Below are 72089 nucleotides of genomic sequence, written 5' to 3' on the forward strand. Positions count from 1 at the left end.
AAACTAACATGATGCGTGATCTCTCGTCTCCCTCTGAACGAACTCCAATCTGATAGTTCTCAGAAAATGAACTGTAACTTAGTGAATACTAATCACAAAAAAATTACACTTATGTCTAAAAAAACGTTAAGATGTCAGGTTTTAAAACATGTAAGTCAAATCGAAAACAAACCTTCTGTGTTTATGTAATCTGTATGAAAAGAGAGCCATGTCAGAAGTCTGTGATTCAGCTCATTATCCGCTAATGCGGCCACGCCCACGGAGCCAGCGCTATTCAGACGCAAATTCAGAGTCAATACATGCATTCGTCATCTCAATCGTGTATTTATTGTCTTGAAAAGTGTTTTGAATAGCCATATTTAGCGATCTCTTGCCTCTGTTAGTTCCTTGATTGTCACATGATATGCCTCTTCTTTTACTGAGGCATTTGTGGACAAAAGGGGCAGAGCGCCCTCCGGCTTTGAGTATGAATTAAAAACACAGCATCCAGCGCTCATAATGATGACAATAAATATAGAATAATAAATATTACTCCTCTGTATAGAAAATTGATATAAACATATGAGAATCCATCAATATTTCTCCAAATGTGCATGCTTTTAAGCATATTAAGAAATTATGGTCAATATAAGATTTTAAGAGTCAAAATGTGAAGCTTGAGTCTTAGATCTTTTTAATGATGTATAGTTTGTCAACTGCACATCAACATTTAGGCTCTATAATATAACAAATATAGTAGCCTATATGAAATGCCCTAGAGGTAGGAATGTTCAGATGCTTTGCATCACAGAAATACATTATATTTTAAAGTATATTAAAACAGAAAACCATTATTTGGTTAGAGACTTGAGACTTTTTAAAAACATTATAATGGCAATGTGTTCAATCTTTTGACTGGTAGTGTAATTTAACATACGCCTATACAAAATTTTCTTCATATCATGTGCAATAATACGTGCATGCATGAGATCACAAAAATCATGTTTTTTTTTGTCCTGAGTGGACTTTAATCCTGTTATCAGCATGATCACAGAGGGTTTTTTCACAGCCTACCTGACTGAAAGGCCTCATTAATATGCAAGTCATTTCAGGTCATTATTATTCAATTCTTTTGTCTTCTCAGGTGAGAATCACCCATTATACATAAGGATTCACGCCTCCCCGCATACTGTGTTTCTTGACCAAAAGTGTCTTAGAAAATTTAAATCTCTCTGTTGTTTTATATGAAGGAGTAGGAATGATAATTTTTACTTCATTCTGAAGCAAAAACTCTAGTCTACAACCTCCAATACCCAGAATTCTTATGAACACAGTTTAATATATTTTTTTGGCCTTGTTTCAGTGACTTAAGTTTTTTGTTTTTTCAATAACCACGCATAAACGTTATTCCTTCAAAAACACAAACATGTACATGCATGTTCCTCACATATTATTGTAGCCTAGTTTGTGCTGAATACAGTGTAATGACACTTTTGTCATTAATATGTTTATGAACAACTGAAAAAAGCACAAATGTCAGGGCATGTCAAAACTTCTCCAGGGCCCAAAAAAACCTCAGACCCCTGAGGGTTAATGAGGAAAAAAAATGAACTTAAATGATTTTAGCAAATGGCTGCAATATAACAAAGAGTGACTACCGTACCTACTGTATGTCTTTTCCATGTACTGAACTCTTGTTATTCAACTATGCCAAGATAAATTCAATTTTTCATTCGAGGGCACCTTTAAGGCAGGACTTGGCCTTAGTTAAATTAGGATATTTAAGCAGCTTTTATAAAAATACCTTAGAAAAGACATCACTGGTGTGCGTCTTGAGACAAAACAATTGCAGAGACATATTTTAAGATATTTTAGTAAGTTATTTTTAGTTGAGAGAGCTCAAACATTCATTTTAGTCTGGGACTAGCTTAAGCCTTGCCTGTAAAACCAGACGAGTGTTTCTCAGTAATGTTTTATTCGTTTAAGGGTGGAGAAACATCTCTCAGATTTGACAGTTCTCACTGGAGTTGTGATCAGGATACGTAATGTCATTATAAATGTGAAAAATATTACTGCACCTTCACACGCTCGAAAGTCAGACTTGTCATAAATCAATGAGAGCTTGGTGTGGAGACGTTGATTTAACATAGGGTATGCATTGACAGCCTTTTCCCAAGTTTTCCTTAGGGAAGTCTTTTGTCAGTTCACAAAAATGCATTTAGTAGAATTGGATCGCTACTGACAGATGCCGTTGTGAAATCAATCCTGTCTTTGCCATTGGTTATTACAGTGTCACAAATTTCATATGCAATCTGCTGTAAATTTGGTGCACTCTTAAGATAGTGTGTGCCTCTACTGCATCACTTCCTCGCTTTTGAAGCTGTGCATAGAGAATGTCAACACGGGGCATGATTAAATGAAACAGATCCAAGAAGAAGAGAAATTCGGGACCGGAAAACAAACAACAGAAACCTTTAGCCTCCCTAATAGTAACTGAATCAAAGACTCAAGATGACTGAATAGATTCAAAACATTCCAGTAGAATGGGTTGATTTTCATAGGTGTTGACAGCATGGCTACTGAAATTCCATCATCCATGATTTTCATCATGTCTGAGATGACTGTGGTAGACGCTTGCCTACTATTTAATCCAGACAGGCAATATTTATTACATTTACTTACACAGGAGGAACTTCTCAGACTCATCGTCATGGAACATGCAAGAAAGGATGTCTCGATCGGTAGCAATACCAGAGAAGATTAGCATGAAATTGCTGTACACATTTCAATCCAGAAAGGTACCCAAGACTACAGGTCCTGTGTAGAGCAGAAACTGCCTCAACTCAGTGGCCTTCCAGCGATCGAATTCCCTCAGCGATCTGGGCTTTCGGGCAAACTCCATAGGAATATAGGAACGCCTTTTACCACTTTAGCAGACATTCTTTCCGCTATGTTTTCAGGTACTCTGAAACACAGAGGACCCCTGCCTGAGCCAAATGTTCAATAAACGCCTAACCACACCTAAAAAAAACCGAATACATGTAATCTAAAAGGAATTGTGAAACCATGAAATGGATGTGGCCCCTCACGCTGATGACTCTGTCCTAGAGCGTAGTCTGTTTATATATATATATCATGCATCTGTTAATGTATTTTCCAGGCTGAGTACATTTGTCACAACTATAGTGTAGCCATTGAGGTTCTTTGTGTTTTTAACAAAGGATATTGCTGGTGTGTAACAAAAGGCTGTGTCCAGCTCAAGCTTCAACTTCTTACCCTTTATATCAATACCTATTTCAAGCTGTTGTAACTCCACAGAACAAACTTATCACTACTGGTTCTTTCATGGGAACACTCAGTAGGTGTTTATTTGTAACTTCAAACTGAAACTGTCTGCCAGAGGGTGTACGTATTTAGACAGCATATTCCATACCTGCAAACTAAATGCAGCTAAACTTTACGTAGGATGGACACCCAGTGGTTGAACTAGGTATTGCAAGCCAAATTCAAAATATTTTTTTACCCGGCCCCTCCGCCTTACACTGCAAGTTGATCAGCTAATGTATGCGTTTGCAATATATTTTTTGAAAATTACTAACCACCTCATATGGATTTTTATAACTCTGAATTTGCGTTTCATTTCGGAGGCTGCTGCTGCATCCTCCAGAGGCCGCATTTATTGGCCGCCCGCATACATTGAGTCGGCCTAGTTGTAACCATAATCAAGTTGTAACCGTAATATTTAGACTGTTTTTCATTTTGAGGTGTAAAATAATATAATTTATTTCTCACTTTTAAATCTAATGGTTAATTTTCTCAAACTAGACAGGACAGTCAGAATTAAGGTGAAATGGAAACCGGGGACATTTCCTATTTGAGTGGTCAAAATATTACCAAAATCTCAATTGTTATTAACTATTTATTAAAAAACAGGGACAATACACTTTTGAAATTTTTTGTTTTTAATTGTTGTGAGTTCCTTATAGGCTATTAGTACATTAATAATTATGATTTAGTTTTATTATTAGGATTTTTGCTCTGGTTTTAAAGTCACTGGAAGTTGCAAATGTCTTTTCTCCAGTGTTGTGACGTATTTCCAAGTGAAACAGAATATTGAATAGAGGGCAGAGTTTTACTTTAGCGCTCCTCCTCTCCATCTCTCGCTCATAGCAGACTAACGGTCGGAGGGGAGTGGTTTACGTGTTTTCAACCCAAGCCGTCAAACTGACATCATCAGAGAAGGAACGCCATTCCAGACCGGAAGTAACTTTTCAGATTTTGATTAAAGATTACCGCGACAAACTATCTTTTTCTGTGTATTAACTTGCACGGATTAATTGTTCACCACAAGACTAGTAATATGCACTAACAAAGTAAACAGGGTCGATTTCGATTTCATGCCGACTTTAATACAATTCACCCCAAAAAAAAATATATTTTTTACACGTTTAATAGTAACCAATGTAAGAGCAGTTCAAAACAATATGCCTATTATAAGATTAGTATGACTTTACAAAAGCACATTACATTACAAAAATAAAATAACATAAATATAAGAAGTTAAATGTAAAACAGGCAATTAACAAATATTTTTTACCTTTATTGAATTTAATATTTTAATTTTCACAAGCTTTTTTTAGCTACTGTATACAGTTTTAACTTTCAACTATTTTTAACTATTATTTTGCATATTAAACTCATTTATTGATATCTGAGTGTACCTTCACCACGTGATATAGTTGTGTGTGGAAACTGCTGCGTTGTGACTGCAGAACTTTTGTAGACGTTTAAAATTGTGCAAAACAATCTCGCACCCTGTTGAGGCCCTGTTATAAACATACAAACGATATTACTTTAACATAAATAGTTAGTACATTACCACCTTGAAACCGATAACAATGTTTATTTTGATATTTGACGATAATGGTGCTGGTCCAGATCCAGATTATGTTTCTCATGAAGTAGCGGTGCGCGCGCGACCAAGTGTAGCTGGTGAACATGATCACTACACCAATTTCTCCAGCAGGCAGATAATATTGAGCAGGCTGCTTTATGCTCATTGGTCTTTTTACAATGTATATGCGGGTTGTTTTGAACGAGCTAAAAACGGGGACATTTCCGGGGACAGCTCCAGTCGGGGACAGAACACCAAAAACCAGGACTGTCGCTTGAGATTTTTACATGGGGTTGAGGTGCGTGGACCCTCGTAGCTAAAAAAAAAAAACAGAAATGTCAACCTAGCAATGTACATTAGCATAATAACACAACTTCAGCTAATTCCCTTTCATTTGCATTCGTAAATTAAATAAAAATTCGTATTAGTAGTTCCCATATTTTCAGGGTTGCCAACTCTCACGCATCTGGCGTGACACTCACGCTTTCAGCATCAATCTCACGCTCTCACGCACACGCAAGAAATGTCACGCCAAAATCCATTTTTCTCCATTTTTCTCAATCCGTTACTTTCTCTAGATCACAGCGTTTTAATGACAGGAGAGGAGTTTAAGGCCCACAGCTGTTACATCTCCCTACAGTATTCTCTGATCGTTGATTGGCTGAAAACCTTGCACCTGATACGTCAGTTGCGTGTGAGAAGTTCAGAGAGTTCGGAGCATATAGGTTCAGAGTCGGAGTCGGCACGTGTGAAAGTTTGGAAGACGATCAAGGTAAGCAAATAATAAAATGGTGAGCCTTGTCACTACAGACGTAGCCTTGCCTGATCAGTCTGTGTGCCGAGACTAAGTTACAGACTTCAACTATAGTTGCAAATGTTGTCTGACGTGCGTTATGATGTGGGCTAGCTAAATTGCTCAATAAAAATAGTCTCATGTAGGGTCCGAAATTAACACCCTCCAAGCGCCAAATGCGGGTAGATTTTCCGTTTGGTGAGCAAATCTCAAAAGGCTATCCGCCACACTGGCGGGTTAATGTTCATACCAAAATATGAAATTTTCAGCGCGCACGAGCAGAGACAGAGAGAGAGAGAGAGAGAGAGCGCGAGCGAGCCCAGGCCGCGCGCGCGCACTCAATATACAGAGCGGCCAAAGCGTCAAGCTTCCCCGTACTTTTTGACAAGCGTCTTTGACAAAGCGGCCAGAGCTTCTTTGCAGCTCAAGTGTGTGTACGTACAGTTAACGCTCTATTTGTTGAGGGCGCTGAGGAAAAAGGATATGTGAAGCTCCTGCCACTGGAAGAAGCGGTCGCCGCCCATTTGTGGCCGCGCACCCATCAAAGCCGCGCAGAACGTCTTCAGCACTCCCGGATCGTGCACACTCCGCCGCTGGCCAGGCTGCTTCTGCTTTACACACCATGGCCGTTATTTTCTCGAGAAAAGGAGTTTTCTCATAGCGTTTGCAACGCAATACTCGTTCCCTTATCTCTCAGGGAACCGAGGTTAGTAACCGAGTAGGCCCTACGTTATATACGTTTTGTTATATAACAACCGATATAACAACTTTAGCACATTTATCAGCTATACATTCATTCAGTGTTTTCCATTAATGACCCTCTGCTGCCGCCACCGTTTCATAATGAACTGAAAATTTAAAACATACTACGTTTGCCAACGAGCTAAAATCGAAACTGTGATATGGCTTTGTGCCTTTATAAAACAGCAAAAGACAGTGATTAAGTATATATACAGTCTGTCTGTGCTGCGTGTCTTAAAGAGAAGTGAGCGCATTTGCGCACGCGATCAGCTGGTATTGTAAAAAAAATGTTTGAACCCTTTTTAATGTCCAGGTACAAGTCAATGCTGTTTCTTTGTTCAATTTGCACACTGTACATGGGTTGAAGCTCTTAATTTTGAGTTTCCAGAGTGCACCAGATTGATGCATTTAACCTTAAAATGTACAAAATTTTCTTCCGGGGGGTATGCCCCCGGACCCCCTAGTGGAAGTACATCCAACAAAGTTTTACAAATTACAGTGTCAAATAATGTACATTTTCTGAACAAGAATACGACAACAAAAGCTCCTTTCATGTCAGTAAAGCTATTAATAGAAAATTGAAATGTCTTTGGACAAATATAGATTTGGGCTAAGCCCCGAATGTTTACAATGTCTGGCTCCGCCCCTGTCAGGTAACAAAACTGACAAAAAATAAAACAAATTATTTCACCCCAATGATAGTAAGTAAACATGGACTGACACTGATTTTTAAAATTAGAGTTACCAAACATTTTCTCCACGCACATGCGCAAACTGAAATTTTTACAAAGTCTCACTCCAGCCAAAGTCCCAAAGTTGGCAACCCTGTATTTTTCTGTCACGGTTGTTACCGATGTGATAAACAGCCATGACCCGTCTGCACTAGTCGGCCACTGTCTCGAATACATGCTGTCTTAACAACCAGGTACCACGAAACGTGTAAACGCAAGTACTGTCTGAATGTTGAATTTACTTCAAATAATCCTACTAGTAGCCACGATACATTAGCTAACTGACTTTGGCTAATTACTTACCTGTCAATGAGAAAATTAGCCAACTCCACATTCGTTTTGAAACCTTTGTCTGTATTAAGCTGTCTCCATCTCTCAAACGCATCTCCAATATTTATACGGCTTTTATTATACTGTTGATCATACACTTTTTTGGATGGATGCCGAAGTTTTTTAGGAGGGGTAGAATGTTCGCTCTCTGACCCAATTGTTTGGCAGCTTCCATGACTGAAATGAAATACGCCATGTTTGCCGCCAACTGGCAACCAGGGTTGCCGAAATACAATTGGATAAACTGGCAGTGGGCGGGTTACGTAGACCAAAACAGAGACAGACATTCCAACATGGAACACACATTTTCAAAGGAAAATAACTGACTGTAGCATTGTTTTTCAGATAAACAAGTATGTTAACTTAGCATGTTTCTTAAATATCTGCAAATTTTTATGCTTTAGTCAAAAACTTACATAGAGCCCCTTTAAGAACAACAATACTGATTTTTGTAGCCATTTTTTTTCTGGGCACATATTTATTCTTATTAAGGCAAGGAGGAGACTGTCTATTTATGTCATGATTTATGTGCAAAGAAAGTTGTTTCAAGGATCAGATGGGAAAACAAAAAGACAAAAGAGGTATCTTGGTATATTCAAAAAGAGAAGCCTATCTCGGAAAATGAGGCAAACGATAATACCATGTTTATTTTCACAAATCTTACAGAGGCTCATCATTGTTACACTGATGTACAGGTAAATCCAGAGCTTCAGTGGTCCACGCATTAACAAGAAACCACACTTTGATGGATCCTGGTAAACCTACTGTGTTAACTTAGTAGAGTTTTTAAAAATTAATATTTCAATCAAGAATGGTTTAACAAACAAATGCTTGTAATTTATTCTTCTGGTAAATTAAAATACAATTAGATTATAAACATTTTTTTTTTTTTTTTTAAATGTGACTTTTGTCTTTCAAGATATAGTTACAGTATCTCCATGAGGCTCTTATCTCTGGACTTTAAGACAAATGGTATCTAAAAACCATTGGATAGAAGCGATCACTGCAGACTGAATGAACTCAGAGTATATGCCAAAACAATATTACAGTGACAACTGCGATATGTCATCTTAGCAACGCCTTGTTTTGCATAACAGGGTAAGCAAAACTTATTTATGAATACATAAGTCTAAGTCATAAGTTAATGGGTTTTTCGGAGTATTCTGATTTCAGCATGAGTGTTATCATGGAACAACTAAGTTCACGACCAAAGAAAGCGAGTTGTGTGGAGCATGTACATGAACAGCAACCCTGTGTACTGCTCAAACAAACCACCGCCACGGCAGAAAACCATAGACTGTAAAAAATATGGACGTAGTGTCCGTGACGTCACCCATAGAGTTCTGAACAGCAGTTTTGACGCAAAAATGAGGCCGCGGCCATCTTAGCAGTGCGTCACCGCACGTCACTCACGGATAACTGAAAATGGGCAAAGAGGCGGGACGAAGTTGGAGCCCATGCGACTTGTTGCTGAAACCACGCCCGCCTAGCTATCTATCTTAGACACTATCTAAAATATTAATAAAGATAACAATATCATTAGAAAGTACTAAAGGATTACTGTCAATCTACAGTGATTTTTAAGATAACGTTATAGATGCTCTAACACCAGTAGGCTAATTAATTTGTGTGGGGTGTGCAAATAACACAAAAAAAATCAACTAGGACTTCATACCTTTAATGAAATAGAGATCGCGAGATGAATCCAATCCGTTGCACTTGGGTAAAATGTCCATTTCAAAACATAAAACATCGTTTATAATGTAAAACTCTATACGTACATATATAGGTACCAGATATCTGTATAATGTTCTCTCAAACTAATGAGCACGTGTCCAAAGTATAATTTTTCAAAATAGTGCAGCAGTTTTAGTTATATCCAAGCAGTGCTGTCGGAGTTGTATATCCTCCTGGTATTGTCATTGTAGTAAATCTCAGGAACAAAACTTTTAGCCAATGCCACGACGATCCAACAACGTGTGTTCCGCATGCGAGCACATGTACACAGACTGAGATCTGTCTCGAGTATGCAGCAAGCCATATATTGTATAAAATAATCCAGAAAAAAGGCACAAAAACAGCTGAGATGCCAAATTCAGCGGCTAGAATTAGCTGAGGTAACATGACGGCTCACAGACAGCAGTGCCAATCCACCTGTCACTCAAGTGACCACGCCCTTAATTATGCAGAACTTTAAGGCTTAATATAATTTAAACGGATGAGTTATAAAAAAATTCACCCTCCTCAGAGTTGTCATGAAGGACAAAATTAGCAGTATAGACCAAAACACAATGTGAACCAGAGTGTAAACATGTTTTTTTCTGCTGTAAACTTGGCTGTTTTAACATGATGGTCAATGAGATTCTGCTCCCTTTTGCAGCCTGTCCCTAGCGGCCAGTCGATGAATCGCAGTTTAAGTTACTTCCGTATTGGCTTCACGAGAAACTGGGGGAGGTTGCCGCTTGCAGAAAACCTTCCTCATCGGCTCAATGAGACGCCTGGTGGTGCTGGTGAGATTGATGAAGAGAGAAAGGAGGCAGAGAGAGATGAGAAAAAGAAGATGTCTGAGAAATTCCACCTTTTTCGCAAAAGAGCTGGAAAATACGACCTGGCTCAGACTGAGGCGGGATCATACCGGAAAATTACTGATGGTATAATCACAATCCGTGTATCATTCGTTCTTTTCATATTCAATTAAGAAATCAAATTCGGAAAATCGAAAAAGGACTTGTTATTTCCTTATTCGTTTACAAATACAATATTTAAAAAACAAATAATGACTGTTTTTTTGTATTTTCGATTACATGCTCAAATTGAAAATGGGAGATACGAAAAACGCCTCCACCACGAATCTGATTTTGATATTTAGTTATCCAATTTGATGACCCGGAAGTTTGTCTTCACACATATGGTTCCACCATAACAGTAGCAGATACAGTAGGCTACCTTACTATGGCCGCTCTAGACCAATACATTAATTTGGTTAAAGGGTTATTCGAAAGTGGCAAGACTCATGCAGAGATTTCCATCCATCTGCAACAAATGGGTGTCCAGCGATGCTCTGAAATGAGTGTTAGACGAATCTGTTTTAAACACAACCTTCGTCGAAAAAGACAAGTATCGGACACAGAACTGGAAGCAGCTATGATTGGATCTATTTATGAGGTAAATACGTTTTTCATCTTCTTCTTTATCTTATTATTATTATTTATATTCGTACGGTTCGACCAGTGTTTTTGGGACAAGACAGTGCATTCACAGCTAAGTTGGTCCTTCATGAAACAGGCAGCTTTGCATTCGAAACAATTAACTGTAGATGTTTTTTCTTTTAATTGTATTTACTTTTAGCAATTATTTTGTAATAAACGCTTAAAGTGAGCTATTAAAACATGATATGTTGAATTATGTTTTATATTTAAGGTAAGTATAGGCACTAGTTTTTGTGTTCATTTTTATTTCCTGTCGCTGCTCTTTTTATTGTAGCCTATTGTAGTTCAATAACCATTTTATTTAAGGTTTCATGTATTTACTGTAGGCCGGTTTCGATTACGATTTCAAGCAGTAGGCTATCGATAATGCCAAAAATGTTATGTACAGTCAAATGTCCCGTTGTATACTTTTTAAATATCTTGCTTCTCAGTCTTTGGTTGTCAGGTACAATAATCTTATCACTCAAACATTATTTCATGGTTATAATTTCTTAACAGCGGGGTATCGTATGGCCGCAAGTTCATGACTGCTATCTATCTTCACTGGGAGTGCGTGCAGGAGAAAGTCGAGTCGGAAAATTGCTGAAGAAATTCATCAGCCATACCACGAATTGCGACGGCAGGTAGGTTTTGCTACACTTGTGCTCTGTATTAAACAATAATAATAAGCATGATAAAGTGGCATCACAATCACCCTCTATTACTAGACAGAAAAAAATCTTGATTACTTGTTCCACAAATCATGGTCATGAGATCCAAGTATATATATGCATCTAGTTTTGTTTCCTTTCGTTACTTCCTTCACCATACAAACTGTGGCATAAGTCCTAAAACATTTTGTTATCAGAAGCATTCCAAAAACATTTAAATGTTAACCCTGCAAAAAAAGAATGTTAGTGAAATATGATTACTTCAAATTTCCTTCGTAGTATTTGCGGTGGAACTTAATTAGTTATAACCAGCATTTATAAGAATTATCTTGTAGCAAAAAACATTCTGTAAATACATGAGCTATGGGTTCAAGATGTAAGCCTGCAATAATCAAATGTTCCCCCCTTGTTTAGGGTGCACGTAATCTTAACCCAGTCCCATATCATGCCGAATATATGGGCCACAAACTACACCTTGATCAAAATGAGAAGCTTGTGATGTTCGGTGTAACGCACGTTTTGGCAGTTGATGGCTACAGCAGCAAAATTATTGCCAATGCTACAATGCCAGTGAAAAACAACCTCGTAATTTAAGAAGAAGTTTACAGGTGAGCATGTTCAGAGGAAGTAACAAGCAGTGAATGGTAACATTTCAATATGGGGACCAATTCTCACTTTTAACTAGTTGCTTATTAGTTTGCATATTGGCATATTAATGCATTATTCTGCATGATCATATTCTACATCCCTTAATCCTATCCCCATACCTAAACTTAACAACTACCTTACTAACTAATAATAAGCAGTAAATTAGGAGTCAAAAGTCATAGTTAATAGTGACTATGTGTTTGCCATACTGAAATGTTACTCAGTGAATATGCATTGCTGTCAACATAAAAAAATGCTAAAAATTGTCTTTGCATTTCTCAGAATTTTCATGTGCAACAAATTTACATCTTTTTATTTCAGATCTGCTGTAGTTAACTATGGCATGTGGGACCAGCTCAGGGTTGACCATGGTAGGGAATTTTACATGTCCCTATACATGCAAGAGAAGCTGTCAAGACGCAGACAACCATACCTCCAAACAGCTTCAACAATGGTGAGGTTTTTGCAATGCTGATAACAGTTATAAGACTACTACAACCAATATAAAAATATGTAATTAATAATACATATGTGCATTTCAAACTGGCAATTTATTTTCCTTATTAGTTCATACGTTCTTCATTGTGTTTCATAGAATATGAAACATTGTTTTTCAGAATCTTAGAGTTGAAAGGATTTGGCCTGAAGTGAACAATCGGGTGAACTACCCATTGAAACAGGCCCTGGTGCACCTGCTAGACCAAGAAGTCATCAACATGGAGGACAGTATGACTAAATTCTGCACTTCAAACCTGGCATGTCAGTTAAGCCAAATTGGACTAAATAGAGTAGTGCAGGCATGGAATGCTCATAGGATCCCAGGTATGCTCTGAGGACTTTACAATATTTTTCTGAATAGGCACTTTAAAATCACCGCACATTCACTTTCAGGGCCCATTCACTTTGATAGCTGCTGTTTACCATGCTTAATTGTTTTAGGCCGTGGAATACCCAATGAACTTGCAGCAAGTGGATGTCCATCAAAAATTTCAGATGAGCTGCTGCCCAATGCCTCTGTTGTGGCAAATATGTACGAGCAGGAGTTGGGATCGTCGCTGACTTGGACGTCTACCTTTGGAACGGACCCCTTTTCCTCTGAGGAGGACAGATGTCATGCAGAGCAGGACTTTGTAGAAAAGTATCCAGACATCTCTCTACTTTTCAATGAAGCAGTGAACGGTGAATATAGCCTTTTTCAGGATGCATTGCTTTACCTCATAAATGTAACCCAAAGATATGTATGAAAAGTGACATTAATTCTCTATTTTTTTTTTTAAGCAGTGAAGTCTTAATTAGGCAGTATTAATTAGGCATGTAGTAGACTTCTACTGTGAAGTCAATAAAATCAGCTTGGGTATACAAATAATGGATTAAATTTTTGTATGCATGTATTTAGCTGCCACCATGCCCAAATCTCAGTTGAATAAACAGACAAGTCTATTTTTTGCCAAGAACTCTGTTGTATTTAAAATGTCTTGTTCAAACTCTTCAATACAAAGACATAAATATATTAAACATTTTGCTTCAGTTTGTATTTTGCAACAAAAAAAAAACAGTTGTGTAAAATTGTATTGGATAATACAATACACAGATTGGATGCAAAACAAAATGAAATAACCAAATGGAATGATGCACATCTAACTGTGCACTAGAACTGCATATCTTGAGATGAAGGAACAACAGTAAAACGCAATTGTGCAACGTTTGATAATACTAGTACATAGTATTAATCCAAGAATATGTTTCTGAGTGCAGCCAATGCATCAGATAGGCCCATGAGTCTTTGTATGTTGTTGCCAGAATCACCAGCACGGCATTTTGGGCAGGAGGGAGAATTTGTTTGCCATTCCTCAATGCAACTCCTGCAGCCAATAAGGCTTTGGCAGCATGATGAAACCATGGGCTCGTTCATTGGACCTGGAAATTTGATTCAGAAAACAGTTTTAAATACTATAGTTACAGTATTTGAGAACTATTCGATACATTTGTGGAACACTGTTGTCTTTGTGTAAAGTGGTAAATCAGTTGTATTCATAAAGTTTAGATTAGCACAAACAAATTATATATTGTTTTCTTATTCCATAAAATGGTAGGTTCAGTCACTGCTTGATGATTTTACACAATTTAATAATATTTTAAAATATTATTTTGAAGAATAAAATATAAAATTATACAAACCTTTGCAGATTATACACGCAAAAGCATCTCTGACAGCTGTGGTTTCTGCATCTGTAAGGGATACTGTCGTCCTCCGATTGGAATTGGCAAATTCCATTAGCTCTTTCATCGTTGTGGACACTGCTTGCAGTCCCTGGGCTGCTGCCACAACCTCTTCAATAGTGTCCACAACCTCTTGGAGGCCAGTATCTTCTCTTCGACTGGAAAACATTTAAATCATACAAGGCAAAAATTATTACATTTGTTTTCAACAGATAGTGTATTCACAGTGAAAGTAAGCAGATACAATCATTTTAACTATACTTTGATCATTATAAACCTATTAAAGTCTCAAGGGCTTCATGCAGTCTAACTGTAATCCTATGTATTAACCTGTGACTTTAAATAACATGTTAAGCAAAAGTAATTGTTGTAATAAACAGAGTAATTAAGGTCCCAGTCCATCAACCCATCTGAATTTAGTGGCCCCAACTGAGCCCAAGTGATGCTGTGCATCTGCACTAGGACCTGAATTCTCAAATATACTTTTAAGAAAATACTGAATATCTAGCAAATTTAGTTGACAATCCATACACATGTGATTGAAATTGTAATGAATTTAATTAATAATGAAATGCAGCAGTTTCTGTACCTCAGTCTCCTCCTTTTACCTTCTCGTAGCTGCAGGAATTCTTCCTGCGCCACAGCAAATACTTTCCGTGCATTCTGCTTCCAGTATGCTGATCCTGTATAGTAAATAATTTATAAAACAAAAGATTTGGAATAATTTCTAACATGATTATGAAGCATTTAAAACAAAGTATGCTGTATTTATATGTTGTGTTCTTGAGGCAGTGAAAATGCTGCTATAATAAGAAATACAAAATGTTAATTATACCTCTGGTTCCTTCAGAATCCAGGATTTCCTTTCCTTGCCCATCAGTCAGGATCAGTGAGTCTTCTTGTCCAAGGGCCTCTTTAACTTTACTCAGAATACCCGAAACAGAAGACTCAAACTCAGAAAAAAAACGCACCGTTAACGTTTTGTTGGTCTCCAACTTGCCATCATGAAGTTCAGCAATGAAAATATTCCTAAATAATTATAAAAACAAAAGCATTTTTGCACATTTGATATTAGAATCCTCTTCCTGTACATTATGGCCTGTTTTCACAGACAGGGCTTATATTAAGCCAGGATTAGGCCTTAGTTCAATTAGGGCATTTAAGTAGCTTTTATAAATGTTCCGTATAAAAAAAAATAAATTAAAAAAACATTACTGCTGAGCATCTTGAGACAAAACAAAGGCACTGAAACATTTTAAGATATCTTAGTGCAAGTTGCTTTCAAAACATCTCAAACAAACATTTTAGTCTGGGACTAGACTTAAGCCTTGTCTATGAAACCAGGGGTATATGTTTACATGCATGCAGCATTTTTATGTTTTTGGCAATTAACTTGTGTGACTGGATGGCAAAGTAACTAATGCACTGAAAGCATGTAAAGTCTTCAATTGTTTTATATACTATTATACTGTGATGCTTAAATTATGTACTAGGTGTAACATATTTAGTTGTTTCAAGTTTTTACAAAGAGGAATTGTTTAATTTGGTTACCTTTGGAAAGTTTTTGGCATAGTTGCTCTTGGAACTGCAGAAGAACCAGTTGCAGAACCCGCTGCTGCACTGACTGGCCGGTGGAAGGAAAAGCGAGTAGGGTTGGGCGTTACAGGTGTATTAGGTGAACACTCCACGCTGATGCTCTCACCGTGCACCTCATAATGACCCCTTACTGTGAGGTCAAGAAGACTGAAGTGGCCATCAGGCTCAGGAAACAGAGCCACATTGTTGTCATCAGTGATGTACAAACTGGGGCCATGGACCTTTAAGATATTTATTTTCAACATAAACAAGTTCAGGATATTTATCAGGCCACTGGAATTTATGGTGTAATTTAACAGATGGCGTCCAATTGTTTTCAAAGACAGTGGGCCTCCCTTCTGACAGAACATCAAAATGGTGTATTCTGAACAAAAGTTTTGTAAAGAGCATAGTGAATTTTTTTAATATACATAGAGAGGTATATTAGCCTGATGTCACTTTAAGACCTAGCACATGGATTCAATTCAATTATATACATTCGATTTTCTCACGAAAAATTTGCCACATAAAGGCCAATTCACCCTACACCGACAGACAATAGAGCCAAAACACTGATCCGACGAAACCAGGTGAAGTGTCTTGGTCGGTGCAGTGTGAATTGGCATTTGTAGTTGAATCTACAGTAACTTTACCTGAAAGATCCTGCCGATCTTGTCAGTTGTAAGGTCATTTTCTTTTAAAGTGATTCGCTTGTTCCCTCTAAAGAACACAAAACTTTCCATTGTGATCGATTGTCAGACAGTGATGGTCGCGTGCGCTCTTTCATCAGTGTTGCCAGGTATATGGTTTCCCGCTTGAATATTCCTCCTTCCCTCCCTGGATGTGGAACGGAATATTTACCACCCAAAAATGCTAATTTTACTCCCCGAAAAGTTATTACATTTTTTTATTTATTTTTTTTAGAAGGGGAACACCTCTGGAATTCAGTTGGGATAATGATGGCCGGTTTGTGGCTAGATTGATCAGCAATTGGGAGGGTGTTGTTATGCAGACTCGGCAACCCTGTTTCACAGCTACATCCGGGTCATGCCAAATTGGATAACTAAATATCAAAATCAGATTCGTGGTGAATCAGGGTATCTTCCGTTCATTCATGTTTTGATTTGATATTGAAATCAGAAAAATGAGAAAACCACACTTTTTTTCGTTTTTCATTTTTAAAATGAAAACAAAAAAACAAAAAACTGTCTTGATTTTTCTTTTTTCGTTCTGGGGTTGGAAACAAATAAGCAGTTTGAAAATTCGATCTCTACATGTGGGCGGGAATGAAACGCCTCTTTCCGCTGATTGGTCAACCAGACGTCAAACCGTGTCGTCATCGGTTCAGCTCAACGGAATAAAAGTCCCTCGCTCTACAGCTGTACAAATTCTTAACGCGTTTATTCTACATTTTATCTCTTTCTCATGAAATATTTATTTACTTTGCAGATGCACACAATTACCCCCATTCTACAATGTTGACACAATGCCTGTTTTATTGAAGTGACCAACTATAAAAATCTAGCGAAGCTGCTCAACGCACTGGCCAGCGAATGTATAGGCACACATTGAATTAAAAAGTGCAAATCAGTAGCCTATCGATGTAAATATGCAGCAGTCATAACTTTTGTTGTAGACAACACCCTGAGTTTTGGGATCTGGGATGAATTTGAAATATGACAGGATATGAAAATATATTACATGTTATTAGTTCATCAAAGCGGTGCTATAGAAAAATGGACTTAAAATGCGAATTGGATGATTTGATGATGGAGGTGAACTCGTTTATGCCCATTTGAAATAGGCTTTCACACATTTAAAAAAAAAAAGTAAAATAAATAAATAAAGGGAAAAATGTTAAAACAGTGTTAAAAATAACCATAATAGTGCTCTCTTAAGAAGATATCAATTATACTTTATCAATATTAGGCTATATATCAAAACTCTGAAATGAACACTAACAATAATGAGATAAAGAGTATTTTTATAGCCTATTTATTGTCATCTGTTTGTGTCAGAAATTAACTGTAATTGATTAAATTGATTAATTGATTTACAGGGGATTTTAGGATTTTTTCCTAATCTTATTAAATATGTATGCTTTCTTTAATGTTAAGTTCTTAAATTTTGTCATTTAAATTACAATAATATGATGCTATAGGTTGTTACCAATTAAATCAGTATCAAACAAAGGCCTGCAGAGGTGTCAAAGCAGCACCACCTGAAGTTGCTTTTAGATTTATGAGTTGTTAGATTGCTCAGAGAGGGCAGTATATGTGTATGAATTACAATTGCATAATGTAATGATATTAATGTTTTACACATCATTTTGAATACAGAAAATTTTAAATGACAAAATGAAACGATAATTGGATTATGAAATTAGTGTGGCCAGTAGGTGTCAGCAAGTCTTTGTGTTAATGATTGAGTCATTTATTTAAGCGATTCGTTCAAAACGCTGATTCATTCAAGAATATATCAATTGGATCTCTATAATCTTTTGGGCCATTGAATCACTCAGTCAACTGATTTGTTCAAAGACTCTGATTCATTCAGGAATGAAACACTGTTCTGTGCGCTACGAGTCAGTCACACAATGGTTCTGATCTGCATTGGAAGTTTAGTCGGCAGAGAAAATAAAACACCGTTTTGTGTGACATTCATTAATACTCAATATTAATGAAATAAACTCAGAATATTGCCTTAAACAAAAGTTATAGCTTTAAGAAAAGGAAAAACATAGCATGTTGCCTATTATATACATATATTCAGTGTTGGGGAAAGTTACTTTTAAAAGTAATGCATTACAATATTGCGTTACTCCCTAAAAAAGTAACTAATTGCGTTACTTCGTTACTTTTTATGAAAAGTAATGCGTTACTTTACTTTTGCGTTACTTTTTCTCACCAGGGCTGGGCTTGCTTGTTTGTTTGTTTTTTAATAACAACAAAAACATTCTAATTTTGGCAAAAAGGCCCTTTCACACCAAAAGTGAAATCAATAAGCCTTAGGCTGAAGGAAAAGCATATTTACACCTGTACAGTAGAGGGCGCAGCTCAAACAAATCTTTCAGATGTGCTGCCGTTCTGGATTTAAGAAGAATAAGATACAGGAGAAGGAAGTTCTAGTTCTTATTTCTAAATCTAATCTAAAGTATTTTTTGCTTATTAGTATGGTTGAATTGAAGGTCAGCAGCAAAGACATTGGTTAATAATTGAGATTAAATACATAAAGTATATTTGTGTAATTTAATATAGTTAATTATTACAGGTTTGCAAAAATTCTGAGATTGCATTTCACTGTTTTTATTCATTTTGAGGAATACTGAATGATTTCGTGCAAGTGAGATGAGTAAATGCATGTTCACATTTAGTCTAGAACTACAATAACCATCATTGCTTACACAGCGCACACAATATCTCTGCACTGTATTCCTCTCAACATGGGGACAACATGTCAGTCAATAAATGTGAAAAAGTAACTTGCGTTACTTATTTGAAAAAGTAACTTAGATGTTTTGTTGTAAATTGAAAAAGTAATGCGTTACTTTACTAGTTACTTGAAAAAGTAATCTGATTACGTAACTCAAGTTACTTGTAATGCGTTACCCCCAACACTGCATATATTATGAAACAGAAGGATAACTTAATATTTGACATTTGACATGTCCTACACTTCTCTATGAAAAAAAAAAAAAAAACTCAAAATAGAATAGGCCTAATAGATGTGCTGTGACTGTAAAATACACAAATATATATATATATATATATATATATATATATATATATATATATATATATATATATATATATATATTTCATAGCCTATCTATCATTTCAATTCCATCCCATGTTGTCTAAAACAAAAGACATTTCTACACTCAATGTATCAAAGTTGTAGGCTGGAAGTTGTAACTTATCACTGCATTTAGTAGAGTGTCTGTAAATAAATGAGAACAGCCCAGAAGATGTCCGATGAAAACTGGACACATAAACAAGTATATAAAAAAAAGTGGACAGGCGCTTTCAGTGACGTGCGATTACGCACAGGCAAACATAAGTGGGGAAAAAAGTAAAAAGACAGCAATGACAAACTATTGTGTTGTCATGTAACGTTAGCCTATGCCATAACGATTACGCCAATGTGTTGATTTGCATAATCTCGCGTGTAAAACATTGTTGTTTAGTGTGCGTAACAACTTGCTTCCTGGAAAATTTACGCACGCCCGCTGGGTGACGCAAATACAAGGGACACGCCTGCTGCTCACTAGCACTCGCACAGCCAGCATTCCCCAGCCATGCATTAGCCTCGTGCACATAAGTAGTTTTATCCTGCTGCTGCATCGGAGGAACTTATGCGAAGCAGTGATGAGGAAAATGTGGATTATTCGGAGGAGAGAGCTGTATCTAGCGTCGACTCGGAAGCGGAGGATATTTTTTGGAAGGTCTCGACCCTGATTTAGATCGGTAAGTGTCTAAACATTGTAGTGTTTTTTTTCTTCGTTGTTTTCTAGTTTTCAGTTTCTCCACTGTTTCATCTTACGAATATATCAAATTGCTATGAAATTCCCTATTCAATTTGCTGAGTTATAAACAAACTGTATACAATGCAACGTAACTTGATCATATTACTTTTATGAATATTGAGTTATGTATGTCGAAAGCAAGACAAAGTTCAGACAAATGTATCTGAGGAAAAATATGAAATAATATGTGTAATTTTTGGTGTGTAAGATTATCAGTTGTGTTAGGTGTATTTCTAATTCTTATTGTGTAATTCAACAGTGATGATGAAACTTCAGATGATGCCTCTGGACAGCAGCTAAATTGCTTTGTGTGAATGATCCTTTGTGTTTGAATAGATAAATTTAAACTGTAACTGTAAATGTGCCATCAGGGCAACAGCAGGGTGGGTATTGCTTTATATTGCTGTGTAAATGATCCTTGGAATTTGAATAGAAAATGTAAGATAGCGTAAATGTGCCATCAGGGCAACAACAGGGTGGGTATTGCTTTATATTGCTGTATGTAAATGATCCTTGGAATTTGAATAGAAAATGTAAGATAGCGTAAATGTGCCATCAGGGCAACAACCAGGGTGGGTATGAAGGCACATTGCTTTGTGAATGATAATTTTAATTTCAGGTTTGAAAAGGCAAAAATATTTATACTTTGTTCAAGATTATCTGTTGTGTTGGGTGCATTTCTAATCCACTTGTGTAATTCAACAGTGATGGAATGTCAGATGATGACTGGGCACCACATGCCTCTGGACAGCAGGCAAAGCGTCCTTCACTGGCTGCAGCATCTTCAGCTGCCTTCAGAAGTTCCAGGGCAGAGGAAAGAGAGTACATGTATGTACAGGTGGATGAAGAAACCATCTAATCCAGTGGTAATACTTTTTCCCCATGCATACTGGACACTTTACCATTCAGACTGATACCCAGACTCACCATGGTAATGCACTTTGTCTAAGTTGTTCTGTTTGCCCTGAATGTCCCTCATGTCCTGTCTTTTTGTACCGCTGCATTCAGATTATGTTCAGAGTATATGTACAGCATTTATGCAAAGTATAGGTATATATTTATTTTTTTATATATGTATTAGTTTTTTTATGTTTTATACAAAACATACATATTTTTGGGTAAATGTTTATCACTGTGTTGATTGCTTATAACTTAGTATATAGCTATGAACAACTGTTCCTAATTTTATAGACTTTATTTTATTTATATACTTTTTATTTAATTTTTGTATTTAAACTTTATTTGCTAAATAATGTGTCTTTCTAAACCATTAAAAGACTGGAAGTGAACAAAGACTTTGTTACATTCCTTACATTAGCAAGTTACCAAGTGTTACTTTGGGGTCTTTTTGGAGCTCTTTCAAAAAATGAACATACTTGCATTTTTCTAAACTTTTAAGAGGAAAAAAATATACCAGATATAGTATATAAATTGTGCTTTGTCATATTGTAATGATAAAATGCATGGAAATGATCAAATAGACTTCTTATACTTCACAGTAAAAGGTGGTTACCAAGTGTCCCTTTGGCATCTCCAAGTGGCCTTTTTGGAAAGGTGCCTAGACATGCACTGAAATAAATGGCTGTAAAAAGTTCATTTTTGCTCGTATCACCTTCAAATTTTAAACATATATTGATTAGACATATGGCTTTAGTTTGCTTATGTTTCCAGGCCCCTATGTATCTGCCTTTTGCATTTTTAATATCCATAAACAATTATTATGAAAAAAAAAAAAATTATCCATTGTGTTTGAGCTTTTTTCTCTCTCTATTAGTAATTGCTAGAGTAATTCTGAGTCTTTCATAGTAAACTGTCAAGTGTCAGCTTTCAAATGATACCTTGGTTTTGTGTGTAGTCCGGAGGACTTGTTCGCAGCAACCATTTTATTTTGGGTATGTCATTTTTCACTACCTGGCCAAAAATGGGGGTGACTGGTAAGGGGTTAACTATGTGATGTGGCGTTAATGAGGTACTCAGTCATATAGCTTGATTGTAGAGTTTGAATAGTATGTTGATGCCTGATGAAGGTCATGAGACCAAAACGTTGCTAATGAAATATTTTTTATATATTTCGCAACTATTGATAGTGTGCGGGATTCTTTGTTTTGCAGTTAAAACAGCTCAAACATGCATTTTAGTCTAGGACTAGCTTAAGCATTGTCTGTGAAACCAGAAATAAAACAATACTTTATTACTTAATACTTTATTTTTTATTCACCCCATTAAGTCACAGGCATAGCATGCTGGGAACTACTGTTTCAGTAAATGCAACAGCAAATATATTTTTCAAGTACTTTGTTTGTTCATCATTCATAATTAAGTAAATCAAGTAATTTGTGCAGAATTGTAATGTCTACACACCCTAAAACAATGGGAGAGGTGAGAGCAAAAGATAGCATCTTCATTTGTGTGAGGCTGCATTTTATGGCCATATACTTTGTCTCAGAAGCTGTTACTTTTACTGGGATTTGCATAGCCAATTCTCTGAACACTGGGTTATCACTTCTCAAACACTGTCCTCTTCTTCCTTTGTACTTTATCTTTTTAGAATTTATAGTGTAATTTGCCACGATATGTTAAACTATAACTGATTCACGAGTACAAGTTTATATCTGTGCTCTGTGTGGATGTAGTTTTCATGTTTTGTTCTAGTGAAAATATCGCCCGTTTCATCGAATTGTTTTCAGAGGCATGTGACCATGCCAAAGGAATAGTGTCCAGGAGAATTCAACAGGGGCCTAGATGAGAAGAGTCCATCCAGAATGTGTTATTAAGGTATTATTCACCCTCACCAAAGTTTCTTACGTTGCTAGAATGATCTGTACTGTTAATCAGAACCTGTAGGTATGACGTCAGCTGATAACCCATTTGACTGTAAGTATCAGTGTTTCTGTGTCCCAAGTTAGTTCAAGGCTGGATCCTTATATGAATGCCTCATATGGGCAATTATGTTACTGTTACATAGGTATTGTATTTATAATACAATGAATATAACATTCATATAATGTCTTATAGAATTGACCCAGTGGTACTGTGAGTGTTAAGGCCAATTCACACCGCACAGACAAATGGCAGCAAACACATTTGTTGGGTTTTGTCTGATCAGTGTGTTACCCCTGGCGGCATCTGTTGGTGTTGGTTGTGGTTTGTTTTCACCTGATTGAACATGTTCAATTAGCGTTTGTTGGTGTCTGTTGGGGCAGTGTGAACATTAGTTATTTTTCATAAAATTCTGAATCCAGCGGCCAACTTGTTTGCTGGCGTTTGTCTGTGCGGTGTGAATTTGCCTTTAGGCTGGAGAGCATTGGCGAGTTATACAGTATGTGTGTGCAGAAGCGGCTGTACAGAGTTGAATTCAAGGTCAAAGACCAATGTGTTGTATAACATATTTTGTAGAAGAATATGCTTTATTAAGAAAAGAGAAACCACACTTGTATCATTGAGAAAGTGGTTTATTAAGTAAGACACCACACTTGTTTTACTGTTGTTTTATTGCGAATGTAGTTTATTATAAAAAAGACAAGACACTGTTTGTTATTAAAGCTTTTTTATTAGAAATGTGGTTTATTAAGAAAATAGAGTAGAGAGGAAGAAGCATGTATTAGAAAGAGCACTTTGGAAAAAAATATAAGAAAATGCCTTACCAAGCGATGATAGGCCAGTTGCAAGACAAGACGCAGAAGGCAGCAGTGGAGTTTGGAGGAAAAGAACAAGAGGTAAAAGAGAGAGGCTATATAAAGACTATATAAAGGGCGTTTCCAGTCTGGATGACCTCATTTGGGGAGGTCACTTGATTAAATGTCTGAGACGACGACAGAGACATTAGTTGCTGCTTTGGGACCACTTGAAGAGCTTCTCCGGCACCAGAACCACCGCTGATATTGCCTTGAGGAACTTTTCGATTTTTATACTTTACTTAATACATGTATAGAGTATTTGTAGAATATTTGTACTGCTAGAGTTACTAACTGTAATATGTAATTTGACTTATATTTTTATAAAACAAAGTCTGCCTCCTGGGGCAGAACAGACCGCGGAGAAGTCTTCTGTCCGATTGTATTTTAAAGTGCTTATAATTTAGATCCAATGTGACTTACTTACCTATAAATAAACAATAGATACATACCCACGCCCAGGATAGTGTACATGCATGACAACAGCATTTTCCAAGTTATGTCTGTCTGACCAAACTCTAAAGTTTCTTTAGTTGAGTCTGGTAAGATGGCAAAATGGAGCCCAGATGGATCAAAAAGTATCGACATTCCCTTAAAGTGATGCGCCAATTCTTTCAAATAGAAGTATACCATAAATCTCTTAAAACCTTTGGTGAATTGATGGTGGTTTTTCTTTAATCCAATTAAGTAAAATACATCTTTGGCAGTGTTAGGCAGTAGCGTTGCTGCAAGCATGGGCATCGGAACCATTGTATGTGGGTGGGACAAGACCCACCCACTTTTTAAGACCAATGATATTGGACACACTCACTTTTACCGTCTCTAATTCAGCATTTGTCTGTTCAATTTTCAGAGTGCGTCAGTCACTTAAAGGGTTAGTTCACCCAAAAATGACAAATTCTGTCATTTATTGCTCACCCTCATGTCCGTTCCACACCTGTAAGACCTTCGTTCATCTTCAGAACACAAATTAAGATATTTTAGTTGAAATCCGATGGCTCAGTGAGGCCTCCATAGGGAGCAATGGCATTTCCTCTCTCAAGATCCATTAATGTACTAAAAACATATTTAAATCAGTTCATGTGAGTACAGTGGTTCAATATTAATATTATAAAGCCACGAGAATATTTTTGGTGTGGCAAAAAAAACAAAATAACGACTTATATTAGTGATGGCCGATTTCAAAACACTGCTTCAGGAAGCATCGGAGCACAATGAATCATGAGGGTGAGTAATAAATGACAGAATTTTCATTTTTGGGTGAACTAACCCTTTAATTAGACATAACTGGCTGTGTTTTGTAAGACCTTGTGTTTATTTGACAGTATTAGCACATGTATATCGCATTGTACAATATATAACAGACTGTGTTAATGGGTCACAGTCAAAGACACTTATCCCTATCCATTATTTCGTGAGGTATTCCTCTGGATATGCAATCTCTTGATTCTTTTCCCCAAATCATTACCGTCTCACCTTATATTTTCGCAGGGTAAGATAGATCATGGCCACGAATTAATAATTTGTTCCAGCAACTAATAAATTATCTTATTTTACTGAAATTACAGACACGTAAACAGATTACTATTTTAAATTAAGGAGGGACGAGGAAATTAATTAGTCGTAGAAACGGAATTATTAATTATTTATTATTATTATTATTATTTGTTATAGCTTAGGCTATAAAAAGTTAGGCCATTCTGGTTTTTCCTATTCTTCAGCATGTCAGTTCGTATTTCCCACACGCCAGAATTCAGTTTTGCTTCTCCTGGCAGCGCAACATCTTTTGCGGAAGATACAGTTTGCTTTTCTGACAATTTTCAAATGGTGACAAGATTTGGAATATTGGGGAAAATCATGATATGAGACAAGATGGGCTCTGTACTGCTCATATGTCAATCCCCTCTCAAAGCACAGAGCCTATCTATCTATCTATCTGTCTAGGGTGCGATTGGTAGGGGGGATGGGGGGGGGGGGATTTCCCCCCTTCTGGTCTATGTATCCCTGCCTCTGCTGAATTATTTATAAAATATCCCCCGGGTGATGCTACTCCACACACCACAAACAGAGCATATAAAATACCAAAAATAAAAATATTTTTTAAAACATTGACAAGTAAAACGCTGTGTTTATAAAGAAATGTCTCTTTACGACCACAACAAACAGGACACTTTTCAGACCTGCATTCCAACTCGCTTCAGTCGCAAGTCAAACGAGCGCGGTGAGGACGGGGGACCTTCAGTTGAACAACAGTGAACTGCGGTCAGATGAGATGTTGTCAGGGTACGTGCGGCGGCGTGCACTGCATATTACTTTATTATTCTTAACTAAAGCGCAAAGAGAAACTACGGGCATGCACCGTCGTTATTCTGTTGTAAATGAAGTCATAATATTACCAAACATGCGATTAAAGCTGCCTCAGAACTGTGTACACCACAGTTATGTAAATATGTACACCAAGGAAACCTAAATCCCCCAACCTCCCTAGCAAACTATGTTTTGTGATCTTGGTAAATGGAATGAAACCCTGCGTACGGCCCTGTTTCTTTTCTATCTAATGAAATCAAAAATCAATAACTAGCCCTACCAAATAGCTTATCAGTAGCAAAAGCTCTTTTGTTGACCAAGTAATGCTGTAGCTTCCACACAAGCTACATTTTCCCAAGTATTTCTGAAGCTTAAAACAGAAATACAACTGCTAAGGATCACTGATTCTGGATCAGTAAGTGATGCCACCACCATACACAGACCTGTGTAGCCGACAGAAGTACTTCCTCGTGTTTTACGGCAGTTGGGTTTGCTACTGTGCTGAGGCGAGTTGGATTTTAAATTAACTTACAGTTTGTCCTGCAAATGTGCCCAAGCAGGGCCTAAAATGAACACTCGCCAAGTGCACATAAAGATCGGTGTTGGCGAGTATATGAAACTGTCAGTCTCCAGATGGCCAGTAACAATTTTATGAATTCTGACAATGCAATGTTGTGAGAACATGAACATGAACAATGCTCTGTATAGTTGGTCAGTGCTACATCATCACAAAAGTTTAACACTCTGTAGTCAGGAAACGTGCATGCGCGTTTTGCAGGATTTTTTTTCACATTGCATCAAAACAGACTTAAAATACTCCGTCATTTTTTGGTCATAGAGACATAATTAATATATCAATTGAAACTATAGAATGTCTTCTTTTATTTGTATACACTCAGAGTAAAAACACAATGTTGTGCTTTTTGTAAAATAAAGAAAACTAACATGATGCGTGATCTGTCGTCTCCCTCTGAACGAAGTCCAATCTGATAGTTCTCAGAAAATGAACTGTAACTTAGTGAATACTAATCACAAAAAAAAGACACTTATGTCTAAAAAAACGTTGAAATGTCAGGTTTTAGATCATGTAAGTCAAATCGAAAACAAAAACTCTGTTTATGTAATCTGAATGAAAAGAGAAACGGCGTGATTCAGCTCATTATCCGCTAATTCAGCCACGGAGTGAGCGCTATTCAGACGCAAATTCTGAGTCAATACTTGTATGCATCGTCTCAATCGTGTATTTATTGTCTTGAAAAGTGTTTATCTGCATGTTGTAGCCATGATTATAGCGATCTCTGGAAGCCTCCGTTAGTTCCTGGACTTGTCACATGGCCTGTTCTTCTTTAGGAGGCATTTGTGGACTAAATGTGTACAGAGCGCCCTCCGGCTGCAAGTATGAATTGAAAACACAGTATCCAGCACTCATAGTAATGACAATACATTTTGAATAAATATTACTCCTCTGTATAGAAAATTGACAAACATATGAGAATCCATCAATATTTCTCCAAATGTGCATGCTTTTAAGCTAAAAGCCTATATGAAATGCCATAGAGGTTACATGAATGTTCAGACGCTTTGCATCACAGAAATACATTATATTATATTATAAGTATATAATAGAATACCATTATTTTAAATTGTAGTAATATTTCACAGTATTGCTGTTTTTTCTGTATGTTTGATATACACCACATGATCACAGAAGGGTTTTTCACAGCCTACCTGACTGAAAGAGCTCATTATTATGCAAGTCATTTCAGGTCATTATTATGCGAATTCTTTTGTCTTCTCAGGTGTAAATGGCCCATTATTCATGATGATTCACGCCTCCACTCATACTGTGTTTCTTAAAGTGTCTTACAAAATTTAAATCAATATATTGTTTTATATGAAGGATTAGGTAGGATAATTTTTTACATCATTTTGAAGCAAAAACTCTAGTCTACAACCTCCAATACCAGAAGTATTGTGAACACAGATTTATTTTTTTTTTTTTTGCCTCATTTCAGTGACTTAAGTTTTTTGTTTTTTCAATAACCACGCATAAACATTATTCCTTCAAAAATACAAACATGTACATACATGTTCCTCACATATTATTGTAGCCTAGTTTGTGCTGAATACAGTGTAATGATACCTTTTCCATTAATATGTTTATGAACAACTGAAAAAAGCACAAATGTCAGGGCATGTCAAAACTTCTCCAGGGCCCAAATCAGCCTCAGACTCCAGAGGGTTAAGCCTGTCCACTGTAAATAATCAAGCTCTAGAACACGTGTGAGGGAATTCAATATTCACGCGCTGTGTGGGAAGTTCAACATCTGAAAAGCGCGTGGCCTGAAAGCCGCGTCTCAGACAGCGTGCAAATATTAAGTTGAGCTGTCTTTCATGCCCTCCTGTGCTTGAATGGACAAATTCACACATAAACTGTCCAAAAAAAAAAAAAATGTCCGTCCCGGCAAGTATCCTAGTAAACATAGTCATTATGTCTTCATTAGAAAAAGAAAATGCATGATCCATGTGTGCATTGGCTCTTAAAGTGACAGCATCCTAATAATCATGTTGCTGTGCTGTCTGCATTTTTAATGTTAACCAAACAAATGAAAAAAAAAAAAACACTCAGTGCTCTTAAACTTTAAAAGGTATATGAAGACTATGCAGTGTTATTTATTTGATTAGCCCTTCTAATTTGTGTACCTGAAAACTACTGTTAGACCTGCCTGAAAAGCACTGCTCATTTAATTTGTACCTTTGGTGCATTGCATTTATTTTTGCTTTTGCTTGCAATTTGATTATTTGTTCATATTTTATTCCTGACCATTTACTTGCTATTAAAATGATATTATTAAGCTAGTAGTTTTAGCTGCAGTATTGAAATTGGAATAGAGGATTGTAAATTTTCACTAGTGTCTAAAATATTAATGTCATTACTGCCTGTTTTTGTTTCACAGCTGGTAAAAAATAGTTCTGTCCGGTAAATTTTCTTAAGTCACCGGCCGTTGGCAGGTGTGGCAAAAAGTTTTAGGCCCTGTGCCAAGTCTAAATTGAGCATACCCATGCAAACACAGGTGCGTACTCATAAAGACACATATAGAGGAACATACTTACACTCTCTACACCTGGTTTTGTTATTATGTGGATCACATGTTTTTTGTTTGTTGCCAAATTGGTTTGAAACAGTTCTTAAATAAACAACTGAACTGAACAATTATGCCTATCTGTTTGACTGACAGTTTTATCGATCACTGAGATAGCATTGACTTGGAATGAAGTTGGTTCAATATAAAAATTACATTTTAAAAAATAGCTTATATGTAGTAAACTATATTTGCCATGTTGCTGCAGCTTAGCTTGCTACATTTCCCAGGGGGTAGCTTCAGTGTAGTAAAGCTTTATTTAATGTAGAGTAACTGCTAGCTTACATTTTCCAATCAGCTTGCCCAACATTAATCTTCGGCCAATAAAAATCAACTTCTGAGCAAGAGCTCTGTCCCCTAGTGCAAGTGTCAAGTTATTGCATACCAGACCTAGGATGAAGAACCGTGCGTCTTTACATATAGTGTAACCAAATATGTTCTCTAATCTCCTAAAAGTCTAAACATTGAAACAGGTATGTTTTAAAAATAAAGAATAATCACTTTTCTTAAAGGGGCGGTTCACTGGCTTTTTTCTAGGCTTGATTGTGTTTATGGGACACAGTTTAAAGGGTTAGTTCACCCAAAAATTAAAATAAATGTAATTTATTACTCACTCTCATGTCATTCTACACCCGTAAGACCTTCGTTCATCTTCAGAACACAAATTGAGATATTGTTGATGAAATCTGATGGCTCAGTGACCAAAGCCACTGAAACTCTGAAGATCCATAAAGGTACTAAAAACATATTTAAATCAATTCAAGTTCAATGGTTCAACTTTAATATGATAAAGTGACGAGAATACTTTTTGTGCGCCAAAACAACTAACGAGTTTTTTAACAATATCTATTTCAAAACACTGCTTCATGAAGCTTCGAAGCTTTACAAATTGAATCAGTGATTCGGAGCGCCAAAGTCACGTGATTTCTGAAGTTTGATACGCGATCCGAATCACTGATTCGATTCGTAAAGCTCCGAAGCTTCATGAAGCAGTGTTTTGAAATAGATCATGGGTGTAGAACGACATGAGGGTGAGTAATAAATGACATTATTTTAATTTTTGGGTGAACCAACCCCTTTAACATGTCTTAATGCTTCTTTAAAAAAAAATAAAAAAAACACAGTATTTTTCATATATTTTACCTTTATTCTACACTGCTGTCACCATTGTCATTTGAACAGCCAGTTGACTTCCTCGTTCTATGATACCACTCCCTCTGAAATAAGCAATGGGCTCAGACTGGTTAGCTGGTCCAGTGTATTGTGATTCGCTGAACCACCTAGTGCAGGTTGTCCGGAAACACCACACCCCTTACCATTACGGGCAATAGTTGCATGTGCTTCGGTGGAAATGTAAATAATTGCGTCAATATTGGCGTTTCAAATTGAGCCCGAATCAGACAATTTAGTTTTGCATCTAAACCATCCAAACACACAGGCAGTGATGTGCAAACAAAGTTTTACAGTTGTAAAGTGAATAAATTAGTCTTCATCAGCACAGAAACCATGATCCACTTCTATACATAATCCATTACAAATTATTTGTAATTAAAGTACACATGAAATCAAAATTGACCTTATTTATTTTCTTAGCCTAAATTGCTAGTTTTGGGGTGAACAATTCATCCGTGCAAGTCAATCCACACATAAAAATAGTTTGGCTTCCTAATATTTAATCAAAATCTGAAAATGATCCTTCCCTCTGCAACAGTGCCCCTTCTCTGATGACGTCAGTTTGGCGGCTTAGGTTTCGGCTTAAGATCCTTAATCACGCCCATCCAACTGACAGACAGACAGCTGCCTGTGAGTATTGACAGCGCGTGAAAGAGATGGCTAGGAGGTGCGTTTTAGGTTGTGGCTCTCCTGAAACACTCTTCCCATTCCCCAAAATTCCCTCTTTGCGGTCCCGATGGCTTGAGTTTTTGCATTTCGAGGAAGGAGGGATTTCAGAACGGTCACAATTGTGCTCGAAGGACTTTACTCATGGCAGTGCCGCATTAAGCCTTCGCGGGGCCCTGGGCTAACGAACACAAAGGCCCCCCTCCCCCTCGACATCCATAATCGCGCATCTTATGCGAATGAGTTCCAAGATTTTAATATGAATAAGATATTATCAGTTTAAAACATGCAGACAAAAGTGGTAAAAACATTTCTAGGATTGACAACAACAGCACTAATCATTATGACTTTGCATTGCTGATCTATAAAATGTAAAAAATAAATAAATAAATAAAATTTAAAAAAGGCTTTTTAACAAGTCCAAGTTTAAATTCGACCGATTCGACTCTGGCTTTGGAGTTTCAGAATGGTCATAGCATCATTTCAGATGCGATGTGTCCGAAGATTATTAGACTTTTTAATGCATGTTTTATTCCTAATAAATTTACTATTAGTTTCTTCTCTAAATATGTTTCTATCATGTTTTATGTGCATTTTATTTAGCTGAATAAAAAGTATCCACCCAACGAGTGTACAAGTTATATATTCACATCTTGTGCAGTATCTTAAAATGTGCAAACGTAGCCGTTTTTTTTTTTCTTTCAGAAAACCAACAGTGGTGTCAAAAGTATTCACATTCAATACTCAAGTAGAAGTATAGATACTAGGGTTTAAAAATACTTCTGTAGAAGTTGAAGTATCAACTCAAGCTTTTTACTCAAGTAAAAGTGTAAAAGTACTGGTTTCAAAACTACTTAAAGTATAAAAGTAAAAGTAATGTAAGGAAAAAAAATGCCATTAAGGACAAAAGCTTAGGCCGTGCCACAGGGGTCTATTGTGCAATCCACCTCCTCAAAATGTCATCAATAACCTTTATTGGAATGTAAATGTACATCCAAACTTAACTGCAGGAATCTGTGAGGGCAACGGACAAGAAAAATGCAGGTAGTTTTGGTGTACCCAGGGCAGGCTTAGTAACAATCAGGGCTTGACATTAACACCCGCCAACCTGCCAAATGCGGGTAGTTTTCAGCTGTTTCAGTTCACACCGCACTCGTCTGTTGGAGTTTGTTGGATAGGTGTGATAACCCTGTTGGCGTTGGTCGGAGTCTATTTTTACCAGACTGAACATGTTTAATCGGCGTTTGTTTGGTCGTCTGAGCATCCAACAAACGGCAACAAACTCTCGGTGCGTTCCAAACGGCATATATCGCCCTCTGAAGAGCACTTCGGAGTGAAAACAATCTTGGCCGCCAATATTGAAGGGTTGTTCCAAACCGAAGTGCTCAAAACTGGCCACTTTAAAGGGCCCTTCGGAATGAAGGATTTCGAAGGATACAACTGATGGACACTTCGGGACCCCATGATCCTTTGCACAGGGAAGTTGTTTGACGTCACAGAATGGGTACAGGAGGCTCGGAGTTCGATTTTACCTATAAATGTATGTATAGTATTTTTCTATACTACTGTAATATTTCTACAAGTTAGATTTAGTACATTATTATGGTCAAAACAACATTGTGCTTCAACAAAAATACTTTACAGCTCCCTTTATCAGTCCATTCAAATGTTTCAAATACATATACACAAGATACATTATGGTGCGATAAACCAAAAATAAATAAATAAACTAACGTTAAATAAAGGGCGCAGCTTGCGCAATTTATCCTCCTCGATTTCCTTGTTAAGATGACGCAGAAGTGCGTTCCAAAAAAGGAATAATTTGACCCCTACACCCTTCATCCCTTCGAAGCTCTCACTCCGGAGGGTAAACACTTTTATAGGGATTAGGGCATAGGGATGAGCCCTTCCGAATGGAACGCAGGGCCTGACGTAATCTGACCTGGCCACGAACCGCTGCCATGACGATGAGGCAAAGACAGCTGTTTGATCGCGCCCGCGCCTCACGCGCACACAACAAAGCACTGGAAACGTGACATCGCAGCTTGTTCGTTATAAAAAATAAAATACAGTTAGGGTTGGGTTTATATATATATATATATATATATATATATATATATATATTATATAAAAGGTACAATAGTCCGTAGTGCAATCCGTGCCATTCAGCAAGAGCACTGCTCCACTTCACCGAAAGAGAGAGGTGTAACACCATGAGAGCAACGCAGGTTTACTTTCAGTTTCGTTTTAAATAAACTCGCTTGTTAAATAAACTGGCTTGTTTAGCTACATGGTTGTATATGACTATGGGTCACATAAATAAAAAGGGTCGCGCTAAAAAAAAAAAAAAAAAAAGTTTAAAAACCGGTGTATACGCTAATTTATTCAAACGTCTCTCTACCGAACTACCTAGCTTAATTTGCAGAGGACGAAGAGAAACCACCCGTTTGATAGCCTAAATGAGCCAGTAGTGGATAAATAATAACTTTTAAGAAATAATCTTTTTTGAGTAACGACTCCCAACACTGTCCACCTTGCTGGAGTGTGACGTGATCTGTGACGTGCAGGTGTGATGGATCGCGTACAAACCAATAGGGTGTCAGAATGGTAAATGTTTATACTTCTCATCCAACCACAATCAAATTCACTCTATCCGGATGGCGCGATTTATCTGGATAGTTGTTTTTTTTTCAAGCCGGAATGAAAACAAGCCGAAATTAAATAGGAGTAACGAGGCTATTTTTAAAATGTAAGGAGTAGAAAGTACAGATAATTGAGTAAAAATGTAAGGAGTAGAAGTAAAAAGTCGTCTGAAAAATAATTACTCCAGTAAAGTATAGATACCCGAAATTTCTACTTAAGTAAGGTAACGAAGTATTTGTACTTCGTTACTTGACACCTCTGAAAACCAATATGATTAATTTACAATTCTGTACTACTTACATTACAGCATGCATAAGTTTCAGAAACCCACTTTAAAAATGATGGTCAAATGCAATAGATCATCGTTAAGACATGGTAAAAAATTCTTTGTCCATTTATTCAGCTTCTTAATGATTTTAGTAGTAACATTTTACATAGATAGGCTTTAGCAAGGTATTGACAACATTATTTCTATTATACTTAATTTTTATGAACATGCACACGCCTTCTGTCTCACGCATAGACGCGCGTGCGAGCCTTTAAAAGTATTTGGCTGCGGAAAGATGCGTTCGGCGTGTGCACTGCGCACTATCAAGTGGACTTGTTTTGTTTTCAAGCACTCAATTCACTTTCGCATGGGCTGGTGTACAGTACACACACGGTCCGTGCCATCACAAAAATTGGGCTGCACGCGGACGGGGAGAGCGGACGTCCGCGAACTCTCCTGATGACCAAAATTATGCGATGCGAACACAGTATAGTATACCTTGGTGTTAAGCCCGTAATAGCGGGGGAACCAATCCACCCAGGCCCACATGCACGTGCATACCTAGACGCTACTCCACTGTCCTGGTTGTATTCCTGCGTGTGTGTCCGCTGCGCCTGTGACTCTTGATTCGGGTGTGACAACGATGCGTTATAAAACGCAAAAGAGGATTGTCTCGGGCCCCCCCCCCCCATTGTTCGGGGCCCTGGGCTGCAGCCCATGTTGCCCATTAGGATAACGCGGCCCTGACTCATGGATGCTTCACAAACTGGACACAGCACGAAATGGGGTTTGTTAAATATCTGTCTTTAACAGATACGGCTGTCCCATCTCTGTACACCGTCGGTAACTCACAAAGTTTGACGGTAAGTGGAACTAGCGTCAAGCACTTCAAACACTGAATATCATACAGGGCTGCCAACATAACTTTGTCATATTATCCATAATCAACTCAAAAAAATATTTTGGCGCGCGCACCAACAACCAATTTTGACATTTAATAATAATGTACCTACTGAGAAATTTCCCTGTAGAGTTTGCAAAAATATTTGAGATTGTTTTTCCCTTGAGAAAAACTATACTGTATATCCAAATGAAACGATATTGATATCAAAAGGAATATAAATGTCAAGCTTATGAATTTAATTGTAATTCTCGAAGTTGAACTCAAAAATTGTCAGCCCTGCATAATCATCTATTTTGGCCTTGTGCCCATATCATACTGCAATGCATTTTCTTTTACACAGCCCCTTACAAGAGATGTGGCCTGTCAATGTGATGCTCCATCTTTGAACAGTGTGTCAATTCAAACAGAAACCCAAAAGTCGAAACGACGGAGTAAAGGTAAAGTTACAGGCTACTAGCTATGTTTATCGTATTAGCTGGTAATAGTCTTCTTGTGTTGTGTTTCATGGGTTTGTTTGTCAAATGTGTGTTGAAAATTTCAGCTGTTCAAGTGAAGCCTTTAGGCCACTCTGTTGGTGTGAGTGTTGGCATAGGTATTGAACCTCCACATCTCACTTCCACACCTATTAAAAGGCCACGCATGGAGAGCTCAACATGCACCTCGAAACAATGTTCAGATGTCACCTATGAGCCTGATATCTCTCAAGAGGGCAATGAAAAGTAAGTCTATATGTGGTAGAGGTTATTTTTTTACATCAATGTATCCACAGGTTATCAGTAAAACTTATTATATATATACTAGACATGTTATAAAAACGAGTAACATAGTAACTAGGTCAGGTTTTATTTTAGCCATATTGGATATTGTTCATATTCCTTTTATTGCTTTAATATCACATAGGTCTGTTCACACTGCCTGCACAAAATGCAGTGGAACAGCCAGCCACACATACAGAATACACCAGCTGGGAATTTGCACTTGTCTGCAGCAGTAGCCTTCAATGGTGCATCATGCATACAGATTCACAAGGTTTGTGTTTTAATTAAATAAATTGTATGAATAGGTCTTTGTGGAAGATTTTTTTCTGCTTATATCATGTGATATCTTACAGGTACTGTCAGCTCTCGGTGTGGAATGTATTTGTCCTAGGACCTTTTATAATCATCAAAAGGCCTTTCTTCATCCAACAATCTACTGGCAGTGGAGGACTGAGCAAAACACAATGTTGGAGAAGGCGAGGCTTTCAGGAAAGGCCGTTGTCCTGGGTGGTGACATGAGGGCTGATTCACCAGGTTTGTTTTGAAGGGAAAATAATGACATTAAGTTTCATCTGCTCATTCCAAACACAGTATAAGCATACAGAAATGTCTAGAGCTATGAACAGTTGTTCGTTTTGTAATACACTGTAGAGAGAGATTGGATTTAATTTTTGTTCAATTTGACAATCTTGCTCAATAAAAAAAAATTAACTTCCTACACATTTTTCTTTTCTACTCTGATTCACCCTGAAGGACACTGTGCCAAATATGGAAGCTATACAATGATGAACCTGGATGATAACAAGGTGGTGGACATTCAGTTAATCCAGGTGAAAATGCGAATGTACTATTGCACTACAACAAATAAGCAATAATGGCATTGTAGTGTATGTCGTTTTCACAATGATTGTGTGTATACAAACAAAGCAACACTTTGATAACTATCAAAATTCAAAAAGATTGTGCTCAATTGAGATTTCTTTCCTCTCTCAGAGTAATGAAGTCGGTGGAAGTCCTCGCATGGAACGTGAAGGTTTTTTGAGAAGCCTCCAGTTCCTGGAATCAGCAGGGTTAAGGGTTGGTGCAATCGTCACAGATCGCCATCCTTCTATACAGAAATACCTGAGGGAGCAGCGACCTGAGATCCAGCATTATTACGATACTTGGCATGTCTCTAAGGGTAACTTTTTGCAAGCATTTCAGATTAATCAGATATAGACAACACAAACGTAATATCACAATTTGTGCCTCAAATGACAAAAGTGCTTTTCCACTGCATTATCCTGTGTTGGATGGCTCACATTATTTTGGTGCTTTCCACTGCATGGTTATGGGTTGGTGCATTACAGCTTGCTTAAATAGTACCTCGTTGGAAGTTCCAAGCGTGCCATACTGTAATAAATGTGTAAACAATGCAGACCACTGATTGGTCACAGAGAATAGAGCCGAACCACGCAGTGGAAAAGCACCATAAGCTACATTATGAGAAAAGTGTCATATTTTAATTAATTCTATTCTGTTTTCTGTAATCGCTGCTTAAGGTCTCGCCAAGAAGATTGATGCACTTGGGAAAGAGCGCAGTTGTGGAGAGGTTCTGGCTTGGAGGAAAAGCATCATAAATCACCTCTACTGGTGCGCATCCACCTCCAAGACAGGTCAAGAGGCTGTGGAAAAGTGGAAGTCTGTGACTTATCACATGCAAAATGTGCACCATCATAATAGCGACTTATTCCCAGTCTGCACCCACCCACCTCTCGAGATGCGAGCTTGGTTGACACCAAGTAAGGATTTTATTCATTTGTAATGCTACATGATTGTTTTATAACACCCATAAAAAATAACAAATGCTGGGTGGATAAATATTCTATTCCTATTAACAAGCTCTTGTTAATAGGAACTCAATTCTAATCTCAATTTGATAATGAATTTTATTTAGAAATGTTTCATATACATGTACATTTTACATGACGTACTACTAAAAAAGAGATATAATAAATATCTTAATTTGTGTTCCGAAGATTAATGAAAGTCTTACGGGTGTGGAACAACATGAGGATAAGTAATAAATGACAGAATTTTCATGTTTGGGAGAACTAACCCTTTAATAATGAATTACTGTCTTTAATAGGCACTAAAGCTTGTGAACGCTTCTGTGACTTGATGTTGCACCAGCGGCTCCTCAAGGATGTGGGAAAACTGAGCCGTCATCGTCAGACCTCCTCAGTCGAAGGCTTTCATAGCCTGATTTTAAAGTTCGCTCCGAAAAATGTGGCATTCTCTTTTCTGGGAATGTTGAACAGGTCTGACAGTTTATGTCATTTTATTTCATGAATAATGCTATGTGTGCATCTGTAACACTGTGCTATATTGCTAAATATTTAATTCATTCACATAATTAATCAAACTTTAATTAAGCCCCTCTTACCAATTTTATCCTTTATCGTTTTTAACTATGTAGGTTGCTCCTAGCTGCGTTTCACTATAATGAAAATGCAAATCGTGAACCGTCAGTAAGAGTGAAATGGCCTAAATACAAAAAAGGGGAACATTCCATTCACTACGTAAAAACAGCACCAACCTACAGTAAGTATACAAAATTTTGTTATTAATTACTCACACACATCAAATTATTCAGAGAATTTTAATGTTTTGGTGAACTGACCTTTTAGTCAGTTCATTGGCATGCTCATTGTATTTTTCTCATTATAGACTATGTGGAGACTATGCTAAGACTGCTGTTTGAGGAGGTGGTCTTCAACCCTGGCCCATACCAGGAGCTGATTAATGAGCTGAAGGTTCCAGACCACTTGTGTGCTGCCTTCGACAGGCCCGACCTGCAGGAATCTGGAGCCAGACCCTGGTCACGTTTTTCTCAGATGGAGCAGGAGCCGTTTTAGATAGATTGATAGTGTGTATGTGTCAGTGTCATTTTGGTGTAAAAAGTTATCTTCAAAATGTAGTAAATGAATAATCAAGTGGTATTAGTCATTTGTCATTATTTATTAAATTTAGTATTACATACATATTACATTTTATTACATTTTATTATTTTTGTATGTCTCTGATGGGAATGTAGATCTTATTTTCACAACTACACATGATGGGAGGACAACACGTTTTTTTCTTCCCAAGTAGCCCCAACACCATCTGACGAAGGTCCTGTAGGCAGTATGACGATATCGCCTAAAAAAAACATAGTAACTGTAGATTAATAATGCATTTAATGCAGGACAGAAACTTTTGTAGTTATGATTATGCACTTACTCTTCAATAGTAAAAACATCTTGGTCGTAGTCACCATAATACTGAACCATGGATGCATATTCAAGTTGAAGAACCCATGGGTTCAAGCAGACGGCTTCAAAACCTGGGTGTTGAGTCATGCATCCAGGTTGCAGTTCTGCTTCTGCACATTTGTCCACAACCTGTATATATATAAAAAAAAATTAATTGTAACATTTAAGTAGTTTTAGTATTTTACCCTGTAGTATTAGTAATTTATTCTATAGTATAATTGTTAATGTAATAACACATAGGCACTGTCTAACAAATGTTAAGTTTATTTGCAGTCATAGAGTGCTATCTTCTCTCCTACTCTGCTGTTGTGCCATTTATAGGCTGGCTAATAACATGATACCCATTCTCTGCACTTCTGTCACAAACCTGCCTAACCTCTCTACAACACAGTCTTTCAGGACCAGTGTCCATGTGCTGACAGTAGCCACAGGAGCACCTGAATGAGAAGCATAGTACAGTTTAACATGATAAATAAAAGTTGCTGGTTAATTAGGGTAAGTTGCGTTATCTGTCAATTATAGATTTAGACCGTAGACAATTTATTGAATAGATTCAAAACCTTATGAAAACACAGTGAAACGGCGATTAATGGACAAATTCCAGTAATGACAATAGTTTTATAATTAAAATTAGTCTTATTATTGTGACACATCAAGATGCTCTCGAGGGTGAACTTGCTCCTGAGCCGCCACGTCCAGGTGACTGTTGGGACCGTCTGCATGTAACGGCTCAAACATATAGGGCCTGATTCCCGGGACAAAATGATCCTCCGTGTGTTCTCCATCTTCCTCCTCCTCCTGCTCCAAACTAATTTCTGGATTGAAGGGGACTGCTGGTGGTGTATCAGGCGGCGAGTAATCCTCAACAATCGACTGTAAACTTGCGTTCAGATCTGCCTCCATTTCTGAATGAAACGCCTACTTTTCTAGATCCAATCGGGTCCCAATAAAAAAACAAAACAAAAAAAAAACACGCCCACTGTTTCTCATTTATTATTCCGTTTCTCTCGGAAACACGTCACAGCACTGAAATAAAGTCGGTTGCAACTTCCGGTTCACGTGGACTTTAAATAAACTTATGTTTTGCCAGCTTGGCCCCTCATTCGAGTCCTCTAGCATCAGTTGTCCTAGTTAACCGGTGCTCTGACAGTCATTACTGTTCGGTAGCTCCAGATCACACGATGAATCACGCATGCGCAGTATCATCAGTTCATTGGTTCTTAAATCTGGCATGTCCGAAAGAAGCAGTTCTCGGTTGTGTACTGATGATCCGAAAACCGTTGACTGAATAACTCTGGGATGTTGATTTATTTTGAGTCTGGAGTGTCAGGCACATCAAAAAGTGAACTTTAGTCATTTGAACGATTCAGTCCGATTTGGTGAACTGGTTCGACCGTTTCACTAAAAAGAACCGGTTCAAAAGAACGATTAGTTCGCAAACCGGACATCACTAGTTTATGAATGGTAAGCATTTCATTTAGTATTTGTGTCAAAGTGTTTAGATATGCTGTCACTGCTGTTTGTTAGCTTTCAATATACAGTTTTATCCTGATTAAAGCTTTACTGTAGCCGAATACATGACTGAAGGTTGCATTTTTGTAAAGGCAGTGTTTAATTTATAGCATGGACAACTGTTTGTCTATAGACGTTTTTTGGTGTTTGTTGGAGAAGTATGCAATCGAATTTAGCTAACTGGCTAGCGAAGCAAAAACGAGTTGCTCTTTGTATATGTCCTTGATGCAACCAAAAAATAGCAACAGAACTATAGGTTTAAAAGACATGTACAAACAATAACGTACTTACAGTTTGAAGCCAATAAACAGCAGCTTCTGCTTTTAAAGTGGGAACTGCTTCATCTTTCAGTAAAAGCCTTTGTGTAAATCCAGCATTGAACTCGTGTAGATTCTGGAAGCTGTCTTCAGCATCCAGTGTGAAAATATCACAGATCATAATGGGTTCTATTATCTTTTGACGGGTCGCCCTGCGCCGCGCCGCTCGCGTCCGGTGTACACAACTCTTCCGCTTCCACATGCCGGGCCACATGGCCTCGCCCACTTTGTTGTGTGTTCCCGGGGGCGTGTTTTGAGGGTTTATGATGTCACCAACCTGTTGTAGTCTAAACCGGTCATTTTTGTAGGCATTAAACTGCCATAACTTTACAAGACAATATCTCCGTTTGCATTGAACTTTCAGCGCTGTAACTTTGCAGATACTGTTTATGCTCAAGCAGCAACATTACACAATAACTAAAGTTAAAAAAGTGAAATCGCAATGAACCAACCTTTTAAATTATTTTATTGAGATAATAAATCAACCATTGGAGATTTTGACAAGCTAGGAAGAACCAGGGATCCTGATTAGTATAAAGTGTCTAATTTGTAAATAACTGAAGAAATGCTGTACTTTGATGTTAAATTTATCTTGCAGCTGTTTTAGGGTGAAGAACAAGTGAAGAATACATTTGATTCCCCTTTTATAGCATTGTTGGAATATACTGTCCTTTAAAGGTTAGTTCACCCCCCACTCCCCCCCACTCACCCTCAAGCCATCCTAGGGTATATGACTTTCTTCTTTCAACCAAATACAATCAGAGTTATATTAAACAATATCCTGGCTCTTCCAAGATTTTAATGGGAGTGAAGAGAGCCTAAGTTTTTGAAGCCCAAAAAAGTGATAATAAAAGTAATCCATACAGCTCCAGGATGTTAATAAAGGCCTTCTGCAGTGAAGCAATGTTTTTTGTTGTTGTTGTTGTTGTTAAGAAAAATGTACATGTTTATAACTGTATAAACTATAATCATTGGCCTCCAGTAACTGCCATACACAAATCTAGTTCCGGCGGAAGAGTGACATTTTAATGCACTTAAGTTCTGCATTATGTTCTGTGTACAAAATACGTACTGTAGTTCTTTCCGAAGTTAAAGCTCAACACAAAGGTAAGCACATTGTTGTTCATTTTTTTGTTGTCGGACTATCGTATAGTATGTATCAATGAAAGACACATTTATTGCTGTCATGGTGTGTATGTAAAAGTGTGTGAAATGCCAACTAATTATGTTGCTAGACGATCATTATATTGAGCACTTTTTGCACTTAAATTGGCTTATTCTTGCTGTTGACATAATAAAGCATGTGTTTTTCTGATGGTTAAAGTCATCTGTTAATTCCTTGATTCATTGCTGTTTTAACATAATTTCTACCTGGACATTTTTATCATATTTGCTAATTCCCTTTAATGTTTTGATTCGGTGTCCAGGGAATTTTTTTTTTTTTAATTTTCATTATATTTTATAAATATTTTGTTTTAAAGAAATAGATTGACAGACAATAAAATTATATCATTATTTTGGGTGGGTTTTTCTTGGAGTGGGTGGGTTTTGGTGAGTTTTTGGGCTGGAAATCGTTGACCCAATCTGGCAACACTGATATCAGAGAGGGCAAGACCACCAGCATTGATTGGTACTTGTAGATTTGGAGATTTTCAGCCATGGTTTTTATTTATGCCAGGTAACCCTTGAGAAATGTTTTTTCCAGATCACTAATCATATTCCTGCCGACGTAAAGTGGAGTCATTTGTAATGGTTATGGCAGTCTGGGAAGGATGTTCATTTTAATTAACCCTTTCTGACCAAGACATGATATAGATCGATCCATTCACCTGTCCAGATTTGCCTTGATTACTTTTTACCACAGATGTGAGGTTAAGATGCAATAGCCTATTTAAATTAGCAGGGACATGAATTCCCAAATAACATAACCCTTCAACTGATCATGTTACCACAAAATATCTTTACAAAAAATCACATGAAGTGTTAGAACAGGAAATCATATGGTGAGTGTTCTGCATAATAGAAAATTAAATATAGTGGTGCTGTATCATAATTTAATGATGACAAGCAAGTCCAATTTGTGAAAAGTTTATTCAAGTTATCAGTTGCATACAATCCACATCAATGGTGATGTGCTTCAATGCATGCTGGATATTGTGATAGCAACTGTGTCTGCCACCGGTCTTGCCAGATTGGGCGGGTTCCCATTCAATTGGGTGGTTTGGGCAGGTGGACAAAATTTGGGCTGGTTTGGGGTCAGTTCAGTGGTTTTCAAACATATAACTTTTATAGTCTAACTGGTGTATGTACTCCATAAAATCAGTCAGGACAACATTACTAAACACAGGCCCACACAGAGTCAGCTGGCATTGGTGTCGATGTCGCGGACAAGCACACACTTTTAGCCAATCAGACGTGATAATTCGTGACTGATGGTTTTTAGCAGGATAAATTGGTAGCTGTATATTCATGTGATCGCGAACAAAATGCTGAGTAGTTCATTTAATTCTACCTTAAAATAATATTAAAAACGAGCATCTATTTCTAACTGCCAAAATGTCATATATCCAGTACATTTAATAAAATTACCTCATCATTTGCAGTGAAAAATGACTGTATCCTCACAAACAGCATGCATAGATTGCATGCAGAATCTGCTGCCTTAAAGCGCGCTAAATTACTGTCGTTCTCGACAATGCACCTTTGTAAAAGTGGGGATTTAGCACTTACTCGCATGAAGAACAAATATAGACACATATAGATTAATTTCGATTTAAGACTCAAACTTTCTCTGATACAAAAACAGTCAATGATTCATTCACAGCCACTTGCTTCGTTACTGAATGAATGACTCGATTACTCACTCATAAAAACAGTGACTTGCTGCCACCTACTGGCGGTTTTAGTTTAATATTTAAAAGTTTTACTTCGTTTTACCATCATTGCATATTTCTCTATTCAACATTTTTTTTTTTTAAACATTATTTATTTTATAAAGTTATTCATAAAAGTAAAAAAACGCACTGAAAAATCAATTTAGGGGGCAAATATTGTCGCTTAATGGTAAAGTTGTGACTGCAGTCGAAGTGGAAGAGAGGGGGTACGCAGAAGGATGGAAATCCCCTCCAAGCTAAAAAGTTTGGGAACCACTGATCTACAGTAAAGAGTGGGAGAGTGACTCAACTCTCGAAACTTGGATTATACCTGTGGTGGGAGATGACTCAAAGGCTCTTTATAAATATAACGCAAAGACGGTGTTTTCAAATTTATCCACTCTGGGACCCGGTTTAAAAAAATAGCGGTTTCACCGTTCGAAAACGCCGGATCCGTGTGGACGAAACACCTATCCGATAAAAAATTTGTGCGGTTTCACTGAAACGCGTCTCCGTGTGGACGGGGCCTAAATAATAGTGATACATCTGTCATACAGTGTTATTGTGGCTGCGGTGTCTGACATGACAAGCATGACGCGTTGCCATGGAAACAACAGGGGGAAACATTCTAAAGTAATGGTCAACTAAAAAAATCTCACTCTGGGGGGTCAGCTAGAATATTTTAAACTCACGAGTTCTTTTTCAACCATAGTATATCTGCTCTCTCTCTTTCAAAGAGTTTTCTGCTCAAAAACAGCACTGGCCTCTCACTAACAGACTCTCTTTGGGCCAAAACCGCTCCCTGTCTGACATCAGAGGCATGCAGGTGCACAAGAAAAATATATTCTTTGCATGGATTCTTTGAGAAATCAAGACTCTGCAAAACTAGCTCTTGACATAATAAATCTTTAAGTGCTTAAAAGCTCATTCACACTGCCCTGTCCAGTGAAACTTAGAAGGACTCTTTATAGTTAGATCAGTCAATATGGTAGCCAGAGATGCAAAATGGGGAATAAAATGGCAATCCCACCCAATTAAACCAAGGAATGATCTCACTTATTTGTTGTTGTTTTTTGTCTGTGGCCTTGGAATGTTTTGAAAACACTTAAGCTTCTCCACTTGTGGCTTAATCTGACCATGGCCAATGAGATATCCCAAATACTTAAGCTCTGTTTGTGCCCACGAGCATTTAGTGGTATTAATAGTGAGTCCAGCTTTCTAAAGCCTTTGTAGGACATCACTAAGATGTTCTAGATGTTCCTGCCATTTTCCACTATATATCACCACATCATCCAAATATGTAGACTAGTACACTATCCATAAGTCTCTGGAATGTTGCTGGTGTTCCATGTAACCCAAAAGGCATTACAGTATACTGATATAGTCCTGTGGGGGCACAGAAGCCAGTATGGCTTACAAGAGGGGTCAAGTGGTACTTGCCAGTATCTTTTACATAAATTTAGGGTGTTCATGTAATGTACTTTACCAAGCTTTTCAATCAGTTTGTCTCTATGAGGCACTGGGTAGGAATCAAAGCAAGAAACACTATTCAGTTTTCTAAAATCTGTACAGAACCTCAGTTCACCGTCTTTCTTAGGAACCGTCTTTCTTAGTATGGGACTTGACCACTCACTTTGGGACAGATCTATTATTCCCATCTCCAACATCATCTCAGTCTTCAGTTTCCCTACCATCTACTCAGGAACTCGAAAAGGCTTCTGTTGGATTGGAGCAGTATCTTTCAAGATGGTATTATGGGTGACAACTTTGGTACACAACGGTCTTTCCTGGAAGAGAGATGGAAAAAATTGACTACCTCTGCTAGATGTTGTTGGTGGTCACTCAAGTGTGAATTAAGGCCTGGAACTTCCGCTGATGGTCAAATTTGTAACATCTCTAATTCATCTTCTTCATCCATGACTGCCTGCACCATCATTACCACTTGATCTTTAGGTTCAGGCACTCTCTTCTTAAGGCTGGAATACATTACACGACTTTTAAAATCTGAACGGATTTTTAAACAGCAGGCATCATACACTTGCCGACTTTGTAAATGGTTACAGAGAAAAGCTGGGCGTCATACCCTACACGACTGAGGATCACACACTACCAGACTTTAAAATCATTATATAGTAGTGTCTCAACACGATCAATCATCAAGCGGCAAACTTGTGATCCGTGAGCTGGACATTGGTAAGCTTTTCCTTTTTACCCGATCTTGTACAGTCGAGACATTTTTTCTCGATCTTTGTGACTTTGCACCCTTGATTTCCATTGTCTGGGCAGCGTATGACTGTACTGTGTACTGTATTTATTATATTAGCAAAGCATATCATACACTGATATGTGTTCTTAAATCGGCTCAAAATATCAAACATGGTTTAAATCCTCCGACTGGATGGAATCAAAGTCTGAAGCTAAAAAATCGGAGTCTGTGACCATCATATACTATGTGAATCTGCAGACTGGCTCTGACTTTTGGCAAATAGCATCATCTTGTTCAGACTGTAAATCTGTAACTGTAACTGTAAAAATTGAGGCAAAATTCGTGTAGTGTATTCCAGCCTTTAAACTCCCTCGGCAGGTTGACAAGGAGGTTCTGTTTAGGACGTTTTCTTTCAGGACACAGAATCTCGTATGTTACAGGACTCCATTTTCGGGTAATGACATATGGACCTTGCCACTTGACTTCATCACATTAGCCATGAAATTAGTTCCTTCATCAGTAATAATTTCAGAAGGTACTCCAACCCTTGAGATCAAGTCAATTAAGCATTTCACAATATGTTTAACCTGGATGGATCACAAAGGGTACACTTCAGGATATTTAGTTGTATAACTGCAAATTACCAAGGCAAATTGGTTATCTGAATAGTTAAATGGCTGCAGATAACTTCTGTCTGCCTTATGGACAGGAGCTACCAGCTGGCATTCAGAATAGGTCTTACAGTATTCTTTTACATCCTGATACAATTTAAAGGCTGATACTATACTTCTGCGTCGAGTGTACGCCGTAGCTACGGCATAGGCTGTTTGTACCACGCGTAGCCTACGACGTAGCCTGACGTGCACCTCTTCAAAAATGTAACAACGCGTCAATTCTACGCGGACCGCAAGCGCTCTGATTGGTCTGCTAGAACCCCTCCCTCGGGTCAATAAACTTGCGCGGAACAATAGGAGAAGAGCAAGCGCTTTCAACTTCCTAATAGGAATGAAAAACAGAGGACACATACAGTCAAACTGCAACAAAAGTCATTACCTATTTGCCGCTTCTCTGCCGTTTCTTTATGTAAGCATTTTGAATGAATCTTTAATGTGACTCGGGAAGAACGAGTCGTCTCGGGGGAGTGATTCGTTCAGTCGTGCATGTGCAATATTCTATAGGTTCTGTAATGCTAGTAGTAGTTCACCTGTTGATTCAATTGATTAGTTCATTTCATGAGTCTTTCGGGTTTTGAGTCGTTCCTTAATCATGTGACAGACCCATACGCTACCAATGCATTCTGAGCCGGAAAGAGAATTGATTAGCTCATTTCATGAGTCTTTCGGGTTTTGAGTCGTTCCTTAAACGTGACAGACTCATATGCTAATAATAAACCAATGCAGTCTGAGCCGGAAAGAGAATTGATTAGTTCATTTCATGAGTCTTTCGGGTTTTTGAGTCGTTCTTAATCACGTGACAGACCCATACGCTAAACCAATGCAGTCTGAGCCGGAAAGAGAATTGATTAGTTCATTTCATGAGTCTTTCGGGTTTTGAGTCGTTCCTTAAACATGTGACAGACTCATATGCTAATAATAAACCAATGCAGTCTGAGCCGGAAAGAGAATTGATTAGTTCATTTCATGAGTCTTTCGGGTTTTGAGTCGTTCCTTAAACATGTGACAGACTCATATGCTAATAATAAACCAATGCAGTCTGAGCCGGAAAGAGAATTGATTAGTTCATTTCATGAGTCTTTCGGGTTTTGAGTCGTTCCTTAAACATGTGACAGACTCATATGCTAATAATAAACCAATGCAGTCTGAGCCGGAAAGAGAATTGATTAGCTCATTTCATGAGTCTTTCGGGTTTTGAGTCATTCCTTAATCACGTGACAGACTCATATGCTAATAATAAACCAATGCAGTCTGAGCCGGAAAGAGAATTGATTAGTTCATTTCATGAGTCTTTCGGGTTTTTGAGTCGTTCTTAATCACGTGACAGACCCATACGCTAAACCAATGCATTCTGAGCCGGAAAGAGAATTGATTAGTTCATTTCATGAGTCTTTCGGGTTTTGAGTCGTTCCTTAATCACGTGACAGGCAGTTCAACGCTGCTGCCTGCTGTCTGATCTACGCTCGGAGCTTCGTGGAGTTTATCCTAAATCCTTCTCTTTATTCCTATTCACATAATATAACTTTCTTATTTTTCACTAGATTACTTAACCTATTGCATAGTATTACTAAACGGAACGATTTATTACTAGTAATCTACCAGCGTAATCACCTAGTGTTAGCCATAGCCCGCTAGCCTGCTAGCTACCGTTTACTTTCTTTTTTCCTCTAAACAAACCTTCCTTGTCGATTTAATGGCGGATTTATCCGATGTATGTTATTCTGATCTGTCCTCGCCAGATCGGGAAGCTGTGGAGACGTTGCTGCCCGGCATTCATCGATCCACCGCGAGGTACAGCGTCCCGCACATCACCCTTGCCCCAGGCACCGGCAAGCGACCGAGACATCCAGCCAGCGAGTCCCGTGTGCGTTGCAGTTTTTCGGACGGCGTTCATCAAACACACGGTCAGTCATGTCCGACGATTATCATGTGTATTAAATGCAACATGTACAGCTTAGCTCTTTCTGTCAGCAGTGAGACTTACACATGTGATAAATGCAGGGATATTGTCAGGCTGACAGAGAGAATCTCAGAATTAGAGACACGCATCCAAACTTTAATTGAGGATAGTGAGAATGAAAGGGCCTTAGATACTGCTTTGGATGCGACTAGCCTAGTAAACTGCACATTCGGTTCCGGTTGTAGAAGCCACGCAGCAGGCTAACTGGGTGACTGTGAGGCGGCATAGTGGCAAGAACAAACACCACTCTTCTGTTCCGATTAGAACATCAAACAGGTTCTCCCCACTCAGTGACGCACCCACTGAGAATCCTGTTGAAAGTGCCCTAGTTATTGGCGATTCTATTACACGGAACGTGAAAATAGAGACACCAGCCACCATAGTCACATGTTTGCCGGGGGCCAGAGCACCTGACATCAAAGCAAATTTAAAAGTGCTGGCTAATGCTAAACGTAAATATTCTAAAATCATTATCCACGTCGGCACAAATGATGTTCGACTTCGCCAGTCGGAGATCACTAAAATTAACATTAAAGAGGTGTGTGAACTCGCAAATTCAATGTCAGCAGAAGTAATTTGTTCTGGCCCTCTTCCTGTTCGTCGGAGTGATGAGATAGTTAGCAGGTTATCATCAGTCAATGGCTGGCTGTCTAAGTGGTGTCCGCAGAATAATATAGGTTTCATAGACAATTGGAAAAGCTTTTGGGGCAGACCTGATCTGTTGAAGAGAGATGGTATTCATCCCTCCCGGGATGGTGCTGCTCTTCTATCTAGAAATTTGGCAAATAGTCTTAGAGCTGAAACATGACAAACCAGGGCCCAGATCAGGACGCAGACAAACTGGCTAAACCGACCGTCTGCTAGCCGCCTCACGTCACAGAACTCAGATAATTCACAGCACATAGAAACTCTTTCACCTAGATATTATCACATAGAGACTGTGTCTGTACCTCGAACTAGTAAATACAAAAAACTTCCGAAACCTTTTAAGGGTAAAAATTTAATTGATGTTCAAAAAATGAAAATCACAGATAAATCAGATAAACAAATGATAAAGCTTGGGTTACTGAATATTAGATCTATTTCTTCAAAAGCACTTATTGTAAATGAAATTATCACAGACAATTAACTAGACTTGCTGTGTTTCACAGAAACCTGGCTAAAACCAGACGATTACATTACTTTAAATGAATCTAGTCCTCAAGGTTATGATTATCGACACAATCCTCGACAGAAAGGCAAAGGGGGAGGTGTTGCTGTAATTTATAGTAATATATTCAGAATCATTCAAAAGAATTTCAAATATAATTCCTTCGAAGTGATGGTGCTTTATGTAACATTATGTAAGTTGACATTTGTGCTGGCTACTGTATACAGGCCACCAGGGCACCATACTGACTTTATCAAAGAATTTGCTGATTTTCTATCAGAGTTAGTACTGGGTGCGGATAAAGTCCTTGTTGTTGGTGATTTTAATATCCATGTAGATAATAATAAAGACGCATTTGGTTTGGCATTTGCAGACATTTTAAACTCTATTGGAGTTAAACAACACGTGTCAGGACCCACTCATTGTCGTAATCATACCCTAGATCTAATACTGTCGCATGGAATTGATATTGATGCTGTTGAAATTCTACAGCAGAGCGATGATATATCAGATCATTATTTAGTCTCGTGTATAATACAATTAGCCAAGGCTACAAAACCACCACCCAGCCATAAATATTGTAGAACCATCACGTCTACCACTAAAGACTGCTTTATAAATAATCTCCCCGAGCAGTTTCATCGCCTTAGTATACCTGACAACTTAGAAGAACTCGATGCTGCAACAGAAACTATTGTCTCTCTCTTTTCCAGCACATTAGATGCAGTCGCTCCTTTACGTCTAAAGAAGATTAAGGAAACTAATCCAACGCCGTGGTATGATGAGCACACTCGGGCTCTAAAACGAGCTGTTAGAAAAGCTGAACGTAGTTGGAAGAAAACAAAACTAGAAGTTTTTCGCCTTTCGTGGAAAGAAAAAATGATTGAGTACAGAACGGCTATAAGAAATGCTAGATCTACTTATTTTTCAAATCTCTTAATAGAAAACAAACATAATCCTAGGTATTTATTTGACACAGTGGCTAAATTAACTAGAAACAGAGATTCAACTGCTGACGTTTCCATAGAGCACAGCAGTAATGACTTTATGAACTTCTTTACTTGCAAGATTGACAATATTAGAGAGAAAATTATAAACATGCAACCGTCTACAGTTTCGCTTCAGACAGTGCACTGTAGTGTCCCTGAGGTAAAACTAGAATCATTCGCCGCTATAGGAGAGGAAGAATTATCTAAACTTATCAAATCATCAAAATCAACGACATGTATGTTAGACCCAATGCCGACTAAACTACTGAAAGAAATGCTTCCAGAGGTCGTAGGTCCACTTCTTGATATAATTAATTCATCTTTAACAATAGGATACGTGCCAAAAACCTTTAAGCAGGCTATTATTAAACCTCTTATTAAAAAACCTCAATTAGATCAGAGAGATTTAGTAAATTACAGGCCAATCTCGAATCTACCTTTTCTGTCAAAGATACTAGAAAAGGCAGTTTCAACACAACTGTGCTCCTTTTTAGAAAGAAATGGAATCTGTGAGGATTTCCAGTCAGGATTTAGACCGTACCATAGTACTGAGACTGCTCTCGTTAGAGTTACAAACGATCTACTCCTATCATCCGATCGTGGCTGTATTTCTCTATTAGTGTTATTAGATCTCAGTGCTGCTTTTGACACTATCGATCACAACATTCTTTTAAAAAGACTTGAAAACTATATTGGCATTAGTGGAATTGCTTTGGCATGGTTCAAATCTTACTTATCTGACCGTTATCAGTCTGTAGTAGTAAATGAAGAGATGTCGTATCGATCACAGGTTCAATATGGAGTACCACAAGGCTCAGTACTAGGACCGTTGCTTTTCACTCCGTACATGCTGCCCTTAGGAGAGATAATTAGGAAGCATGGTGTTAGTTTTCACTGCTACGCTGACGATACTCAGCTCTATATTTCCTCGCGCCCTGACGAAACCTACAAATTCACAAAACTAACAGAATGCATAGCTGACATTAAAAACTGGATGACAAGAAATTTCTTATTATTAAATTCAGAAAAAACTGATATCCTAATCTTTGGACCAAAAACTTCCTCACGAAAAAACCTTGAATACTCTCTAACACTTGACGGGTGCTCCATTAAACCTTCGTCCTCAGTTAGAAACCTGGGTGTGCTCTTCGATACCAATCTTTCATTTGAAAGTCATGTTTCTAGTACCTGTAAAACTGCCTTCTTCCATCTAAAAAATATATCTAAATTACGACATATGCTCTCAATGACAAATGCGGAACAGTTGGTTCATGCATTCATGACCTCAAGATTAGATTATTGTAACGCTCTACTGGGTGGTTGTTCTGCTCGGCTTTTAAACAGACTACAGCTGGTCCAAAATGCGGCAGCTAGAGTTCTTACTAGAACCAGAAAGTATGACCATATTAGCCCAGTTCTGTCAACATTACATTGGCTCCCTATTAAACATCGTATAGATTTTAAAATCTTGCTACTTACTTATAAAGCTCTAAATGGTTTAGCTCCCCAGTATCTAAGCGAGCTCTTGGTGCATTATAGTCCTTCACGTCTATTGCGATCTCATAATTCAGGCCAGTTGATAATACCTAGAATATCAAAATCAACTGAAGGCGGCAGATCCTTTTCCTATTTAGCACCTAAACTCTGGAACAATCTTCCTAGCATTGTTCGGGAAGCAGACACACTCTGTCAGTTTAAATCTAGACTAAAAACACATCTCTTTGCTCTTGCATACACATAACACATTATCAATACATTAACATTTTTCAAATCCGTTAAAGGATTGTTACGCTGCAATAATTAGGTCGGCCGGAACCGAGAACATTTCCTATAACACTAGATATACCTGTACATCAGAATAAGAATGGCATCTACGCTAATATCTGTCTCTCTGCTTATCCTGAGGTTTGCCGGGTGCTGGATCCAGGCCGTATCCTGATCAAATGGAGAACCTGTGTCTGGACCTGACTACAACATAGCCCAGGAGACAATGGGCCTACAGATCCAGTTCTGGCTGCATCTATAATTCAGATTTTTAATCCCCGTATCCGCTTACATATATTTATATATAATCTATTTTTAATCTCTATAATAAAAATGTATAATTCAGATTTTGATCTCCATATCCATTTACATATATTATATATATCTTCCAAGGGTTTTTTTCCCTCCTAGGACTTTTTTCCCAGTGTTAGCACGCTGGGTTTTTCTCCTAGGGGGTTTTTTCCACCCCTGGGAGTCAGCCGCCATTGGCTTAATGTAGCACCATCTTGTATATGTTACATATTACCACGCTTGCTTGTACAGCTTATTTTTAACCACTTCCCTTTTTTCTGTGCTTCTAATATGTAAAGCTGCTTTGAAACAATTACCAATTGTAAAAGCGCTATATAAATAAATTTGACTTGACTTGACAGACCCATACGCTAATATATTAGACCAATATATCAAGTCTGCCTAGGAAAAGCAATTATTATACCAGCAAACTCAAAATTGGAGTAAAAATGAACAAACTAGGCTATAAATACTTTGTATTGTAGGCTTGGATTATTATATTATTATATAGCCTAGTGTTTATTTACATATAGACAAAAAGATAAATGAATCAATATTTTATTTATAACAGGGTTTTATTTATTTATAAAATAATAACACACCACAGATCCTCAAGAAACAGTTACAAAAATATAGTGACAGAAATGTCAGAAATAGCATATGGGTCTGTCACGTGATTAACCCTTTGAGCGGTACGGTCCCACATATGGGATTTCGAACGTTCAGCGATGTCACATAACTGCCAGATTCAAACTGCGCTTTCGCGCTTTGGCTGTGAGACGGACGCGCGCAGCTCTTGTCATATATTGCAGCTATGCAGTGTTTTCAGCCACATAATGTTTCTTTTAAGGTTTCAGACATTTAAATACGCATAAGCACCATTAAAACAGTATATTTAGAGTTTATAAAATACACACTGATGTCAGACATCAGTGGAAGGAGCAATAACAATAATTCGTTTACAATTTGCCGACATTTATTCATATCAGACACACATAATGGGCCCAAGTAACTATAAAGTTTACTCTCTTATTCTTCCAGTTCACCAGCCACTTACTTGCATATATTTCAGGAGAAACTGATGTATTCACCTGCTGTAAATCCGACTGACAGGACTCTGTGAACTGCAGCGCAAACTAAGATGGCGGCGCCCATCTCGCATTATAGATCAAGATAAAGATCATTTATAAAGGCTTTTAAACGACAAAACACACTCACTTACACATATCTGAGGATCGGAATATCAGATAGTTGATAACATGGTAAGCAAGTTTGTGAATATTTTAAATAAACAAGGAAAAACAAAATAATAGCGATCCATCTGTCATACAGTGTTATTGTGGCTGCGTCCAGCGCTCATGACACGCATGACGCGTCGCTATGGAAACATTAAAGGCAAACGTTCTAAAATAACGGTCGCCTTAAAAAAAACTCACTCTGGGGGGACAGTTAGAATATTTTAAACTCATGCTCGAAAGGGTTAAGGAACGACTCAAAAACCTGAAAGACTCATGAAAAGAACTAATCAATTCTCTTTGCGGCTCAGACTGCATTGGTTTAGCGTGTGGATCTGTCACGTGATGAACGAACGACTTAAACCCGAAGACTTGTCAGAGGTGAGGTGAGGTGAGCTTAATCAGCTTGTCATAAACTGAAGACTCAGGTAAAGAATGAATTAATCATTTCTGAATCTTATAGCATTGTAGTTTTGTATTGTTTGTAGTGGGATCAACGTTTGCATAAGTAGCAGATGTGTTGGGGAAGTAACACGTAACATTTAATTACATTTTGCTAAAATGATCTAAATGAACGAAATGACTCGAAAAAAGATTCGTTAATTTTGCTGAACGAGACTCAAAAGTCTGAGTCGGTAAAATGATTTGAACTTCCCATCACTACGGCGTAGGTCAGACGCAGAAGCATAAATCAGCCTTAAGCCAGTAGAATCGTTGACTAATTCACTCCTAAGTTTTCTGCTGACCTAAATGTCCAGACCAGGGTATAGTATGACCCAGATGTAAAATCATCTTACGCAGTTCACTAGGTGCAACCAATCCGGGACTCTCTGTATTTGACACATACAAAAACATGTCTTTTAGGATGTACTGATCCCCACCAAATTGTGGCACACCCACAGGTTTACCATCAACCTCACACAATTTTGGTTGCAAGATAACATCTGATCTCTGTAATTCCCCAAAATTGTCAGGGACCCGCCAATCAAATCAGACTCAGGACGGGAGACTTGGTAAAATATCCTGGGTATTAACTTTCCCCTTATGTTTTTCTTGCCTTCATTGTCTTTTACTCTTTTTAATCATCCCCCCAGAATCAAACAGGTCTGCATGGGCATTAGGATGGGGTTGTAGACCTTTAGTCTGAGATCGGGTTACCACTGCACAAGTTTTGGGCAGTGCATTGACAAGATAGGTTAAAAAAGAAAAATCATCACTTAACACCACATCATATGCCAAGTTGTCAACCACCCCCACCCTCAGCAAATATGCCTGTTCATCAACAACCATACATCAGCAGTTGGTTAGGTCTTCAATTCAATCTTTGAATTGAATATTACATACTTCACTTTGTCACACAATGAATGACACATTTTGGCTCTCATGGTGTGTGTATTATGTGTGTGAAATGCCTGCTAATTAAATTGGCTTATTCTTACTGTTGACATTAAAAATGATGCGTTTTTCTGAGGATTAAAGTCATTGGCTAATTTATTGATTGCAGTTTTGACAGTTTCCAGTTGGACATTTTAGTCATATATACTAATTCTCTATAATGTATTTGCCCTGTTTTGATCCGTTTTCCTGGGGAATTTATTTTTTAATTTTGCGATCATCATTTTGTTTTAAGGATATAAAAATTGTCCTTTTCAACCTTGATTGGTATGCAATAAAATTCTATCACATTATTTTGGCAGTTAAAGTTTTGGACAGGTTTTTCTTGGAGAGGGTGCAGGTTTCTGTGAGTTTTTGGGCTGGAACTCATTGACCCGAATCTGGCAACACTGTCTGCCCATCATTAAGATCACCGAATGAGAGATCTTTCTGGTTTCTTTATTAGCAAGCAGGCCCATATATCTACACACCCTAAAACAATGGGAGAGGTGAGAGTAAAAGATAGCATCTTCATTTGTGTGAGGCTGCATTTTATGGCCGTATACTTTATCTCAGAAGCTGTTACTTTTACTGGGATTTGCATTGCATTATCACTTCTTAAACAGTCTCACCTCCTTTTGCACCTTATCATCAGGCTCTAGTCAGGTACCATTTGCAAGATAGAAAAATACAAGGGGTTATATCTATGGATGCGATGGTCCAATACAGACTTTGTTTTTTTCCCCCCGGGTCAGGTATCGGTCAGACAGCACCTATCCAAATTCAATAAAGTGCTTTTGTCCAAAAGGACAAAAAACTATTATAAAAGCACAATAAAAGTTTTATCTGAAGAGTTTCAATTGCTGGCAGGCAAGCAGGCAGGCACCACATATACGAGACCAGACAACACTGAACTGAAACAAGGAAACTTAAATACACAGGTAAAATAAACACAAAATTCAAACAAAGAAACTGTGACACATACAATATATCAGGATTAGTAAACGAGTGAGTGATTTCAGACACAGCCAATCACAATGCATTGCTGCATTAATCTGAAAATGAGTTTGTAGATTGTTAACATTGTATTCTGAATTTTGCATTCATCGTGAATGTTTTTTTTTTAATTTCTTGTTATTTTCAACAGTGCTGCACCAGCATTAATTATTTAAATACAGTAATTATGGCAAATGAATGAATGAAATTGAGATCTTAGCTGCAATAATAAATTCAGCTAAATATTTTTCTTCACGTGAAAAGCAAAACAGTGTTATATTTTTTTTTTATTCTGGCATCTTATACAGTTTTTTTTTCACACCACACAATGTGGACTATCTCACTCCCGCAATACAGATAATAAACACTGAAATGCCATCTGGGACTTCACTGAGGTCCTAAACACCAAGGGAAACCTCTTAAAAAGTACAAGATGTAAAGGTACAGAAATTAATGTATAATACCCCACTGAAAAGCCATTGTACCCTTAAAAGTTTTGGCTGTTATTTTCTGACAGTGCAAAATGTTAAGTTATCTTTGCAGCTCTACCAACCAAAAAAGGATGAATCATCCAGGTGTTGCGAAGGTGTGGCCAATGAGCTTCCTATAAAATCACTGGATCTGCGCTGTTGAGCTCAGAGGCTTCTTCTGAGACTCGTCGACCTACTAACCAACACCAGCCTGTTGACCGACCAGCTTGCTGACCAAGCAGACCAGCTCTCCAGCTTCAGGTCTGTCTTTGAGTTTGTTGAGGTTTTACTAGTTTACAGTTTACATTCTTTTATTTTGCAGACACTTTGTCTAAAGGGACACAAATCAAATACTATCATTTTTAACCTCAGAGATAACCAGGACTACAGTGTTTTTTTTTTTTTTCACTACAGAACTCTACTTGTGGTACTACTTTCAATGTTAAATAATGAAAAAGTAAAATAAATGTTAATACCATAATAAGCATTTTCAATTTTCAAAACATGTTATAAAGTGCATCACAAGGCAATAAAACATGATAAATGTGGCAAAGAAAACTTAAATATACAGTAATTGTAATAATGGATTTAGTTAAGACTGCATTAGTTGGCTCCACACATCTGTTTTAAATAGTTCTTACAAGTTGTGAAAACTAAACTGAAAAACTGAAGTAAATTGGACAGAAGCTCTTGAGTAATTTGGGAATTTGTTAGTTCTATGTATTGTATGTTGGTTAGAATTAGAATTCAAAATAAAAGTTACTGGCAGCTGTAGTTACTAGTAGTTTAATATGTTAATATATGTTTATGGTTCTTTACTATAATATCATTTATTTTCATTTGAGTCTACTAATTAAGAATATTTATAAATATACAATTTAAACTATAAACTCTGCTCAAATACTTTACATACTTGAAACACCTGAATTAAAGTGCCCCTATTATGGATTTTTGAAAATGACCTTTCATGTAGTGTGTAACATATAGCTCTAAGTGAATGAAAACATCCTGCAAAGTTTTAAATCTGAAAGTGCACCGTATATAAAGTTATTGTCTCTCAAATGTAAGAGTCGATTCTGAGCAGGGCTTAAAAACGAAAATAAAATTCAATCGTTCCACTCCGAGCAGAATCGGTATTTTAACGTTTCTGTTCCAGCGTTCCTTCGTATTATAAACGTTCCGAAACCGGTTTCTTTAGAAAAAAATAATTTTTATGCTACCATATTTTTTGCGTGTAGCCTACTTAATAATAATAATAATAATAATAATAATGCGTACAGCATTTTATTTATTTAAAAAAAATAAATTTGTATTTGCCATTTTAGCCAATAGGCCTACAATTATCTTTTATAACAAGATTCTGTCCAAATGTAAACCTAAACGAAAGGAAAATCAATGGTTTATAAATTAAAGTATTTTTTTTCAAGATATTTTAAAGGTGCCCTCGAATTACAAAATTGAATTTATCTTGGCATAGTTGAATAACAAGAGTTCAGTACATGGAAATGACATACAGTGAGTCTCAAACTCCATTGTTTCCTCCTTCTTATATAAATCTCATTTGTTTAAAAGACCTCCGAAGAACAGGCGAATCTCAACATAACACCGACTGTTACGTAACAGTCTGGATCATTAATATGTACGTCCCCCAATATTTGCATATGCCAGCCCATGATCGAGGCATTAGACAAGGGCAGCCAGTATTAACGTCTGGATCTGTGCACAGCTGAATCATCAGACTAGGTAAGCAAGCAAGAACAATAGCGAAAAATGGCAGATGGTGACCTGTGTGAAGTTGGCCCCCCACCCAACGCAAAACGACGGCAAAATAGTCTCAATCGTTTGTGCTCCGTTTGTGCCGTAAACATTTTCGTTTGTGCTGCTTTGGTTTTTTTAGATATTAAAAGAATATTTATAGGTCATTCTGAGGTCACTCAGCCCCCCACATGCTCAATTGTTTGTGCTTCGTTTGTGCCGGTAAAAGTTTCGTTTGTGCTGCTTTCGATTTTAAAATATTAGACTTTGAATTATAGGTGATGACGTCACTCAGCCCCCCACATGCTCCAAATTCACCGAAAATAGTCTAAATCGTTTGTGCCGATAAAAGTTTCATTTGTGCTGCCTCGGTTTATAAATATTACATTTAGATTTATTCATTTGGCAGACGCTTTTATCCAAAGCGACTTACAAGTGAGGAATACAACAAGCGAGTCATCATGACGAGGCAAATAGACACAAGAAGTGCTCACAATACAAGTTTAGGCACTATAATAAACTATAATAAATACTGTAGTATACTTTAGTTTTTACAACAATAAACTGTAGTGTATATTGTAGTATAATATACCCTATAGTTGTAGAAAACTTAGTACAGTATTGGGTAGAGTAATTTGTTTATATTACTATAGTTGTTATTATCACTCACAGCAACTATTACCACAATAAATTAATTCAAGTACTTTACTATAGTATGGTTCAAAAACACTATAGTATTTACTATAAATTACTATAGTATTTTTTTCACCTGGGCCAGGTACGCGTTAACGAATCTTATTGTTTTATTATGTATTATTCATCAAATTATATTAACTGCAGTGATTCTCTATCAACGGGTAGCGGAATACAACGATTTAATAAGAATGTGCGTCAAAATCTTGTTTATTTGTGATAATCTTAGCACTTTATTATTATTGCCTAATAAACCTGGCATTGTGTATTATGACTGACTTAATTTCTGTGTTCCTCTTTTCTTCTTCTAAATGCATGTAGCCTAAATGCACCAATAGGCTAATAATAATAACAACAACAACAATTATTATTATTTATTGTACTTATTTTTTAAATGTATTTATTAATCAATTATTTTTAATTTATGACTATAAATGAGTGCACTTAAGACAGTATGTTTATCATAAAATAATTAATGAATGCTTTATTTAAAAAAAAAAAAAACTTTTTACAGTTTTAGAAATGTTTGTGTACTATTCATTATTAACATGAAGACTTGTTTTGGTGATTTTATTATACTAAGCTTTTTGCACAAAATGGACTTTACAAGATAAAAATAATGGAAATTCTCAAATGAATTCTGAATGGAAGTTCAGGAAATTCTCCATTTTGTAAAATAAAGTTTATTTATTTACAATAGCCTATAGCCTGGTGTAATCTGCCGGTGTTATGAAATATTCGGCGTCTGCGATTTTCGGTGACAGTGGGCGGAGCTTATATGAATATTTACAAGTTTCCTGTTTTGAGTTAAAGCGCCTCTGAAAATGTTAGTGGACTGTCCTTGGATCACAGAACTGTTTTCTGTAACGTGATTGTGTTTCCACGTCGAATGAATTTATGATTCTTTTTATTAATAACGTTTATGTATGCTCAATAGTTTGTAGGTTACATTGTGTCGTGAGATATACTTTAGTAGTGATTACAGCCACTGGTGGTCTATCGTTAGGGAATGAGCCAACATCGAGTTTGTTTGTTTTAGTAGGCTACAACCGTTTTGATTTTATTTTAGTTCGTTTGAGGAGATAACTTGTATAAATGTATCTGTGGTTGCATAATAAAAGTTTCAGTTGTGATTGTGTCATTCCCTATATTGCTTTCTCAGATAGCCTGCATAACTTTAACCAGACATTATTATTTTTAAAACACATTGAGAGTTAGATTTATGTTCCGTTTATGTTTTTGACTTGCATTAATTAATGTAAACCTTCTTTATCTTTTTCTGCAAAACACACAATGCTCTCTATGAATAGAAACATGAGACAGTGATATTAGCTTCCCTGCAGCTTTTTTACAAGGTTTTATTTTAATGCGCTTTCCACAACAATTAAAATGTTAAAATTGAATTACAAGTGGTTAAATTGATCAGCTATAAAACTAAAAGTTACTAATGCAGGTTTTATTTAAAAAATATTTATATGGAGAAGACAATTGGCAAAAGTATGAGGAATATTATTGTTATGTGGATAATCAGACATATATACATACCACTGTGATTGTTCTGTCATTTCTTTAATTGCTTGCTCAGTTGGTAAATATTTTTAAAGAGACTTTATTAAATCCTAAAGTTACATTTTTTTTTTCATATTATTAGGAAACATTCTCAATCTTTTTTCCCACAAAATGATGCATTTCATTGACAAAAAAAAATTTGAATGTGGAAAAAACATGAAGCACTGTGAGTCAGGATTCAGTTTAACACAGTGTTGATTATGAAACTATATGGAACTAAATGATCAAACCTGCAGTATATTCACAGTGAAATGTATTAGTTCTATTCTACAAGCTTTCCATAACAAGTAAAATTTTATTTATGTTAAATTAGCTGCTAAAATAATAGACCATGTAGTAATTTGCATATCTGAAGGTAAATAATGAGAGTAGTTTCATTTTGAATAAAAAAAGAGCAACTGATTCTGTGTTGGAATTTTATTCACAAATGAGGAGAAGTCACGACATATGACATATTTAATTAGCAAAAACACTTGTATTTAAACACACTTTACACAGGGTCTTGGGATCCCAGACAAATGAAAGTTCGGTCTGATCATTGTGATCCCAGTGATTCCAGCCTTTGCTACTGACACATTCAATCTGAAATATATAATAAAATGACATTACAACAAACATGTATTATTAAATTTTTAATACACTGGTCATGTTCAAAACAAAGTGAAAAATAAAAGTGTCTGCTTTGTCTGGTGTACAGGGATATTTATTGGCAAAAGTCATATTTGGGAATGAAAGAATATTGGCTATAGATATTATATTAGTTATCACATGCATAATTCACCGTGGCCTATTTGGATAGTCAAATAAACTATATTTAAAGTACATTAACATGTTGTTCTTGCATGTGTGCAATTTTTGAAACATATTTCATATAGAAATTCAAGTCTACCCAGATTAGAAGTGCTTCTGCAAACTAGGAAAGTTTACTGCTGCCTTCACCACAGGAGTTTACAATTAATATTATTATGCTACCATACATTTTGGCAAACTTTCAAAACTATATGACTCAAGGTAATACAGAAACAACAAAAACAGGCTACTTAAAACGCTATTGGCTCATTTAGCGAATCCTAACAACACCTCTGGCGAATCATTGGCTGTGTTCGTATCAAACAGAGCTAACACATGACATGAACATAACACAAAATAGCTTATATATAAAATATTGTGCATCAATAACAGTTAGAATATAAGCTTGACTCCGTTTAACGCTGAAACATATGCTAATTACCTTTAATGTAAGCCGAAGAGTGTGCACTAACATTTTCAGTGGCGCTTTAACTCAAAACAGGAAACTCGTTGAATATTCATATAAGCTCCGCCCAGTGTCACCGAAAATCTCAGACACCGAATATTTCAGAACACCGGCAAAGATTGGAGGCGGGGCCACAAATCCATGAGTACAGTTTTTACAAACCCGTGGGAACGGATTGTAAAAAGCATGCACACGGATTATGAATTTGTGGGAACGGATTTAAAAACCGAGGGTACGATTTGCAAAATCTGAGCGCATGGATTGGAAATTCGTGGGTATGGTTTATGAATCCGTGGGCACGATTTGTTAAACCGAGGGAACATTTCAAGAATTCGTGAGCACGGTTTATAAACTGAGGAAACGGATTGCAAAACCATCGAAACGGATTGTTTTTTTTTCTTCTATAGGTGACGTGCCGGGCTCCGTAGTAGTACGTGCAAGGCAAAACCGGCAAAATTAAAGTCTCAAATACAAATGAATCAAACCGGATTGACTCATAAACGAGTAAATGAATGCACGTGTGTTACTGGATCCACAAATTTATTGATTTCATTTATTACACAGGAAAGGTTAAAAGCTGACATTAAAATGCATCTTACTTGTTGCACGCACAAATTCTGACTACATTAATATTTATCGATTTTTTTGTATTTACAACTATGTCTCTATTTGTACAAAATGCTGCACATTCATGTAGTTCTGATTTTGCACACACAAGTTGTAGTTTAAATGTAGTAACGCACATTTGTGAATTTGTCAAATAAATAGGTTGTTGTGCACACATTAATAATTAGCACCAGGCTTAATCATTGTAGTTGTTTGTGTGGGTTGTGAAATGCTTGAAAACCACGAAAAGTAAAGTCTCAAATAAATGGGTTAATGTTTGGGTTGCAGTGATTAACCCAGTATGCTAGGTTTCACAACAACTGTACTGTAACCCAGACAGCAACATAGTGTCGCCCAGATCCGGCCCGCATCTGGTCCGTGTGTAATCCACATGAAAACTTAGCAATGTGATTCTTTTAGTTAGTTAGTTAGTTCATCTTTATTTAATTTCCCGAAGGCAATTTGATTGCAGCACACAAGCATTTCACATAAACAACGAAAACACAAATACAATATAAAACATAAAACATTTTATGTTCATTTCCTTCCTAAAAATTCCTTCCTTACCTCAAATTTAAAACCTTTACCACTGAGGGGACGAATGAATGTCTAAAACGATTTGTTCTACTAATCAGAGTTCTATAACGAGTGCCAGAAGGGAGAAGGTTAAACTCATAGTACATTGGGTACATCTGCTTACTCCCTGTTATTTTACTTCCCTGATTTACAATCCTCTCAAGACAGTTCTTGTTTTTCACATTTAGAGAATTAAACCAGCACAGCATTGAAAAGGATAAAAATGACTCAATATAAGATCTATAAAACATGCACATCAGTTTTTTGTCTACATGAAATGACCTTCATTTCCGCAAACAATACAATCTTTGCTGCCCCCTCTTACAAATAACCTCAGTGTTGGGAGAAAAGGACAATTTATTATCCAAAACAGTCCCCAAATACTTGTGTTGTTCAACACTCTCGGATGCCTACTCCATTTATGTTTAATTGCTTATCATGAAAAATGTCCTCCTAGAGTTAAAATCAATAGTCATCTGCCTTAGTTTTAGAAACATTTAGTTTTAAGAAAGTATTTTGACACCACATGATAAAATCATCAACCACAGGACCATGCATAGGGTCCTCCTCACTCATTAAGCTAACAATTACGTAATCATCAGCAAATTTTATGATGTGTCTGTTTCTATAACTGCTTTTACAGTCATTTGTGTACAGGATAAATAATAAAGGAGAAAGGACGCATCCTTGAGGTGACCCAGTGGATGACACCAGCCAATTTGAGAAACAATTATTTACTTTAACTCTCTGAGTTCTTTGCACAAGAAAATCTAAAATCCATCCTACAAGACTAAGATCCAACCCAAACTCATTTATGAGCTTCTCAACTAAAATGTGTGGCTGAATGGAATTAAAGGCGGATGAAAAATCAATAAAAAGTAATTTAGCAAATGTTTTCGGCTTATCCAAATGCTGAAGTACTAAGTGTAGGAGAGTCGCAACTGCATCCTCTACCCCTCGTTTAGACCTATAAGCAAATTGTAGGGAGTCTAAAGAACTCTGTGTCCTTTCCATAATTACTTTCTTAACTAAACCTTCAAAACATTTCATAACTAGTGAAGTAAGTGCCACAGGTCTAAAATCATCCAATACCTTTATATTTCGCTTGGTACTGGAATCACTGTAGACTGCTTCCACAGTGCAGGCACTTTTTGTTGTTGAAGAGACAGAGCAAAAATTTCATAAAATATTGGACCTAACTGCTCGGCACATTCCTGCAATAACCTACCCCCTATATTGTCAGGCCCAGGTGCCTTCCTGACTTTACACTGTTTAAAAATTTTGATCACATCACTCTCATTAAAAAAGACACAATCATCCTCCCCATTTACTTTACAGACCTTTTTCAGCCCATCAATTTCCTCTTTAAAATCATGAACATCAAATCTTAAATAAAAACTGTTTAAATCCTGCGACAAATCTTCATCTGAACTGAATCCATTTAAAATAATACTATTTTTACTACTTTTCCTACCCTCCTGACCTGTTATCAAATACATCCCCTCCCAAGCAGAACCTAAATTTCCCATTCTCAATTTTACCTCAAGATCCTCCTTGTAAACTGATTTAGCCCTCTTAATCTCATACTTAATTTCTCTTTTTATCCTAAAATACTCAACTGTATCTCCCTCTTTAAAGGCCTTATTTCTTTTTGACAGAAGAGTCTTGAGTGATTTTGTAATCCATGGTTTGCTATTTGGAAATTTCTTAAAAGAAGAGTGATTATTGAGTGATAAGCAGTGGGTTTAATCAGTGCCATTATTAATTGTGTTTTTACACGTAGAAAAGGCGAAAAAACGTTTTTCATTGTCCAGTTTTCTCTCAGAACGATTATCAGAGTTACTGTCGCCATTATCGATGCAGAGTTAATGACATACAATGGTGACATTATCGAAAACAAATTACTGCACTAAACTCGAAAACAGAAAGGCTGCGCGATCCTGCCAATATAGGCGGATAAACAAAGAAGTTGCCCAGAACACAATGCGGCGTGACGTCAGATTCGTATTCTCTTTTCCTCAGGTTTATTTTCTTTTTTCCATTTGCTGTAATAGTATGAAAAAGGACAACATATACTGCACATTTGTGGTCTGTTCTCCCGATATAATTTACAATATATCCCTTAAATAATTCACTGGAATGCACAAAGAATCTCTCGTTCAAAGCCTCACATCTCTTACCAGGTTTGTTTTCGCAGGTAAATACAATTTATTATCTGTCAAAACGATGGAAATCACTTAATGCTGAAGTTGAACATTTTTGATTAAGGCAACATTTGTTACATAATACAGATTACTACAGTAATATTTAACTCGTCCATTATTGCTGTGGAGAGAATCACACCTTTGGAGTTATTCATGGCCTGTTGAAAGTACCTTGTTGATGCTTTTACACTTTTAAATGTCCTTTTGATGTTTGATGGTTGAAGGGTGAGTAGAATAATAGCATCTCATTGTACCCAGTTTAAACATAAAACATATTATTGCATTCATAGAGCGAGTTTTTCACCGATTGTTTACAGCTTAATGGAAGTTACACCCATAATGTGCGCAAAGTGTCATGGGGCGTAGGAATAAGGTGGATAAGTTGCTCTCTTTATTTCAACATACTTCTTCTGAACACAAACATGAGAATATAAGAAAATAACATAAGTTTTGATGAAGTTCATTAACATTATTCTTTATGTATATATATATATATATATATATATATATATATATATATATATATATATATATATATGTAATATTTGAACCAGCTACACCTGCAAACAATACCATTAAAAATGTTAACGTTCCACTTAATGGCAGAAACAAAACAAAAGGTAAGCAAGAATCCGTATTAATTTCAGTACGAGTAATAGAGGGCGATCCTGTCAAAATGGCGGCGCCGCCCCGGCATGCAACGAGGCACTTGAGGCGTGACGTCGGTTCGTATTCTCTATAGCTAGTGCTAGCAAATACAAGTAACGTTAGCTGCTAAGTTAATGTTAAATGCAGCTTAAACATCCTGGCATAGTGGAAAATCAATCAAAATCGATCATCTAATCAATCGACAACAAAGTCAAATTAGTAACTTATAGGTTATATATAGACACAAGCAATAATACATACCCAGATCATCCGATCCGGCGATGTTCTTGTCACGATACAGTCCTTGTTGCGCATCAGCAGTAATGCACAAACAGCACAAACCTGAAAACTTTCTTGGCTGAAAACAAGGAAAAATGGGAGTAGTAGTTTTGGGCACTTTCGAAACACTGCTTTGTGTTTTATACTGCCCAAGTCACGTGATTTTAATAAGGCTTTGTTACTTCAAAACATTTCAAAATTTCAGTGGTTCTAGAGGACAATCTCAGTTGAACCTATGAACTGGTGTCTGTTTTTTTTTTTTTTTTTTTTTACCTGATCTCAGATCAGTTTGATATGTTTGCAGACATTCTGTATTAATAAAAAGGAAGATTAGTTCATTGACTCTTATTGGCCTGATTAGCCAAACATGCAAAACAAACCCAATGCAAGGTTGTTGTAATATTACATGAGCACTGGGTTAAAAATTGTTTTGTTTTTTTATCCCAGCCTTTATTAGTTTGTACTGCTTTTGAGTTGAGTTGTAGTAATAAACACTCAATTTCACGTTGTGTTTCTCCAGCCATGGCGTCTGCTGGGCTTCTGTTCCTGATGTTGATATCGTCCTTCCTTCCTCATCTCCACCGTCTCTACATCTGCTAACCAGGACCAACGGCAGAAAAACTCTTCAAAGAAATTAGAAAAAGTCAAATATATAGTCCAAGAACGATCCCTTGAAATTATTGAAAAGATCACACGAAGCAGTCAGCCCTTTTATGGAGCTTTTACCAGCTCATGGGACTCTTGCCAAGTGGCATTTTAAATGCAATAGGGATGGGAAGCATTGGAAAATTAAACAGTCAACTAAATAGGTGATTCCATTACAAGCTCTTCATGAATGAATTTAACAATCTTAATATTAAGCTTGACCAATATCCATGGAGAGCAGAAGTGGGACATCTGGGCAAGTGCTGCTTACTACAAGCCAGAGCTGGAAAATTGAACGTAGCGTGGACTATGTTCAATACTATGCTGCGCAGTGTTAGCGAAAGGCAGAAAGATGTCAAAGAAATAGCTAGGCATGAGCAGGAATTTGTCAATAAACCTACTCAAACTATATGAGTCATGCCACTAAGAACCTTACATAGTAACCTGATCGGTAATGACGGACCGTCCTTGGGGCCAACGCCCTTCGGAGATCTACTGGCTGAAACATGTTAAATGTCATGAAAAGGAATATCATAGAATATACAGGTGTTAATTTATCAAACTTCTCTACAAGGGCAATATAATGAATCAATTTCTATTAATAAACTACAAGGAACAGTAGAGTCCCAAGCAAGGGTTGATGAGGAAGCTAATATTACATATGACACAGCATCAATTATGTTCCAAACCCACAAGGAAGTGCATTATTAACAGCATGGAGTACATTAAAAACGATGTGAGAACACTCATCGACAAAACACAAGCACGTTCAGAACTTGCAAAAAATGTCAGGTCATTTCTGGTGAAGGAGTATGACAAGGTACGACTGGATGGTTGTTGCATTTATGAACAAAAAAAATCGAATAAACTCCTTCGAACGCCCTGAACAGTCACGTCCTGACAGGATTTACTGAGGTGACAAAAGATGGCATTAGTGTGGCTTGTTGCCAGACAGGTGAAAGGGACTTACACTAAGGCAGATTTAGTCAAACAAGCCATTGGCAGGTGCATTGATAACTCAGTCCAGTGTCATGAAAGTAGCAAAGAAACTCGAAGGTTGTACTGAAACTATGGAAGGAATTCGAGTGTCTAAGACTTACACAGCAGTACATGCCTATATAAGAAAAAGCTCATGACAGCCACGGTACAAGCAAAGCAACCAGATGAAGACTATGAAGTCAGTGCTGATCCTGAAGACAGTTCAGCTCAGACTCCTTTTATTTATAAAGGGAAGTTGTAAGAAACATCTAGTTTTGAAAAGGTGGCAAATTTTGTTGTTATGATTAAAAGTGATGAAGAAATAATGACAGAAAACCCCTGCTCCAAACTGAACTGTGGTGGGGAGGAAAAAGGCAAGTGTGTTAAAGTGGAAGGCATCTTCCTGGCAATGTGTGAGTGTAAAAAGCCATACTATGGTGAGAACTGTGAGAAGAGATTAGATGATTACAAGAGGGAATTAGAAGAAGAGTTACAAGTAAATCGAAAGAAGCCACAAGTGGCAGATAAGAGGAGTAAGGCCTCGCCAGTGATGCATTCCGGTGTCAACAAATTTCATGAAATGACTTGAGCTCGTCTTAAATGACACTCAATCCTTTTTGGTAAATTGCTAAAGTTCACGTCTTATCTAGATATTCAGACTGAATATATCGGTAAAGCCACCAAAAGTCTTAAAAGATTTTATTGTGTGCACAAATGATTCTCCACATCTATAACAATGTGAACATGATATTAATATGTGCACATAAAGATAAGTATCTTAGCTTCATTGTTTGTGCACATATGTTAGAATACAAGAATGTTTTAGATAATGTTGTTCACAAGATATTATTAATGAGCACAAACAAACAGCACTAATGTGCCCTGATGTACTTTTCAGTCCACACCAAGAACACAATACAATTTTTACTCAGTTTAAAGTGTGTTAATTAGTTTTAAGCAAAGACAGTTTGCTGAATAAATTAAGGGCCTGTTATGATCCAGGAAAGACAGAGAAGCAGCATTCAGGGTTTCATCATACTTACACAAAATACCATTGTTTCTGTGTGTCGGGAACCAACAACCACATTCAGAGAAGGCCACAACTTCCATAACCCAAGACATCTGAAATTGCATACTCCTCTAGAGTAGGTACTTATTTTGAATAAATAATTACTTCACGACTGCTAGAAAAGTATGAATGTAATCTGGATGTACTACATTCGCCATGTTGTCATTATCATGTGACCTACCAGCGTCAGTTGCGTCGCCTTCACTGTCATTTTTCAAATCCTCTCCTGTGGCCTCATGGGATAGTAAAGTGTCCATTGTATGCACATTTCAGAAGTAGGAGGTCATCGTTTTGTGACGTCATTGTTCTGGGAAAACTGAAGTTGTATATTCAGTGTCGGTCACAGCACCTTTTAATTGCTGTTTTGGATCCGAATAATTCATTCACAAATTAAGCACTGCATGCATTGAGAAACTCAAAAGGAGTGAAACTAAAACTAACTTTAAACACCTTTATCATCTAAATTTGAAGTTAAAGAAATCTAATCTGAAGATTATTCCCTTCAAACAAACATTACTGAGTTCATTTCATTTCATGAGATTTTTTTGATACCTAGCTTTGTGTTCATATTTTTGTGATGATGTATAAACTTCAGAATAAGAAAATGCATCATCAGTTGGAGTTGAGCTGTAACGCAAAATGCTAAGTAAAGAGAGCCTCTATCCACAGGCAGGAGGGATTATATTTCTTTTACGAGCTCAAATTAAAAAAACTTTATTCCATTCTGTACAGCATTTTAGCTGAAAAAGTGTAGGGGGAAAAAACTGCTGTAAAGAAAAGTGATTCAAACAAATGACCATTAATGTGCAGAAATCTGTGGCTAAAGTGTGAGAAAATGTAAAATTACAGTGACATTTTATTTGAAATTATTTAAAATTAAAGTATGACCTGTGTTGCTGTATCTATAGTGAATTTCCATTTTCCCCCCTTTCTTTATTTCTCATTAGACCCCTTAAGGGGAAACAAAGAAAATGCATCAAGCATACTGTAAAACAATAAATGCATTTCAGACACATTTCATTATTATTTTTATCGGATTGTTTTGTTTAAAGAATGTTAAAATATCATGATCATCTGCCTGTCAATTTGATCAGATTGGAGAGAGTTTAAACGACATGCTTTTCTTGCTTCAAGCTTCTGTACTGATTTTGCAAGTTGGTAAAATGAAAAAAAAAAAAAATCTGTTTTATTGTCATTGGTATGTCTTTTTATTTGCATGCATACAATATTTAATATATAAAGTTATGTAATACATTTTTTAACTATCTAACATTGCGATTAACACTGTGGTACAGATATTTGTATCACTTTGAGTCTGTAGTGTTTGAAGCGGGTGATCTGGAATTTAAATGTGCCCTAGAACGTTGGGTAATATAAGTCTAAGGTGTCCCCTGAATGTGTCTGTGAAGTTTCAGCTCAAAATACCCCATAGATTTTTTTTAATTAATTTTTTAAACTGCCTATTTTGGGACATAATTATAAATGCGCTGATTCAGGGGCTGCTGGCCCTTTAATTCTTGTTCTCCACGCCCACGGAGCTCTCGACGATAATACAGTGCATAAACAAAGTTCACACAGCTAATATAACCCTCAAATGGATCTTCACAAGATGTTCGTCGGATTCTCACTGAACTGACGGACGACAAACACACGAGCTCGACTGACTGAACTGCGGCCACAGGCGCGGAGCTCCAGATATATAGCCCTGTGACGCCATAGAATCATTGACGTCACGCGCGCTTAAAGTGTTTGTTTTCGAAAGATTCTAATCAAAGAGCACGTGATCGAGCCTCAGAGAGTTGAGTCTGACATGGACGCTAATCTGTCATGTGTTTTTATATATCTTATGGGTGCTGTTCGTCAATTCAGAGTAAGTGGATTGAATCTGATCTTTGCAGCGATCGTGTGTGTGATACGCGTGACCGCTGTCGATTATATTTTCGGTTATAACGTGCGTTAGTTTGTTTTGGCCAATGAAAGGAGATTTTCAGTCTTTATAGCGATACTGCGCTGTACTTATTACCTTTATGCTTACTTATTGATGTTATTTATTTATATCTCGGTGCAGTTTATTTGTCAAAATGCTCGTTTTGAGGTATTCGAGTTGTAAACAACTTAGTGCGCATGCGCGTGAACATGTCCAGACATGCCCGCTGATATAACAAATTAAGCTGATTACTGTTTAAACTAATATGAGATTATTAATTAGACTAATTATTAATCTTTTTTTATCCTGTATGCATCATATCTTTTTATAACACTTAATGTTACTATCATGTTTTTACCCTGTATTTTCTGTTGGGCTGTCACTAATGATTATTTAATAATCGAGAAATCTGATTATTTTGAGGAATAATTGAGTAATTGTTATTTGTGGTAGTTATAATAATAGACATAAGCCTTTAAAAATACATAAGTAATAACAAGGCAGTGATATTTGGTTCAAATATAGCATAATATGATTTTATAGAAGAACACTGTTAAAATGCATAATATAAACCATCATCTTCTGTACGTAATGTATTATAACAAAGGCCTTGTGTTGTTACACTTTACAACTGATCTTGCTTAATATTGGCCAAATGACATTTAATTCAAATGTTTAATTAATCTTTAATATTTGGTTACTTTATGATAGAAATGCTACAGCCACTGTATTTTCTTGAACAAGAATATAAGGACATCAAAATATGTAAGCTCAGAGGGTTCAAACTTTTATTTTGAAAAAATCACAATAAACTGTTTGCATATTTAGAAACATACTGATGTATTCTCCTCTGTTGGCATAGGTTTATAAATGATGTACCTTACAAATCTGATGTACATTGATTTCCCAGATGAATGCTATGAGCAACACAAACTCAAAACACATGC

The 72089-nt window shown here is 37.0% G+C and overlaps 2 protein-coding genes across 3 annotated transcripts; both read left to right on the plus strand.

The window, feature by feature from the left end:
• The first annotated feature begins 11927 nt into the window (after nt 1-11927).
• On the plus strand, nt 11928-13259 carry LOC125249975. Its single transcript, XM_048162245.1, has 3 exons — nt 11928-12429; nt 12593-12797; nt 12915-13259. Exons 1-3 carry the CDS (start codon nt 12205-12207, stop codon nt 13217-13219), a joined length of 735 nt encoding a protein of 244 aa, XP_048018202.1. The 5' UTR covers nt 11928-12204; the 3' UTR covers nt 13220-13259.
• Nucleotides 13260-34167: 20908 nt separating this feature from the next.
• On the plus strand, nt 34168-38812 carry LOC125270750. 2 transcript variants are annotated; one of them, XM_048194665.1, is made up of 10 exons: nt 34168-35510; nt 35615-35792; nt 35974-36102; nt 36185-36365; nt 36585-36661; nt 36825-37011; nt 37373-37612; nt 37960-38131; nt 38290-38414; nt 38541-38812. In XM_048194665.1, exons 3-10 carry the CDS (start codon nt 35998-36000, stop codon nt 38726-38728), a joined length of 1275 nt encoding a protein of 424 aa, XP_048050622.1. In that variant the 5' UTR covers nt 34168-35510; nt 35615-35792; nt 35974-35997; the 3' UTR covers nt 38729-38812. The 2 variants fall into 2 exon arrangements, with proteins under 2 accessions (XP_048050622.1, XP_048050632.1); XM_048194675.1 differs by having other exon boundaries at nt 34168-35792.
• The last annotated feature ends 33277 nt before the right edge of the window (nt 38813-72089 follow it).

This window comes from Megalobrama amblycephala, linkage group LG1 (assembly GCF_018812025.1).
Source record: "Megalobrama amblycephala isolate DHTTF-2021 linkage group LG1, ASM1881202v1, whole genome shotgun sequence".
Classification (NCBI taxonomy): Eukaryota; Metazoa; Chordata; class Actinopteri; order Cypriniformes; family Xenocyprididae; genus Megalobrama; species Megalobrama amblycephala.

Coding starts and splice junctions, on each gene's coding strand:
- LOC125249975 (XM_048162245.1), top strand. CDS start 12,205: ATGCATTGCTGTCAACATAAAAAAATGCTAAAAATTGTCTTTGCATTT. Junction 12,430..12,592: donor TCCAAACAGCTTCAACAATG/GTGAGGTTTTTG, acceptor ATTGTTTTTCAG/AATCTTAGAGTTGAAAGGAT. Junction 12,798..12,914: donor GAATGCTCATAGGATCCCAG/GTATGCTCTGAG, acceptor TAATTGTTTTAG/GCCGTGGAATACCCAATGAA.
- LOC125270750 (XM_048194675.1), top strand. CDS start 35,998: ATGCAGTGGAACAGCCAGCCACACATACAGAATACACCAGCTGGGAAT. Junction 37,613..37,959: donor GCGAGCTTGGTTGACACCAA/GTAAGGATTTTA, acceptor TGTCTTTAATAG/GCACTAAAGCTTGTGAACGC. Junction 38,415..38,540: donor AAAAACAGCACCAACCTACA/GTAAGTATACAA, acceptor TTCTCATTATAG/ACTATGTGGAGACTATGCTA.